The sequence below is a fragment of the Stegastes partitus genome, unplaced genomic scaffold (assembly GCF_000690725.1).
Source record: "Stegastes partitus isolate 25-593 unplaced genomic scaffold, Stegastes_partitus-1.0.2 Scaffold69, whole genome shotgun sequence".
NCBI classification, from domain to species: domain Eukaryota; kingdom Metazoa; phylum Chordata; class Actinopteri; family Pomacentridae; genus Stegastes; species Stegastes partitus.
Genome location: NW_007577800.1, coordinates 54,967 through 124,316, shown reverse-complemented (window position 1 = coordinate 124,316; position 69,350 = coordinate 54,967). Strand labels below are relative to the sequence as shown.

The 69,350-nt window shown below is 40.4% G+C and overlaps 4 protein-coding genes across 5 annotated transcripts; all 4 read right to left on the bottom strand.

The window, feature by feature from the left end:
* Positions 1-14,284: 14,284 nt before the first annotated feature.
* On the bottom strand, positions 14,285-22,872 carry pde9ac (phosphodiesterase 9ac). The gene is made up of 18 exons (XM_008276309.1): positions 22,804-22,872; positions 21,143-21,213; positions 19,454-19,531; positions 19,224-19,267; positions 19,009-19,063; positions 18,745-18,815; positions 18,533-18,620; positions 18,321-18,402; positions 18,148-18,222; positions 17,975-18,061; positions 17,699-17,803; positions 17,445-17,527; positions 17,004-17,160; positions 16,766-16,879; positions 16,362-16,466; positions 16,114-16,242; positions 15,933-16,028; positions 14,285-14,335 (listed from the first exon to the last, which is right to left on the bottom strand). The coding sequence occupies exons 1-18, from the start codon at positions 22,870-22,872 to the stop codon at positions 14,285-14,287; spliced, it is 1,560 nt and encodes a 519-aa protein (XP_008274531.1).
* Positions 22,873-27,166: 4,294 nt separating this feature from the next.
* hepacama (hepatic and glial cell adhesion molecule a) lies at positions 27,167-36,200 on the bottom strand. Its single transcript, XM_008276308.1, has 7 exons — positions 36,101-36,200; positions 33,437-33,784; positions 32,079-32,360; positions 29,580-29,670; positions 29,232-29,299; positions 29,060-29,130; positions 27,167-27,946 (listed from the first exon to the last, which is right to left on the bottom strand). The coding sequence occupies exons 1-7, from the start codon at positions 36,198-36,200 to the stop codon at positions 27,584-27,586; spliced, it is 1,323 nt and encodes a 440-aa protein (XP_008274530.1). The 3' UTR covers positions 27,167-27,583.
* Positions 36,201-39,938: 3,738 nt separating this feature from the next.
* Positions 39,939-49,648, bottom strand: nrgnb (neurogranin (protein kinase C substrate, RC3) b). The gene is made up of 8 exons (XM_008276353.1): positions 49,585-49,648; positions 49,179-49,376; positions 49,026-49,102; positions 48,855-48,898; positions 47,506-47,729; positions 43,544-43,560; positions 41,894-42,095; positions 39,939-40,523 (listed from the first exon to the last, which is right to left on the bottom strand). The coding sequence occupies exons 2-8, from the start codon at positions 49,330-49,332 to the stop codon at positions 40,468-40,470; spliced, it is 774 nt and encodes a 257-aa protein (XP_008274575.1). The 5' UTR covers positions 49,333-49,376; positions 49,585-49,648; the 3' UTR covers positions 39,939-40,467.
* Positions 49,649-49,726: 78 nt separating this feature from the next.
* On the bottom strand, positions 49,727-53,886 carry LOC103353368 (uncharacterized). Of its 2 annotated transcripts, none has more exons than XM_008276306.1 (10): positions 53,788-53,886; positions 53,317-53,619; positions 53,156-53,206; positions 53,019-53,054; positions 52,792-52,908; positions 52,654-52,690; positions 52,507-52,547; positions 52,369-52,419; positions 52,174-52,286; positions 49,727-50,978 (listed from the first exon to the last, which is right to left on the bottom strand). In XM_008276306.1, the coding sequence occupies exons 1-10, from the start codon at positions 53,834-53,836 to the stop codon at positions 50,847-50,849; spliced, it is 930 nt and encodes a 309-aa protein (XP_008274528.1). In that variant the 5' UTR covers positions 53,837-53,886; the 3' UTR covers positions 49,727-50,846. The 2 variants fall into 2 exon arrangements, with proteins under 2 accessions (XP_008274528.1, XP_008274529.1); XM_008276307.1 differs by having other exon boundaries at positions 52,798-52,908.
* Positions 53,887-69,350: the final 15,464 nt, after the last annotated feature.

Genomic DNA, 69,350 nt, shown 5'->3' with positions numbered 1-69,350 from the left:
TCAGAAAACCCACTTTTCCATCGTCTGCCTGAGACAATATCAAACTTAAGTTATCTCTATTTTTCTCATGTCATTTCTACTGAGCCAAATCCACTCAACTTTAGTTTGATTGATATTATCTCAAGCAAACAACAAAAATAACAAGTTTTCTGAAAATCTACAAAAATGCAGTTATCTGTTTTTGCAACTCTTGATATAAATATTGATGGAACTTTTATTCCTATTATTTAGGAGCAACAACGGTTTTTGCTGTTTGCTTACGTTAAGTTTGAATTTCCACCTTGTATCCACACACGCACACACTAGTCCAAAGTGCAGTAGCTCTACGAGGCTGTTTGCCTGAAGTGATAGCAAAGACAGACACAAGCTACAGTGTACAGAAGGTGTTTATGATTAACTAGCAATTGCGTTGTCTTTCGGTAATTACTGACACAATGCGGACTGTGTGGTTAACCATGTCAGCGCCTCACCCGACTGGTTCTCTGCACAACAAGTGATGCAGACGAGAATTTAAATTTCGTCTCATTCTCTGATGTTCCTTGATTGTTCCAGCTGAGAAGCTGTTTGCATTCCTAAAGGCAAAACCTGTGAAAGAGACACCACAGTCTTGTCAGTCTCCTGTAGACTCTCTATGTGTTTGCTTTTTCAGTCGAACAACACAGCTGCAGAGGTGCATTATCTTAACACGTGTAATCTTGACATCCTCCAGCAGTTGTGAAATCAGAAAACAAAGTTCTGTCAGTGCCTTTTTTGTCAAAAGTGATGCATTAAGTGCCTAAACAGCATTAATACAAAAGTGTAGGGTAACAGTGATATGTTCTCAATATCTATGATTGTGGCTCCAATTCTGTAATACATCAGGCTGCTGTAAAAATCAGAAATGAATACAGTAAGTAAGAATGCAATCTCATTATGTAGCCTTCATAGAGCCAACCATGTAGAATTAGAAAGCACAACCAAATCAGAGCAGTCATTAAGACCTATAGTTAAGGCCACTGGAGGACATGGTTGTGAAATAATCCTCACTGGCCGCAAATACACACATGTACATCCACTTTACTGTTAGAAATGTGAAGTATTTCCACCCTTTGTTGAGGGACAATCATGCTTATTTGTCAGGTATTTGGCTTTGATTTCAGCCAGGATACTAAAACTTCATTCCAGTCATGTGTTTATGTGTGTGGACTTGCACAACGATAGCTTAAAACGGTTGCATTTGACAAGGGATTTTTGCCACCCAGATAGAGCTTTACACCAAACCGGCCATTTTTGCCAGTGATCTGGAAAAAAAAAGAGCAGGCCAGCTCTTCTGCAACTAATCAGGTTTGTCGTACTTTAAACCCATGCAGTAGCATGGATTAACAGTGTATTACCCATCTGGAACACTTTCCTTTCATAGTAGAGGCAGAAAACTCCAGATAGAGAAAGACAATATTTGGATTGGGAGTCGATCGCCATCACATGCGACCGTGCAGTATTACCCCTAATACTCCCCGTATAGCTGAGATATTTTTCTCCATAATGATTTGCTTGAACAAAGGTATTCAGAGATAATCAAAAAAGCCTCCAAAACCAACAAGCTGAGGATGTTTCACTCCTGCAGAATGAGGACAGCCAGTGGGGGAGGCTCTGTGGTTGATCTGTAGTTGATCTCTCCTCCAGACAGATGCCAGAAGTGTTTGTGTGCATACGTGTGTGTGTGCTTTTGAGAATGTGCCGTATTTACATAAGGACTGCAGGAACTGAGGTTTGCTTCCCAGTTCTCTGATGATATTTTCATATCTTTGCTTCCCCTCTTTTCTTCCCTCTGTTTAACTGCTTTGCCTACAGTGCGCTGGGGCAGCAGCCAGTCGCTCGGCGAGCTCCCTGCTGTAGGCTGACTGAAGATATCCCCTTACACATGTGGGGCTCTGGGGCCACAGTAACCCTTTTGGAGCACAGGCTTGCGTGGAGGAAAACAGAGAGAAGAGAGGAGGGAAGTTGGATGATGATGGTGGTGGGGGAGACATGTAGCTAGAGGCAAGCCAAGAAAAGCTTTTTATAAATACATATATAACACATTTTATACACAGTGGGGGATCAGTGAACGTTATATGAAGATTAAGAAGAAAAGAACAAAGACACCAGTGAGGAGAAAAATAATGCTAATAATAATACTGGGAATATTATTAATAATAGCTATTCACAACACATGTACAGTATGCAGTTGCAAAGAATGTGCTGCACATTATTGAAAAGATAAAAACGTATGTTAGCACTTCTTTTAAAAGGAATAAAAGACAGGCCGTGTTGGAAAGAACATTCAAGTACTGTACTGACTGAATTGGAGGTGCTTGTACTTTACTTTTCCATTTCATTCTATGGACAAGTGGCAAAATGAAAGGAAAAACCCTGAACCTGACACTGTTATGCTGTGGAGGGCATTTTGCTGGCACGGTTTGTTTCCATTTGTCCTCTTTAAAAGGAAAGTCGCTCCAAATCAATACAAAGTTGTTCTGAGTGATCAACTTTTGACCTGACGGGCATAATCTCCTCCAGGGTTCCCTCATCCATAGGTCACAAAGGGTCACTGAATACTTTGATGAGCGTAAAAACGATGTGAATCATATGCTGTGGCCTTTGCAGTCCCAGCTGACCATCTGTGGGAGATTTTAGACCAATGTGCCAGACAGCTCTCTCTTCCGCCATCATCAAACCGCCAAATAAGAGAATGATGTTCATCCCTCCAGTAGCAATTTAGTGATGTGTAGAATCAATACCAAGTTGCAGTGAAGCTGTCCTGGTTACTCAAGACCTCACTAGGACACTTTGTTGTTTTACGCAGCCACATTATCAAGCAGCTTCAGTTGCTTTGCAGATTAAGATCTTATCTAACTATAAATATATTCCTATAAACATGAAATACATGAAACATTAGATAACAGAAGACAATAAAACATGATGAAAAACAGAGCAACCCTAAAAAGAGCGATAACAGAACAGGGGAAAAGGAATAAAATGTTATGCATATACTTGTCTGTGCAGGTGGGTTTTAAAAGCTTTTTGAACTGAGGAACTGCTCCACAATGTTTGGGCTAAAACAGTGAAAGCTCGGTCCCCCTTTGTTTTCAGCAAAACACTGTGGGATATCTAACAGTAGCTGATTCTCAGATCTTGGGGGTCGGCGTGCTGAATATGGTGGTAAAAGTCTTGAGATGCAGTGGGAAGCGAGAACTTGTGTATACTGTTAAACTCCCCAACAGTATATAAAATAGTTAAAAATAGCTTCACGAGATGCCACTTACTTATTAATACATCACTATAAATGCTCCAGCAGTATGAGAAAAGAAAAGAGTTTACGAGCAGCTTAATTTGTGGAAGCACTGTATCGTTTCCTTAATTGGCTGCTTTTTACCCTCTCAAGTGTACTAATGTTTGAATGCTGCTTGAGTATTCCACTTTATTTACTATTACTCACCGTATGATCCAGATGTTCCTGTGTCATCACTAAGCAGGGGCACGGTTCAAAGGAAAAACATGATGAAATAACCCCTGCCCTACCAGGGAAAAAGCATCACACCCTTGCGTACGGTTCCTCATCCCACACAATCACTTATATTATGAAAGAATTCCATGGAAATTCCCATAAAGTTAATGACAGAGTGAGAGAGGCAGAGATACAGCACCGGGGGGGAAAAAAAAGGTTCTTTTGAATTGTAAAAAATAAATAAACATGTTTGGGCTTATAGCTCGGAGCATTAAGCCCCACAGTGAGAATCTTTCCTGGCAGAGTCCCAGTTGGAGATGAAAGACAATCCCACTTTAAACACAGGCGTAGGAACGTATCATTTATCGCTCCCCATTATACCAGGTCAGAGCTGTTATGATCTAATAGCTCCTCGCTCTGTGTTTCTAGAAAATTCATATACAAATACATTGAGCCTCTAACTGTGTGCAGCCGTGATTATTTAGGGAGGAAAGCTGTCTTATTGAAGCCGGTGTGTACACAAACATGAACCATCTTTAATAGAAATGAATCCAAACCTTGTTCAGTTTCTCTCAGTTTAGTCATCATATAGGTTTAATGAGGAGGAGATACTGTCAGTCAGTGAGGGATGAGAGGATTTTAAAGACCTTTAAGCTAATTATAGGGAAAATAGAAAGCCAAATATGTACGCTAAAGGGGTAAAATATGTAACCTTGTACATACTGTTGGTGGGAAAATGTGGAGCTTCATGGTGGATGATATTTGGTCAAGGTCTCCAGCAAGTCTCCCTTCGTCAGATGGCGTTGATTAAAGTCTTGGTTCAAAAGAGTCACATGACTCAGAGAACATCTGTTCAGGATACAGCGAGGATCTCCTCAATATTTAATTAATCAAACTCTTGGCCTGCTGGGGTTAAAGTAGAAATGACTGCTAATTCACAGTGGGGAGTGTTTAATAAGGTTGCTGGGAGTCATTTAGAGGTGAATCACTAAACCCTAATTCCTTCAGCAATTAAATTACAGGCATGTAACCACGCTGACTACAAGTGTGGTTACTTGTACAGTGTGTTGCAGTCTGTATTGTATTTGAAGTTGTAGCAACCTGGTTATGTTTTTATGCCCTGAAACACAGTATCACCATGGATTTAGTCATTTACCTTCTGTTAGACAAATATTCTAAATCCATGGCTGCTCAAGGTGGAGTTCTTTGATATTTGACTCAGATGGTGCACACAAAAATTTATGACGATGTCAACCATTGTACTGGTTAGATCAAACTGCCATATAAATCTTCTTTGATCACCAGTAGGAGTGTTGCTTCTCAGCCTTGAGTGATCCCACTATTGTCCGTATAAGTGAAAGCTGACATCAAACACAATTGTTATGCCAGTGGCCTCTGTATCATTTACTGACTCATCATCTCCATAATAACAATACAGTCGGATGAAAAGTATTGGGTGTGCAGTAAGTTCATATTTTCTGTTAGTTAAGAGTTTGGAGCTCTGTTTGTTAAGCTGTCCCACTGAATCTCCTTTCAATGTCTCGGTATTTGAAGAAGATCTATAGCTGTCTTCACAGGACAATAGCTTAATAACTAGCTGTGATCTCAGTTCAAGGGGAATGGTACATCCAAAGAGTAAAGAAGTTTGAGCCAACATTGCTAACTAAAAGAACTAAAGTGAGCTTCTCCGTGGGCTGTGAGTAACTCCGAGTCTGCTGTGAATAACAGCATGAAGGGAGTTCAGACTGTGCCAACACGACACAACATGGGCTTGAAACTCTCTAACATAAACTGATGAAAGCTGAAGCCAACAGAAACATGAGCATTTGACTACTGAGGAAGCATTTATGTGTGCTCAGGCACTTCCTGTCGGCTCTGTGGAGCATTTCCGCTTGTTTTGGTTCTAGTTGTAGAGTTTTGGTTGAGTCTCATTATGCTGACCGTGCTGTTTTTGAAAGAAGTAAGCCTCTACTTTTAGCAAAAAGCTAACTGTGTGCTATCTGCTATGCACTCAATAGCAGACAGTGACTGAGTAGCTGACATAGTGGAGCATTTAAAGAGGTTGTTGGTATTGAATTTAAATTTGTTAAGTGCCAAGAGACACAAGTCCAAAACTATGCTAATGTTGCTCAGTATACATGTCTGAAAGTGGCAAAAAATACAAGTCGCTGCAGGTTTAAGTTGCATTTAATTGCATCTTGTGAAGTTGCTCAAATATCAGAGCAGCACATTTCTGATCTGGAGGTTCTGTCCTCAGCCAGCTGCCCTATGCCGATTGTTGTCTTGTTTATTGGCTGTCAGTTTATTACCTAAATCAGGGGTGTCGAACTCCGGTCCTCGAGGGCCGCAATCCTGCAAGTTTTAGATGTTTCCCACTTCTAACACACTTGATTCAAATGATCAGCTCATCATCAAGCTCTGCAGAAGCCTGATAACGATCCTGATCATCTGAATCAGGTTGTTGGAAGAGGGACACATCTAAAACATGCAGGATTGCGGCCCTCGAGGACCGGAGTTCGACACCCCTGACCTAAATCCTGTTCTTCCTCCATTTACCTTCCTCCTACCTGGTGGAGGCAGACAGCCACCCTACCTGAACCTGGTTCTGCACCTCCACTGACACAAAGTGCTTACTCAAAACGAATTATTGGGTTTCCCTCTCTAATATTGTAAGGGGTTGACCTAGTCAGCTACATTGCTATTGTTACATCTACCATCTCAATTGTAAGTCGCTTGTGGTAAACTACTTTTGTTTTAAAATGTGCTATGTAAATCAAAATACCATTGAAAAAGAAATGTCCACCAATATATTCCAAAGCAGACATGTTACCCTATGATACGAGGCTTTCATGAACCAGAATATGCTAGAACAATATCAAAATAGCAGTTTTCATCGCCATTATATAAATGAACAGCTCAGAAAATCATCTTTTTAGTAGTGATTAGCATTGCTTGAACCAAACCCTAAACCATTTCCACTCCAGCCCCATGCTATTACCCTGGCTGAGATTATTAAGGAAACACTGTAAGGTACTGCTTTTTGCTGGTAGCCTCTTTTTTTCTTTTTTCTTTTGTAACCATACTACCATATGTTCATCTGTCATTAGGCCTGCTTTGCTGCAGTAACAGGCCTGCTATTCATACAGATAAGAGGCCCGCGTAATTGCCGTGTGGCCCAGCAGTCACGGCACGGTCGCTGATGCTCTGCCAGCACACAATCAAGATGCCTGCTCCAGATTATCACGCTGTAAACAAACTGGTGCAGGCCTCTCCCTCAACGAACTGTCAGACCTCTTTCAGGCGTTGGGATTAGCATTTCCAACTGTCAGCTGCCAGACTGGGATGACTGCTTCCCTCTTGATATACTGAGTAAATGTGCCTGGAACAAAAGAATTAGATATACAAAAGCAGCAATCTTGGCCAATCAGTGCTATATGAGTTGATTAATTGATCAACATATTTTAAAGTCTTTGCGACAATATTTCCTTCTTTATCTGGTGTTTTTGAATCATTTACGTGCGTTCTCTGATGCTCTATTTAACTGAAGATGCTATTAATTTAAGTGCTTCTCTCGTGAAGAACGGCAAATCAGTAAAATGTCTGTTTTTAGACGACTGCAAATTGTAAATGTGGGAAAACATTAAAGCTGTCTTTTATGACTCTGAGCCCTCTTTTCGTGTGCAGCTTCTAATTAAACTAAAGAAACATAGCACTGTAAATCTAAAATAATTGCTCCCGTTTTAGCACATATGAAATGTTAAGCTATGAAGACATAACCACAGAGACTGCGACTGCAATATTTTTCTTTTCTTGTTTTCTTGCACGGGGTTGAAGTGGGACAAAACGTGCCACAGTGTTGCTCAACAGACCTTACGGCTTGCGGAAAACAAATATCTTTCCCAATTTTTGTTGTTTGCATGCTGCCAATATTTGCCTTAAGCTCCAATCTGTTTTTTATTTCTCTCCAAAAAATAAAAAGCATACAAATAAATAAAATCATCAATTCATTCTTTAACAGATTGTTAAAATATAGTTTTGTAAAGGAAAATGAAATTAGACGTGATGTTCTATGTCCATTTTGTTGTTTGTTGATGACTGACCTTTGCAACCACAAATTCTGTGTAAAGTTCACCTTCTTGCACAATACCGGCCAAAAACAAGACATCAAAGGAAAGACAGAGACAAACTCAACATGCAAGCTTTAGGCAAAGCCATTTCCCGACAACGTGCATCAGGAGAGCAGACGGAACCCTGGTCTCAACAATGGGGTTTTGCCTACGTGTGGGAGCCAAGAAAGCCAAGGACACAAACCAAACGATGCTGGTATGCAGGAAATTGACACTTGAGCTAAGATAGCCTCTGTGTGCTCAGCTCTTTGGAACTCACATCTTTCAATATTTACTTATGCCAATCTTGCCTTTGATACGTGTAACCCTAAAGAAGATAAATTGCCCGTATTGGCCTTGATATGTGATATGATAGATAATGCTGCTGAAAAAAGCTGATTATGATGCACCGTGAGAAAGCAGCTCCAATACTGAAGATAATTCACATTTTTTCAGTTAATTAAAGTGGAGTTTTTGACCACCAGTGTTACTGTAAAGCCGTGCTCTAAGAGAATGATCTATTATTTGCACCTTGTTTTACGGGCATATGAACATGGACACACATTCCTTTTATGCATCGTAAAGGTTAACGTGCCAGTAAACAATTGGAAGATGAAATTTGCAAGCCAGTGTAACAGAGTGAAGTGTTAACGTTTGTTTGCAATGAATATCTTTATTAAAGGCCCAGCTTTATCATTCAAGCAAAAACATCAAAATTATATGAAATTATTACACTGCAGTGATATTACGCCTCACTTAAAAGGGTCAATTTCTGCTGACAGCACTTTGCGGAAACATTACATTTAAGACCTGTTTTAACAGGATTTAGTGCAGGTGTCTCTGTTCCCTGTGGCTGAACGTGTGAGGTCTCCCTAACCTGTAAAAGAAATATAGCTGTTAAAACAACTTGTAAGTGGATCCAGTCATTCATTTACCTGATCTATAACATTAAGGACATTTTAAAGAAGGAGGGGGCAGAAAGCTGAATTGAAAAAACAGCAATTTGCAGAATTACTGCTACTTTAATTGTCTGAAAGGAAAAAAACAACAACTTTGTTTTAGTTCCCAGATTTACACCATCTGACACTGCTCTTTGTTTTCTCTGCCACAGAGTCTTTAGCTGCTGGCACAAAAATGCAGGAGCAGAATTTAGGGTTAACTTTCCCTTCTGACCTTTGACCTTTGCCTTTATTAGCAGGGATGTAACAGTCTTCAGTAAATCTCGCTTGTGTCCGCACAGTTTAGTGGCCAAACAAGGAACTTGGCATTCTTGTTATTGTGGGAGTCAGGGGAATGGGACATCCATGAGAAGTTAACTGCCTCTCCCACAAGCATGACTTTGTCTGTGTGATGTGTTTGTTCACATGAAGCAGGTCTGAGCTTCACTCTTGACTCTTTCCTCTGACCAACAAAAGATAAATCAGAACTTGCATTGGTTTTGCCGAGAATCTTGCAGCTGACACATTCCCTTCATTCGGGTTACTGTAAGAATTGCCTGGCAAGCTGGAAGTACATAATAAAGAACAGACTAATAGACAGTAAGGTAATAAAAGAGCTCAGTAGGAGTACACTCAGAATCTGTTCCATGCCATGTGTTTTGAATTTTATGCAGTTTCCCATGAAACTAGGCCATGGATTATCCACATCTTCCTGCTGCAAGACTTCAATTTTGCAAAGCCTGTTGACAGCACACATACACATACATGCACAAAATGCCCTGACTTTAACCCCTGGATGAGCGCATGCTGGGAGGAATTCTCCACGGTGTGTAGGAGAAAAAAAATGGAAGGAAACAGGAGGGCGGCATTTTTCTTAGTTATGGCCTAAAGTCTTGAGCGCACCTGTAAATCTGTCTCTTTTAATGAGTTGTTTGCAGAACCCACATGAAACTGAAAGAGCTTTTCTGAGATGCTTGCCTTTCAAATGACGAACGAGAGAGTGTTTTAATCAAGCTGAATTAATTTCTGCTTCTATTAACATATGACTGCTTATATGTGGACAAGTCGAAACAGACTAATCACATGGCACAAACCTTTACAAGGCAGTAACGCTGCCAAATGTGCTTTCGCTTTGCTCTGTGCTGCCTTGCAAAACGATAAGTTTATCAGTTTCAATCAGCATTCCTAAGTCTTTCACACACGCACTTTAAACTGAAAAGCTGTGATAAAACTTGACAGAAAGGCTTAAGTTGGATCAAATTACCTTTTCTTTTCTACTTTAAACCATCTCCTGGCTCAGGATCAGGATTTGCGAGACCACCAGTGCAGGTCTGTGATCCATGATTTGGAGTTCAGTGAAAACTGTGGGAGGTATTTGACGTTTCTGCTCATACTGTTTGACAGTCCTTGATAAGGTTTTGAAAAAGAATTAACAAATACAAACAAGTGTGTCATGGGTTCAATGAAATAAACAACTAAATGAAGGCAATAACACACTTAATGACAATTATAGGCACTGTATGGAGAGTTTGAACAGCTTCTAATTTTGGCACCCCCAAGTGGTCAAAAATGATCCAAAATAGATCTAAGCACAAACGGAACTAATTTTCACCAGGACTCGATCATTTTTTCTGAAGAGAGCCACACCTCATCTTTCTGAAATGTGAAAAAAATCAGAAGTAGCAGCAGTTGTGTAAAAGTCAGATTAACTCACTTGACACAAGTCACAGTGATGATACAGTCAAAAAACACATTAGGAGATGATCTGTACACTCAAATTTTTCTGTTATCTAAAATTTTTGTCTTGTTTGTAAAAACAAAAACATAAATATAAATGACTTTCATGTTTTCGAGGAAATAAGAACTGCCACTATGTTGACTGTAAATTCGAAGTGATTATGCACCACTGCCCTGATCAAATGTCACCACAAAAGTGCCACACCTTGCTTTCAATGAAAAGGCCCCATATTGTGCAAGCCCAGTGAAAGAAAAAATAAAATCATTCATTTAACCGCGATCAAAGTGTTTTAGTAATAGATACAGTATTGACTGTCACATCAACAAGCAGACCCATTGAAGTATTGTGGCAGTTTAACATGGTGTGACACCCTGCCTCAAGGCAAAGAGAGTCACTAAAGCTCTATAGATATCAGTTACTTTAATTAACGTCAAAGACATCTCACTGGTGACAAGTCAGTAGGCTGGATGGATGATCTGTCGGTGTAGTTTTTGATGTAGCAAGTGAAATGTGAAGAAATTATGAGCACTTGAGGCGCTCGAGAGAAAATCTGCATGATTAACCACATTGTCAATCACTTGCAGCAAAGGTAATATTAAGCATTTGAGTGAAACTTGTGCATTTAGATCAGAAAAACAAAATATATTAAAAGAATTTTTCACGTTGTCTGAACTTGTCGCTGAGGAGCCTCTTTTTATTTATAGGTAGCAGCGCTTCAATCAGCAGCCATGCAGCGGAGTACAGCTCACTATCCTTTGGTGATAAGACAGCATGTTGTTCAATCAGAACATTCCTGCACGTTAGTGTCAATACACTCTGGCACGCTATGTGGAGAAGGTGATGGGTAATTACATCCATTCAAACGACACGCACTCCAATGTGTTTACTCAGTTTCTCTCAACAGCAACAGTTACATGAGATCTACTTTTTTTTTTTTTTTATAATTGCTTTGAGATCATCGAGTATGCAGAACTGCAGCAGAACGCACACGAAAGATCAAATGAATCCAGAAGAGCTCACTGTGATTAAACAGATGTGGTTTTATCAAATTAAACTGCATTCTGAAGGAGTCTAGCTAGCTGAAGTCTATTAATCATCCTATGTGATTGTGAAATGCACAAACAAACCTAAACAAAACGATAAATGACATCTTCAGTGATTCATACTCTGTGTTGGTCATGTGATTTCATCGGAGCCATGTAGGTGGTACTCGGCATGTGTGAGATGAAGCCTGCAGGTGAGGCAATAATCGAGTAATTGGCAACATGTTGCCAAAAAGAAAAACAGTAATAAAAACACTGTGGAGTAGCCGGAGGAAAACCACCAAGATCTTATATGGCTGGAAGGGAAGCTGTGGAGAGAGAGAGGGGCGTAGTGAGCTGAGATAAGTGGCACCTTTGGGTGGTACTCAGCTGGATAACTAGTCATATATCAACACATGCTGACTGTATTCTAGGCCCCGAGTCGAAAATGCGGCGATAAAATATCAATCAATCAGGACGATGTTCAGAGAGTAACTGGAATGCCTGCACAGCGCTGCATGATGCTGTCTTTATATGGCGCCAAATAAAGGGAGAGAAAAGTCTGACTGATGTGAAAAACAACAAGAATAAGTCAGGGTTTGCAGGTATGAAGATTTAGTTTTGATGCTGTGTTTGTCTTACGCTGAATGTACCTCTTTTCCATTAACAGAGTGCCTTGACTAATGTGGTAATAAGTATTAACAATAAACTATTTAACAGCAGGTGGGCCGACTTTGCATCGAGAAAGAAAAGAAGCTGAGAAGAAAATGTGAAGTTCTTCAGTTGACTTAGTGTGGACAAAGCTTGCGTGTACATTCTTGACTTCATGCAAACTGCAAAAACATATTATTAACTCAATCCAATAATTGCCACAGTCATCTGCAATATGCCTCGCTGCAGTGTGTCGTGATTCCTGTGCATTAACGGTACGTGCTAGTAATCAGCACTAATCCCAAATTTCATTGTCTTCATCCCTGACTTAGTCGAAAGTTGCTCGTGTAGATGGACGTGTTGACAAGAACGCTTAGTAGTTGTTGTGAACATTATACCAGCAGACAGAGATGATGGAGGTGTTTGGAAGTTCCAGAAAAATCTAACGGGGTGTGTTTTGTCGAACTGCTATTTCCAAAATATCCAAGATCAAGGTGCAACTTTTATGTTTGTTCAACTTGATACATAACAGAAGATGAGATATATAAAGCACAAACGAAGGGTTCATTTAATCTAAACTAATATCATAACTTTTTTGGTTTGTATGATCACTGTATGACTCATACCAGGATTGTTAGAAATATCCACTGATGTTTTCGTGTTTCTTTCTTTTCTTTTCCAACCCTTGGTCAATATTTGCTATTTTTAAATCTGTTCAACCCCATAAGGTGACTCGACTCACTCTGGAAGCACAATTTCCCCCTTTTAACACAGAAGACGCTTTGAAATGTGTGTTGTCTAACCTTTATATAACAAGACTCACAGGATGTCACAGATGAACAGACATACAAAGCAGTTTTACAGGTATTGTGGGATGCCAAACTCTCATTATGTAACACCTTGGACAGTATGTCTCTATATGGCTTCATTTTATTAAAAATTGTCAAACAGAATAAATCCAGAACCGTGGTGGTTTATTGAACTGCTTTTAGTGTGTGAACAATAAAAGAAAGGTGTGAAGCTGCATTATTCTTTGGAAAACACTCATTATGCACCATATCAATCAAAACTTTATTGCTACAGTGAGGTGAAAACATCTCACTTTGATGCATTTTTTTTTTCTACTGGTGAAACTGTGAAAAAAAAAAGAATGTATCGTTTTGGTTAAAGATTTCCCAAACCTTTGGTTCATCAAGCCTACTCAGGAGTCACTGTATATCTTTAAAATGCATGTTAATTAATCTTAAAACAAAGTTTCAAGTTTGTTTTATGGACAACTCTTGATGCGCTATGAAATAAAAATGAGTGGAGAACAACATAAACACCATAAATATACAGAGAGGTCAGCAGGTACCTCTCTGCAACATCCAGTGCAAAAGTCTAAGTCAAAGTTCAAGATATGCCACCTTGATGTCTAATTTTAGTTCAGTATGTAGCCAAGCAGTCCCTTGTTTTCCCCTTGCCCTCCTGCTCAATCTGTCATCTTCAGTGCCGAATGTCTTCACTGGGGGCCTCAGTCAAGATTTTTGAAGTCTTTCCTAAGTTTGATCACAAAGGAAGACCCCTGCAATGAAACAAGAGCTGGAATTAGGCAGAGAGAAGCAGCTGGGCCTGAAGGACGAAAGTTGAAACTAAAACTAGGTTAAAACAAGAAGAAGTCACTGCCATCGTCCGCCACAGAACAAAAGCTGTTGGACTGAAGTCGCCTAAGATCAATGAGTGAGGATTGACATTCCTTTGTGGAGAGTCAAAACTTACTCAGAGTCTGAAGGCAAATTTTTTTTTTCTATTTCTGTGAAAAAGTGTATCGCTGTAAAAAAAAAAAAGAAAAAGAAAAAAAGAAAGGCAACATGGTGTTTAAGAGAGCAACAAATGAGCAACAATTTCACCAGTTTGTTCTCATCATTTTGCTCGTGACAGTGACAAATGAAATGAAAATCTAAAAAATTCTTGTGGGGGTTCTTTCTTTTCTCTTTCTGTCCCATTCAGCTTGTTCGTTCTACTTTTTCTTTGCAGTCTTTTTGCAGGTCCATTTATCAGAGAGTCGCATTTGCCAACAAACTCTCACGCTGAACCAGTTTTTGCAAAACAGGATTATCCTTTGGGTTTCTCTTTTTTGTGAGTCAACTGATATGAACTTCTCGTAAAACTGAGAGGCGAATCCAAAGTGATGAAAGTGCTGCGCATTCCTGAAGGTGTGCTTTTGCAGATAGAGTTCAGTACAGAGCAGAGTTGCTGTGCAGAGCCCAAAGAGATGCAGATACAGAGAGCACTCATGACACTAACACTAAGCACTAGAGCACAACCAAGGAGTCAGTCGCTGTTACTTACACAGATACCACTGCACTCACTCACTGCAGAGCTTACTTCTTCTTCCCGCCTAATGACATATTTTCAGTTTTTTTCTTCTGTGCCTCATTGAACAAAAGACACACCTTTATGTTAGCAAGTGGTTTGATGAGTGTGAGCGTATATATGTCCATGTATTTGCAGTTTAAGCATGTGTGAGACCCCACCCATGAGAAACAATGTGCATAGCTGATAGTTAAAAGCTCAAATAACACCATATGTGACAATACAGATTCATTTCTCCTTGTAGGAAGAATATAAGAATCTATTTCCTCAGCCCTAATTTGGTATGTCTACACATACTGATTGCTGCAGGCCTGAGCAGGCTCAACCAGTTGTACACTTAATTTTATTCACTGTATGTTCTCACTGTGCGACAGATGACACAGAAACATGCTGACAGCAATATATTGTAACATGACAAGACTCAAAAAGTAAAACGTTCTTTCAAAACCTAGTTCTTACATTGTTTTTGTGCTCTAGTTTTTATTTGTAGTTTCCATCCATCCATCCATTATCTATACACCGCTTAATCCTCACTAGGATCACGGGGGGCTGGAGCCTATCCCAGCTGACTTAGGGTGAAGGCAGGGGACACCTTGGACAGGTCACCAGTCTATCACAGGGCTACACTTAGAGACAGATAACCAAGCACACTCACATTCACACCTACGGACAATTTAGAATCACCAATTAACCTCAACATGTTTTTGGACTTGTGGGAGGAAGCCGGAGAACCCGGAGAGAACCCACGCTGCACAGGGAGAACATGCAAACTCCACACAGAAAGATCTCGGGACGCGCACCGTCGGCCTTCTTGTTGTGAGGCAACAGTGCTAACCAACTGCGCCACTTTCCAGCTACTTGCAGTTTCATATTACCTAATTCAAAAACCTTAAAACAAACCTTTGTTATTTGGGAAAATATGCGTATTTGCTTTCTGGCAGAGAATTAGTGAGAAAAAAAGAAACACCAACATATAAATATGTCAGTTGGGACTTTTACAGGGGATGTACAGGCCTGTTTCTTGGCTGGGATTTATAACTTCTTGGAGCCTCTGCTAATTGCCTGAAGGGTGTGAAAGTAGAAGGTGTTAGACACAACTGATTGATTTGCTCGCAAGTTGACGCGGCTCAAAGCAAAGAAATTGTGTAGTATCGGTTGTTGTGTGGGCTAAAATCTCGAAGATATAATATATTAATTAGTGAGCTTTAGAGGTGCTGGTAGGTGGGTGTTGTTACTTGTTGACATACTGAAACTAGCTGTTTTTTCTTGTTTCAGGTCTTTGTGCTAAGATAACCAGCTGCTGACGCCTTACATGTAATGAAGAGGTATGAGAGTGGTATCGATCTTCTTATTTCACTCTTAACAATAGAGCAAGTTAACATATTTCCCAAAATGTCAGTTTGCAATGTTTGTCAAAACTGGAATATATATATGTCTATGTGGGTTTTTAGCCATTTAGTGTTGCCATTATTCACCACGGAGGGTCAGGTGACTGGCACAGCTGTTATTTGGACATAGTTTTACACTCTTTATCATAAAGATGTGTGGGTTTGGACATAGATAGATAGATAGATAGATAGATAGATAGATAGATAGATAGATAGATAGATAGATAGATAGATAGATAGATAGATAGATAGATAGAACAGGTTCTACCTCTGTCATCGCATCATCAATCTGCTTCAGCTCCTCATAGTGGTCACGAGAGTCTCTCAAAGGTTGAACCATGATCTCTTCAATCTGAGGGAAAAGCTGTTGGAAAAGCAATATAAATGCTAACTGTCAGTAAAAGAATGCATGCTTACATCAGCATACCTCCATAAAGACAGAGTTCTACCTTCATGACAGTCTCAAACATCGGGATGAGGACAAACTTGATGAATCCGATCTGAGCAGTGGGTTTGGTGACTTTATCTCTGTCCATGAAAGGAGCCACTGGGAGACCCTCGGACTTCTCCCTGTCACTCTGGAAACCAAAGGAGGTGAAGCTTCGTCATCAAATCCAATCTACTGACGCTTTTCTTCAAGTTGACATCCTTGGATCATGCAGTTTTGTGTAAAAGTGAATGCTTTGATTGGAGTCACCTGCATGAAGTACTCCTCCAGTAGACAGTCCACCCACGGTTCAGCAACCTCAGTTGGTCTCACCTCATTGGAAATATCACAGCACTTGATCAGAACCATCTTCAGCTGAAAACACAAACACACACATGTACAAACCCATGTAGAATACACACACAAACTGAGGATAAAGAAGCCTATTCATTGTTGCAGTCAGAAACACAGGTTTGCCTTACAGCATCTACTGTATCTCTGTGACTACTTTTCCAATTACACAAATACAGTCCATTTGGCTTCGGATGATTACAGCACCCTCAATGGATAAAGGTCTGCTTGTTTCGAAGTCACATCTGTTAAGCACAGTGCAATAAACTGCTGATGTCAGGTGGAGTTGCAATGTGATCTTGTTAGGCACGATGTATACATACGCATGTCACATGCTCCTCATTGGTGAAGTCAAAGTTGTCCACTTTCTGCTTGAAGGAATCTAGTATCTCCCCATGTCGGGCCATGTCAGTGGCCAGAATGAGGGTGATAATTGCCTGGAAATACAAGAGCACATCCAAAGTCTGTCTGATGTTTGTTCAAATTTAAATCTAAAAGTATCATATACTTTAGACTAGCATGTAAATATGTCTCAAGTGTGAGCAAGATTGTCCATCTCACCTGTCGGATCTGTTTAAACGCTTCAGGATCCACATTTGCAAAGATATTACACTCAGGAAGAGAGAGGATCTGGAAGGCCACAGCACAGTGATGGTTCTCCAGAGGAGAGATGTCGTTGTAGCGCACTGCCAGCTCTGTGCGAGCATTGATTTGGTACCTGATAGATGGATGACACGGCTGAATGGATGGTTTTAAGATGGATGGATAGTATATATTCATGAAGCTTCACTGATAAGAGAGGTTCCCACCTGCCTGAAACCCTAACCCAAAACAACATGATAATCTGGATGTTTTCATACCTAGACTCTCTCCATGCTGAACTAGTTTCACAGTTCATTGACAACAGTGTTGTGCAGAGGATGTCAAAACATGCTGGGGGTCAGTGGGCATCTGCAGCGCTCTATCTGTCAACACCTCTACAGACAGAATAGTGAATCTTACGTGTTGTTGTAGCCGGGGTGGTCCAGGTCATGACACACTGCAGCTGTCATTAAAATGCCCATATCTGTGAGGGTCAGCTTCTCCTGGAGGACAGTATCATTGAAATGTCTTATTAAAACATACAAAATGTCCAGTCTAGAAAAAGGAGGAGGATTCAATCTTAAAAAAAAAGCTGTTTATCTTGCAAAAGTGCACAAATGGTAGGTAATTTAGCTGAAAGATGTCCTTGATATGCACACAAATGTGCCCCATACCTGTAGGTTGCAGAGGTGAATCATGCCGTACATCATCTGACTAACACAGAAGCAGTGACGAAAGTTGTGGAAAGGGTTGTTGCGGTAGTTCTCTTGAATTGCCAACTAGAAGACAGAGAATTATTCATTCAGTGCACTGACTGGAGAATCTTAAATCAAAAGGATTTCCATTGTCGCACCCTTTGATAATTACTTTTCAATCTGTGTCAGAACCACTGCCTTTTAATTAAAAGCAACTTTGAAATGTGGACCATCGGCATTGCAACATAACTTTACCAGCCAGCGTTTCAGAGTGATCGGGTTCATGTTGAACTCCTTCACCAGTCCCAAATCGTGGTACATGTACTCCAGACAGCTCAGCATCTGCAGGAACAATTAAAGAGGAAATGAATAAGACATTGGCCACTTGGATAAAACAGAATGGAAATGGGTGAAGGATATAAACAAACCTCATTGTGTTCCCAGTGCCAGACATCAAATGTTGGCTTCTTCAAGGCCTCAATAGTCTCCTGAGAGAGTGTGTACTGTATGTGTAACATAAAGAAAGTCATTAGACCCCTTTTGATCTTCAGAGGTTGACATTATCTAAAGGTAAAGCAAATTTTCTTTACGGGCGATGTACCTTTGGGTAATTGGGGACATCTCGTCTAGGAGTGACCTTCTTCCCATCATCTGAGTAGTTGTATTTACATGGACAGTTTACCCTGAGATCAGAACAGAAAAACTTTACAAAGAATTGTGATTCCATACTTCGATATGACTTTACTTTCATATTGCATTTGGCTTTTATGGAAATGATATTAACAGGCGCGAAGAGGCCGAACTTCTTTTCACCTGCCACCTCCTCTTGAGGTCATCTCGTCTCTTAGCTTCTTCAGATCATTTTTACACTTCTCAATCTCCACCACTTTCAAGCCCTCCACTGAAACAAGACGAGAATATTGTCATGGATATATATATAATAATAAGGACCATTTTTCTTGTAGAATATCACAGGCTAGAGTGGATTATAATATAGAAACTGCTGTGCAAAATGTACCACTCACGTTCCACTCTCTTCTCCAGCATTGCTAGCCGGTTGGTGACCTCAGTCTTCAGCTCATTGATGCGAAAAGCTCTGAAAGAAAGGCAATGCTATGAAAATAGAGAACGATATAATAACGACCTCCCCTTTATATGGCTCAGTAGCTGTTACTGTGGGTTGCCGGATAGGTTATCGCTGAAATGCACGGGTGTCAGGTATGTGTGTGAGGTATGCGTTAAGGGGGGAACAGAAGACTTTAGTCATAACATAACGTTGAAGGCGTTACCTGCTGAACTGCTCGGCCACCTGGGACAACACGTTCTGAAACATGTCCTCCTTCTCTGCAGACATAAATACACGCCTCATATATCATCGTGAACAGCAACTGCACTGTCAGGTTTCATATTTTCAAGCTCGTTACTTTTGATGTGTTACTGATGCATGAATGTGCGAGTTTGTTCCAATAAAAAAAAAAAAGGAAAGCTGTTCCTGAAACTTTACCTCCAAGCTGACCGGTGGACAAGGGGACAACTTTGTACAAAGAGCTGCAAGAAAAACAGATGCAAGTATTATTTATAGTACTGTAATGTTATATTTACAGTGCCACTAAAATCTAATGATGATTTATTTATTTTTTTGTGAAAGAAAAGTCCTTGTAATCTTATCCCTACTTTAATGACAATATGACACAGACGGATTTCTAATATGAACACATAATGCTGGTATATTACTTTGGAGAGTTGGTGGGCATGGTGGGATCAATGGAAACTAAGGCACCTTCTGGATCCACCATCATGATGGCAGTGTTCCTGCAATGAGAGGACAAGCAGAGAGCTGTAAACATTATGTTATGACCCTGTTTATAGTATTTTGCTTGTGTTTTGCTGCATTGCTGTCTCTCCTCAGTGTGTGTGTGTGTGTGTTTGTGGTTTCTCCATCCCTCCGTCATCTATACACCGCTTAATCTTCACTAGGGTCATGGGGGGCTGGAACCTATCCAAGCTGACTTAGGGTGAAAGCAGGGGACACCCTGGACAGGTCACCAGTCTATCACAGGGTCACACTTAGAGACAGACAACCAAGCACACTCACATTCACACCTACGGACAATTTATAATCACCAATTAACCTCAACATGTTTTTGGACTATGTGGGAGGAAGCCGGAGAACGCAGAGAGAACCCACGCTACACGGGGAGAACATGCAAACTCAGTGTGAGGTTTGTGAACGAGTGAATTAGGAGCAGGTTGTGTTCGCTGATTGGCTGCCTTGCCTGCTGCCTCGCCTGATTCCTGCCAAGCGATTGGTCAGGGTCCCTAATCTATTTAAACAGTCTGCCAACTGCACTCTGTCTCCTCACCTCTCCAGCCTTGCCATGCCATTGTTGTCTGTGTTGTAGGAGGATGCAGCAGTAGTTCGTTAGTAGTCTGTGCACTGTGGATTTTGTGAATTTTGTAAACTTTGTGAAAACATGTAAATAATTGTGCATTATCGTAAAGCAGTAGTAGGAGGGCGAAGCCCTTTTTCTTTTAACACTTTTCTGCTGTTTTGTTTTTCATAGGAGGTAGGTTAGTTGAATGTCGTTTATTTATCTTTCCCTTTGTTTAGGGAAGCTAGGGTTAATTTAGAGTATTTTTGTTTATTATGTTGGCACACGTCTCCCTCTGAAGGAAATAAAAAAACTGCTCTTTCTGAACTTGGCATACTGGTTACTGGCCTTTCTTGGGGTTGGAAGACTGGGGGAGCACAGACTCATGTTATGTCAAAGGTTCCCCTAGACCGGGCATAACAATTACCCTTCATTTTTTACATTTTTAAAACATAATTCTACATTTTATTGTACATTATTTTTCATTATGTAGTTAGAAAGTCAGTTTGGGTTGTTTTATTTATTCATTTTTTGCAGACACAAGATAGAGTTTCTTATTATATCTGAGTGAAATAGAAACAATACATTCACTTAGAAATGCCATTACAGTTATTTACAAGCATCATTGTTGTAATGTTTTCGGCACACATTTTTTTCATTTGCTGTTACAGACAAAACTGCAACTGTGCTCTGAGCTTGCCAAGAGTGTACTGTATCGTATTAAATTTTACAACGTAGAGTCAGTAGAGATGTCAAGTTGTGCATAAGGGAAATGAGGGAAGACAGCCAGCTCAAATAACAATCTATACAATACACAGTCTTCCTCAGTTGAACGAAGCAGAAGGGAGATACCAATGAAATCTAACTTTTATCGTTCACTATGTTGTGCCTGTGTGACGAACGTACCGTGTCTTTCTGATGATTACATGCATGTGTTCCTTATTAGTGAAGCTACTCAACGTTCATCATAGTTTACTGTGTCTGCGTGATGATCTCACTGTGTTATGTGATAATCTTTGTGCATCGTGAAACAAGTAAACAAGCAACAAACCTGGGAATGTTAGATGAGGAACACAGGAGCTCCTTGATGTCACATGGACTGCAGTGCCGGCTGAACACCACCTGCAGTGTGTGAACGTGGAGGTTTCTTAAGACAGATACAAGTTTGGACCCTGATATAAAAGACTGCAGATGGGCAATGAATAAATTTGATCCTGAGAAAAAGGTCACAAAACAAAGCATTGCGATCTGGCACACATGCACACAAACAGCTGCTTTGGTTATCACTTGCCTTCGTGTTATCCAATTTCATGTGTTTTTCAGAAAACAAAGTCACATAAGAATATAAAGTACTTTTTATGCATGAATGAGGCTAAGTTTGAGAGACCACTGGGGGAACAATGTGAAAAAAAAGGACAGCTGGAGTTGGAGATTTCATAGAGCTCTTAAAGATAGCAACATTTTGCACGCCTGTCACACACAAACAAATCAGCCCAGTTTACAAGACTTAGTACAGTGCGGGGACTGTACAAAATCTGTCTCAAGAGGGGGTGCGTGCACCCAGAGCAAAAACGGCAACGCTGAAGTGAGCAGGTGTAGCAGACAAACAATCAGCCTCAGGCCGTGGGCTCGGGGCTCTTGAGCAGACATGTGTCATCACCAGCTCTCTACTTGAAACACTCTAAATCACCAGATCAACAAGTGTTTCGCTTATCTGTATCTCAGTATGTGTGGAACTCCGAGGCATGAAACTTGAGCCAGAAACCATTTGTCACGACTGTTTTTTACGAACCCTAAGCCGTTGCTCTGTTGTTAAAGAAAGTCACAAGTGTTACTCTTCATTTTGCTCTCAATCCTTTTTTTCCCCTCCTCATCTCCGCTGATTACTTGCTGACGCTGGAAACTGATTTAAAGAGAGAAAAAGATCCAGCCATAATGCAGGAGAAATGAATGCTGTTGTGTGAGCTGTTAGCAACAGGTGTTTGGTTCTGTCAGTAACACCTGTAAGGCAAACCGATCTGTATCGCTGTCTAATTTTAGCTCTTCCTCAGGAGAGGCGAATCTGCTGGGAATAGCTGCTATCAAGTCTACAAGGTGAGTCACAAACAGAATTACTTAATTGCCATAGTCAGTTAAGGTTGGTTTTGTAATTGAACCTACTATCAAGTTGTCATTAACATTGTAAAATAGTAAAATGAGTTTAAACTGACTGGATGAATCTTTAAAGTGACAATTATTAACATGTTTTGGACTTGTTTTACCCACATGACATTAATTTAAGCAGCTTTGCATGTAATTTTTATTTATACTTTGATACATAATCCATTTAAAAACACAGTTCTGGTAAGTTCAGGGACTAATCAAAAGGCTTTAGATCAATACTGTATATTTATTTTTACAGTAAGTGTTATATAATAGCATTATTCAAACATTAATAAAATCTGTTGAATCTGTATATTTGCAATCTAAACCTTAAGAAACACATGCGAAAATGATTTGCATATCTATAAAACTTTTTTCCCCATTTCACACATCCCATGTTGCATCGTAGATGAAATGTAGAGAATGAACCTAAATGTAACAATGCAAACAAACAAACAAACAAACAAACAAACAAACAAACAAACAAACAAACAAACAAACAAACAAACAAACAAACAAACAAACAAACAAACAAACCCAAAAATGATACATACTTGGAGTTGGACCCACCTTTTGCACCTTCCCGTCCACATCCAGGTAAATGGCTTTGGGGGCGTAAGAGGAGGAGCTGGAGCCCATGTTGACCTCCCTCTCCTCTCTGACACAACGACAGAGGTTTTGTTTTGGAGTCCTTGATGACAACCGTAAAGAGCCACCACGCAGGATCCTTTCCTTTGGATGCACTAGATTAACAAATAGGAGGACACACATTTTTTTCCCCCCTATAAAGTCATATAAATACAGCTGAGCTGGTTGTAAACAGTGAATCATGACATCAGGCAATAACAAACATGAGCATGATGAAGATGAATACTAAAGCAAAATGTTAGTATTTAAACAAGTATAAAAGATAGTGCATAAACTGAAATAAAAACATTATTTTGCATAGTACACAGTTGGTGCAATGCAACTCAACTCAAAGCATTCAAACATAAAACATTATACTCATTATACAGGTAATAAATCACAGTGAAAACATTGCAAAGCATCAGCACATCTGTTGAACTCACAGTGTTGGCGGTGCAGCTTCCCCTGTGGAGGCTGGAGGTAATGTCCCAGGTGCTGAGGATGCAGCTGACTCACATGCAGACACGCTCAGGCACAAACTCTCATATGCAAAGAGAAAGAGAGGAGAGAGAGAGAGGGAGAGAGAGGGAGAGGTTGCAAGTGATGGAGCTGGTGAGGAAGGGTATGTGTGAGGGAGCCAGAGGGGTATGGCATACTGTGAATATAACTGGCACTTGTAACTGGTTGCCATGGCACCGTTGCTATGGAGAACAAAAAGACAACCCTAATGTCTTAAGTGGTGCTGGGCTTTTACCTGGGCTGCTCACGAACCTCTTATCTGCATATTCTGAGTCACTGAGTCTCAAGGGAGAAAACATACAAACATTATGACGCTATCAAATACTGAATCCAAATTGTTTACTACAACGCTGTCTGATTGAAACCTGGCTAAAGAATGAATAAACAAGCATTTGCTAGTGGCTCCGCAGATGCATGATGCATAAAGATAACACTGATTAGAGCATACAACCATTCTTCACAGAAAATCATATCTTACCAAGGGGATTGCACTTCTGAGCTAAGGAGGGCCATGTTTTCAAGTGGCCTTGTTTTTGTCAACTACATTTGTCTTGCATTTGTATGTACATATATGTGCATGTTCATCTGATCCTGTGTGTGCTTGTGGGTTGCCCTCCCCAGTCCACTCATCCACTCTATTGTTGATAACAGGTCTGCCAGATGGTTTGGTCAGATGAGTTCAGCAGAGCACTTGAGAAGATTTAAAGGTGCCTTTTATTTTTAGCAACGCTTTATAACTGATCAAGTGCGGGTTAAAATACATAAATGTTGAAACACATGTTCTTTTAATATTTTGTAACATGTTCAAAACATTTGGTAACAGTCTGATGTGGCATCTCATTTAATTTCATTCTAGTTTTATTGTTAGTGCAACATACAACATTTACATTTGGTTAGGTGGAATTATCTGCTCAACAGGAGCGATGGAGACAGTAAAAAGATCAGTAAGTATTGATAAACTCACAGTATTAAAGGAAAAGGTTTTTACTATGCAACATATAATGAAAAAAGAATACATTTTTGGCATCACAAGCTACATCATGAGGTTAAAGAGAAGAATAAACAAAGTTGTGTCTTTTATTATTGCATTCTTTGGGATGTTCTTTCATGTTTGCTGTTTTTTTTGTAAATTAGTTAACTTGACCTCTTTTAGGTCACAGATAGTTATTTAAGGGGAAACTCAGAGACTTTAAATGGAGACTTTTTGCTATGGTGTAGTTTTTATTAACTCTTAGATCCAAGAAAAGTGGATATTAGCAAGTTTAAAAACATGTATTGCTGGTTAATACTTAATTAATTAATACTAAATAATAAAGAATTGCATATTATTAATTCAATTATGAAAATGTGGATGAGAAAAAAAGCACCATATTTACTTCTCTAATATAGTAGAAAGTGAAGCATAAAGTAAAATGAAAATGTTGGAGTGAAGAAATATCCCAAAATTGAAGGCCGACCTGCAATAGGTGCTGAATGGACAGAAGTAGCAGTAGTAGGACATTAAAAAAGAATGCAAGTTTCAATAAAAGGAAGTAGGTAACAAGGTATATTAAGAAAAACGCAGAGGTTTAAGTTATTAAGAGTTGCACAAAAACAGGGTTTTGAGTCACGATGTCAGATAATTTCCTTCTGCCACTCAGAGCTCCTTTCTTTTATTTTTATTCATTGACCTAAATAGAGACCAAAACTGGTGCTGTTATGAACTACATCCTGGACTAGACCAAAAAAAAAAGAAAGAAAAAGCTAGATAAGAGCTTTCCAACAATACAGCCACCCACCTCTACTGGGAATCTCACATCAACAGGTTGGTGTGAACAAGGGCATTGGTAAGAAGGCTCAACCAGGCAGCAGGAGGAGGTAATTAATTAGATATGGAGAGCATCATACATCCTCTCTATTCATTTCATAGGACGCCGTCTCCCCAGATACCTGCTCATACACCAACACATACACACATACCGTTTGCACAGATGTGATGCTGTTCCCCAGAGTCTAATTACTGGCCCGACTTCCCAGCTCTTCTGCTGAACTGAAGGTGAGGTGGAGCATGATGGGACTAATATACCAATGACTAATACACAGTATGTGAGGTCAAAATAGATTAAAAGCGATTTTCAAACTTAATAAGAATGACTCACTTTTATTATCTGAGGACAATTCATTTTCACTGTAAGCCACAGGCGAATATGCACATGTGTGCTCGTGTGAGGCCGCGATAATGCTTCATGTGTATTTATGAGTCTGTGTGCCAAGGAATAAATGGTGTTTCAAACAGAACAAAGACTGCAAAGCCCCAGATCAAAACAGACAGATTACGCAACCGCAAGACTGACACCTTTAGTGACGGAAGATACATTGCAGGATAAAAGCAATCGATAAAATCATGCAGATTTTAATGACAAAAGATGTCCAGCTGGAGCTCTGAAGGGAACACATTATCCTGATAATAGTGACAGAACAGACCACTTCATGCACTCGTGTTTGTACACTCCAACCCAAACGTGTACCTTGCATCTAAATGCACGTCTGTACATCGTTTAATCTTTTCGATCTTTTAATTCCATGCTGTCAGTCCGTGTTTTTGTGCACCGTACTGTGAATAAAATAAACCCTGTATTAAGTAATTGTCACTCTTTTGCATGGATAGAGTTGCCACATATTACCCAATTTATGAATTTCCAGAAACAGCTTTTGTCTGAAATTATAACCTTTTTCCCTTTCATATGTTTGTTTCTTATCTCCTTTTTTGTATAAATGGTGGTCTTGCCTCTTCTGTGTTTTTCTCTTTTATTTTGCTGCACCTGAAAGTTGCTCAAAATCCTCCTGGATGCATATTATTCACATGTGTATATTTTGAATTTATCTATGATTTTCTTGTCTTGATTTTATATTTTGCAAATTTACTAAGTTGGCTAATCTGTGCACATGTTGCCTGGCTTTCTGTCCAGGAACAGGCATCCCTCCTCTTGTTCTTCCTCATGCTTTTTGGCTATGAGTTTTACTTGATCCAAACTAATGAATCTATCTAAGAATAGAGAGTACCATATGCTGCGCTGCGAAGCTCCTTGAAGTGAATCTGTGATTTTGTTCTATATATTTATAGAAAATCAAGTGGAGGCTACATGATTGCGTTGCGTCCAAGACTGACTGTCTTGACCTCACATGATTAGCCTAAAGCCTCCTCGTGAAGCTGATTAGTATTTATTTTATATCATTCATGAACGCTTAAGATATAACTGTGCTTTAAAACAACACTTGATTCTAATTGTCCTCCTTACGTCAAGTAACTGACGACCAGCTGCTCATGGAGGACATGGAGGGCAAAACGAAAGGCAAGATGGTAATAAGACATCCAAAAAATAATAGATAACCTTGCACAATATAATCCAAAATACTATATGCTGGCTGTTATATACTGTATTTATCAAAAATGTTCGTCAAAAGTTTATAAAAAGAAACAAATGTAAAAGAAATTTCCAAATTGCCTGACCAGTGTGCCTTAAAATACATATTTAAGGAAATGTGTGAGCGACACCCAATGGACCAGAATGGAATTACACTTGGAATCAAGAACGGCAGATATCATTCAGGAACAAAACAAAGTAAAAGGAAGATTTGCGGCATCATTACTTGTATGATGAATAATAAATTGCAGACATCAGGTAAGAAAAGTTGTGGTGTCGATTGTTAAGAAAGCAGACGACACACACAACTATTTCAATCGTGTTTATTACCTGAGGTTATAAGATGACCTAATGTGAAATCAGAATACAGTGTGTGGTTTAATTGCCTAAAAGAACAAACGACACTGACAAGAAACAAAACAAAACAAACAACCCTTAAAAACTATTAACTTACATATGTACAGGCACATATCAAAACGTCCCGGTAAAATTCATAATTCAACATGGAGCAAAATATATATCAGAACTTGAAATTCTTTACTGCCTCAGCCTCATATACAAGATATACTACAAGCTGGTGGACAGGATATAACTTTTCTTATAAGGATATAATCACGAGACCACAGAAATACTGTGCATAGCCACAAGAAAAGAGATGATAAATAACAGATTATGAAGACAGACAGTTAGCTGAAAGTGAACTCATCTCTTACTCTAGTGCATCAAATCCATTACTCTCATGGCAGAATGCAACAAAAGACCAACAAACTACACGTAGACTTCACATCTCCAAGCAGCTGTCAGTGCTGCGATGGACAGTGATCCTGATCGCTCGGATCTGTGCACTCGGCCTCTACAGGCAGGTGGCTGGTCGGGATGCCCACCGGAGTACGGACCTTTCTTATGGGGCTGAAACTGCGTGGAGATGAGCCTGGGGAGTGAGCGGGGGAGCGGATGGGGCGCAGGGGAGGACCTGGGAGGGGCTGAGGAAGAGGTTGTGCAAGAGGAGAGGGGCTACGGGGGTACCTGCGCGGGGCAGACCAGATAGGCCGCTCAGTTCTGTTGGAGGAAGGGGGAAGGACTGGAGCATAAGTAGCAGGGATGCTGATTTCTGATTGGCTGACAGTGTTGCCAGAACATTCTTCCAAACGCTCCAGAGTCTCCTGAAATGAGATGATGATACACGTGTGAAAGTCACCGTCACATGTTTTGGTTTAGTTATAATAATCATGTCAAGAAGCCAATATTTGTACCAGAACATTAGCTTTTTTTTTTTTTTTTTTTTACAACCATGAGGCTATGGATGGCAGTCTGTTGGTCAGTGCAGCACTTGAATGAATCCTAATAACTTTGAGGATCCCCTGACTTTACGTCCAGCTCCAGCACCAGCATTTTTTGGCTTTCAGGGAATTATTTGAAGAGTTTGCAAAAACAGATAACTCTATTTTTGTAGATTTTCAGAAAACGTATTTTTTGTTGTTTGCTTGAGATAATATCAAACTGAAGTTGAGTGAATTTGACTCAGTAGAAATGAACTTAAGTTTGATTGTTATTGTCTCAGGCAGACGGTGGAAAAGTGGGTTTTCTGAAGGTTTGTGAAGATAGAGTTATCTGTTTTTGCAAATGAACTCTTTATTTTGATAACCGATTAGCATTCTCATTGTTTTTTCAGTGATGCCACAAGGAAGTTAATGTTTGTGCACTGAGCTGTCGTACAGACGTTCATAGTTTCTGCAGGAAGAACAGCTTTCACGGTCATTTAATTTTTCATTTAGCTCCATCAGGCTGAGTCAGTGATTTATATAGCACATTTAAATTAACAGCTGGTGACCCAAATAAGATTTAACAAGACTGCTGAGGCTGCAAATTTGCAAATAAAGACCCTAAACAGTTGTTTATAATGTAAATTAGCCCGAGTAATCTGAATATTAAAGTTAAAATCGTAGATAATCATGTTAAATGCTAATTTACCAGACTAAATTCAATAGCAAGGTTAAATCCCTACAGTATTATTGATTATGGAAGTTTACTTGACTAAATAAAAAATGTAAAACTGCTGTACTTTGAGCTGATTAGCAAATGTTTGCATGCTAGCATATAAAAGACGGATGGGGAACATAATACATTATACCTGCATGACTTCACAATTTTTCTGTGTTCCTTCTGAGCGTGTTTTTATGCTGACGTCTACCAGAGCCTCTGACATGGCTGGAAACTGTTGCATTTACTGTTGCAAAGCTGCTAAATGGAAATTTTTAGATAAAGGACTGACTTACGTCTTCGTTGAGAACATAAAGAGGCATGGGACTTCTTCGACCAAGTGTGGTTGGTTTAGGTACAACATCAACTGCAAAAGATGTGTTATCGTACTGATTGACATTCTGATCACAATTTAAGTTTGTAATTTGCGTTGCATGACATGTTTTTACAGCTGTTCCTGTTGCTCACCATCATGGCCGTTTTCACTTTGCTCCACATAGATGGGAGCTCTTTGGGGGACAGGTCGGTGCTTCTTTCTGTGACAGAAAAATGAATCAAAACATAAGAAGCAAACAAACAAACCAACAGAAAAAACACACCTAAAATTTGGCACTGAGGGACCTTTCATTCAAGCTACAAGTCACCGTTCACTGTCATACTACCACCAAATGTCCCTGGTGTTACATTATAGCGACACAGCTGAGCTACTTGAGATTCTAGCCACATCCTTAAGTGCAATATCAAAGCCAATGAAAAAGAAAGAGAAGGGGAGAGAAAAGAGGGGAAAAGAGAAGGAGGTAAAAGAGTGGGCCTTACTTGGAAGGTTTCCAACAGGCACACACTGTCACCAGGGTGATTAGGAGGAATATGCCCCCGGTGGACAGGATGATGTATAGCGAGCTCCGTCCTAAACCCGAGTGATACAGAGAAGTAGACAGGAAAACAAAGAAGGAAAGAATAAAAGCGAGAGGTTTGTGTCAGTAACACTCTGACTGAACTTTTGTTTCACATATAGAAACGTCACATTTTTAATAAAACCTTTGCCAGTCTGTTCCTCTTCTCCCCCCCTCCTCCCGGTTTGCAGGATTAGATGAGGTTGCAACTTCAAGGAAATGAAACACGGCATAGGTTTGTACTTCGCTCACCAGGTTTTGAGTATGTTGGAATGAATAGTGAGCAGTCATGCAGCACATTAAGGTAGTCACTTTGTGCCACGCTGCTGTGCATGCAGAGGGAACAGAGAGCAGTCTGAGGGCCTGTAGCTGTCTCTTCATGCAGCACATCAGAGTACAGCAATAATGAAGTCAGGATTACTGAGGTCCACTGAGGCAAAGCGTCCTCCCCACCTGCCTTCTTTTTCTTCTCTCTCCTCATAAATAACTGTCCATTCATTGGATTAGAACTGCCTCTCCCTCTCCCTCAGCCCGACATGTGGCACTACACTGGCGCCCAGTGACTGCCGCTCTGAGCCAACTCTGTTACAATCACTGCCTGGATTTGCGCTCGTTGTAAACAACATTGTTAGGGAGGCCGGCGTGCTTGTGTACGGGTCAGCCTGAGATGATAATTGCTTCTGCTGGCTGCTGAAAATAAATGGAGGGTTTGTGAACAATGAGATGAAATATGCATAATTTTCACTGGGCACATATTTGGAAATTTGCTGGGAGTGCTGACAGGAATAATTACACCTAAAAACCACCAGTGGAATGTAAGAAAAGTATATTTACTCATTTAAGTACAATTTTGAGTACTTTGCATTTCGACTTTAAATCCGAATCCATTTCAGAGCTAAAAATCATAGCATTTTACTTTTCTACACGATTAAAAAATACTGGGGCTAGACAGAAAAAGTCAATATAATAGTTTCATCAATCTTTTTGATTTAGGACAATTTCTAATGAAATTATGTTCAACCAACAGACTACAATTAGGAATTGGCTTTTCTTCTGCGATCAAAGGTTTGTTAATTACAACATAATTAATAACTCGTGGCATAAACAAAAGTTTTTAGGTTGATTACTCCTAAAAATGAAGTTGTTCCAATTAGTATTTCCATGTTATTCAAAACATTTTTTTAAATGTTATGTATTTAACCCTTACATATTGTTTTGGGTCAAATTTGACCCGTTTTGACATTTGACAGCAGTAAAAATACCCCAAACGTCTTTTAGCCTGAAATTTGATGACTTTTCCTACAGTGATCCAAAATACATGAAAATGAAAATATTTTTAAATGTTATACTTCTGTCCAGGTGCTACAGTTTTTTTGTACACTGAGGGTGTTTTGGGTCAAATTTCACAAATTGGTGGTTCAAATGTGGTTCAAGGAAAATTGTAGTTTTAGGGAATCTTGAAACTATGAAACTGTAGAGGCCATGTGTTATATGTATTTTTTAAATCTACATTTATTGATGTGATGTCATCTATTTAGATAATGTTAATAGATCTGTAGTTTAACATTTGGTATAGAGACTTACTATGAGGGAATTCTTGACAGGAATTCTTCACATTATGATGCTACTGTACTACTGTATAGTACTGTGAAGGCATAAAATATGAACAGCGCGTAAGGGTTAATTACCATAATTATGAGCACAAGCTTTAAGTTGGAAAATGTGAAAAATAATCTTGGGATGGGACTTGAAATCCAGATGTCAAGGTGAAGAAAAAACATAGTTATCAAGCCAATTTGATTCAGTAATCTCAACCTGAATTTAGTCTTAAATCTACAAATGCAGAAATTTGAGTTTAAACTACATCAAATATTAAGTCAATGCAACATCATTATGTCAACCCAACCCATCAAAATAATGTTTGCAACTTAAGAGATTTATCAAAATCAGTAAATTGGAATTTTATCTTGTAACCATGCATTTAATAAGTTAAGGGAATCGGTCCTTTGAATTACTTTTTAGAGTCAAGTTACTTTGCAGATTAACATAATGCATTTTTATAGAGTAAACTACCTGATATCTCACCTAAAACATACAGTAAAAGCTGTTACAGGTCATTAGCATAGGTAATAAGACCATAATTGCACAATACATATAATAATATAACACCAACTAAAGACATTCAGCTTACTGAGCACTTTCACATTTAACACTTTAGGTACATTTTGATGTTAATAATTGCATTTGAATCCAAAGCTTTCCCTAGTAGTGGATTATTTCTACACTCTAGTGTTGCCACATAATACGTATTCTAAGTACTTCCTGCACATTTATCCTACCAGATGTTACTATACCATCATCTCCTCATTCTTAATGTCAACTTGTATAACTTAAGATCCTACCAGTGTAACGTGCCACCTACTGTAGACAGTGAGCTTGACAGGGATGCTCTTCATGTTGCTGATGGGGTTTTCCACAGTGCAGATGTAAACGTCGTCATCTGACATCAGGACGCGTGAGATGGTCAGCACCTTTTGGTCATGTGAGAGCAGCAGTCGCGAGTCATTGCTCAGCACCTTGCCTCCCTTCAGCCAGCCATAGACGGGCTTTGTGCCGTTATCGTGGGAACAGTGGAGGTTGAAGTACTCGCTGTACTCCAGGACTGAAGAGGCCATCATCTGGATGTAAGGTTTGGAGACAGGAACTGAGGAGGATGACAGGACAAAGACACAGAGGGGGCTTGAGATTTAAATTCAAAACATTTGAGAGGGTGACGGGCCTCTTGTTATTTATGAACAACTGATGGGTGCAATCAAAGTTAGCGTCTTTAAAAGAACACCACCAAGACTGTGAATAACTTTGTACAATTCCCTTAAAAAAGTAAACTACAGAACTAGAGATAAAGTCTGTCTAAGCAAGATAATGTACACTGCAAAAAGAAATCTGTAACAAAAGCTATAAAATCTGTGAAAATAATAGAATATGTCTGTAAAGATATTTTTTGATGCTTTATATACAGTAAAACAGTATCATTTTATGGTAAGTAATTGCAAAAAAAAAGGTAAAACACACAAAATAACAGTTCAAGTTTATTTACCTTTCTCAATCCTTAATATATTATATATTTTTCTTTCAAATAATGGCAAATATCTGAAAAATAGCTATTATTTATTTATTTATTTATTTATTTTAATGACTTTATGATAAAACATTGTAAAAGAAGAAATTGCCATTTGCAAAATACAGATTTTTGTTGAGGAAATTATTCAAGTTTTGTCCTGTTTTATTTAAGGGTTTTATTAACACTTGATGAACACTTAGTTCTGCAATTTAACAATTCGTATCTGTATTTTACCAAACAGGAAAAATCTGTAAAATGACAGTTAAAAATTATTTAAAATAATTTAATCCTTGTCATCACATTTTTAAATGTATTTATTTGTTTGAAATATCTGCAAAACAATGCTATTTTTTGCTCATTTAAATCAGGAACACTTGGTTAACACAACTGAGATTTACATATAAATGATTACTTTTTAAAAATGATTTTAGCAGTTATTATCTGTAATTTCACAAAACAGGGAGAAGCTGTACAGTAACAAGAGTAAATTGCTAGAAACCCCCCCAAACATTGCAGTGTTCAGCTTTTACAGTGTGTTTTCAAATTGTATCGATTTTCTTTTAGCTCATAACTCCTCCTCAGTGTCCTGCCCTGATTGCTCAGATGTTCTGAATCATCTGAACAGCCAGCTCTCTTAAAAAGTGAGTAATTCTGTATACCGTCCACAGTGAGCTCAATGTAGTGCTCTCCAGTGAAGGTGTCATCTGTGATGGAGATTTCCACTTCATACGCCCCTTCGTCTGACAGCTGCAGGTTGTGAAGCAGCAGCGAGCCATTCTCAAACACCAGGATGCGGTTTCTGTACTCCGGCCTCAGGTTCCCTATGATGTCTGTTCCTATGGACTGTACAACAGTGACAGGTTTCACTTTGTCCCTCTTCAGCTGCCACTTAATGACAGGTTTGTCAGAGCTGCTGCTGGAGTAGCTGACTGATAAGAGGGCCTCCTTGCCCACTGTGCCCCTCACCACCTGGGCTTGGCTGGTCACATTCACTCCGGACACTTCACCTGTAAAAACGGCAAAGACGCACTGGTGAGAACTTGAACTAATAAGCAAATTAGAAAAGAATACAAGGAGGGTACAGTGTTGTTTAGGGAGACAGAAAGCAGTCACTTAGCAGCCTTTGATGCTCCGCCAACGAGCGGAGATCACAAACTGAGAAACAATGCAACAGCCATACAAATTACTGCAACGCTAATTAATACAATTACTGCCAGTGCAAACATGAATGAAAAATCAGAACCACAATAAGACAATGGTTTTGTGCAGCAGGGGTGGAAAATAACATTTACACGGTTCCAGATCATTAATTAGGCACTTTAATTTTACTGACATAGTGCTATTTGTGAGATTCGTTTTTCCTCCCTACACACAAGGCATTGTGTTTTGCATGAAAATATTGTACATATTCCTCTACTTGGTTTATTTTCTGCTTAAAAATGTGTTAACTTGAAATATCAATGGTAAAATTGTTAAAACTGAGTACTTTAACTTGTGACTCTTGGACTGTAGGCACATTTTATTTGCGCAGCTAATTGCTTTTAACAAGATCTCCACAGTCACCACTCACTATTAAGATGCAAGAGGTCATTAATTCTGAATATGTAAATGCTTGCACTTGACCTACATGTGCAGGAGGACCTTTTTTTCCAGACTTTATTCATTATTAGAATAGAAAAGGGGATCCTACAAGGGGGGATTCCACTGTTGTTTCCACCACTGCTTAAAACTTTGTGTTTCTGTATGAGAAAAATAATAAATAAGGGTCACTTTTTATCCACTTTTAACAACACTCATTTTGGATGTAAGTAAAACATTGAATAACATCCTGATTCTTTTTTTTATTTTTTATTTAAACAAGTGCTTTTTAAGTTGATTCTATCACAAAGGGCCTTCACTTTTTAGCTCTTGGATGTTTTTTCTTCTTTGCAGGCTTAGTGATCAGGAATTCCAGGATTTTTTTTGCCTTACAACACTCATTAGTCAGCTTATTGTATGCTTCGCATGCAAGCAAACTCACATGTGCACACGTTTGCTTTTACTCAGGTCCAAGATGTTAAGTCATGTCTTGATCCTGAATCTGTTTCTCAGAACCTTCCTCCCCCCCAAGGAATTCCTCACGACCTCTTGGAGTGAACAAGCAATACACTAATTTTGATTTGTGTCCCCCAGCTGTCCTTCACCTCCTGCAGGGATGCAGGAATAAGGTATTATAGTGAGAGACACATTTCAACTTTTATAGCTGCGCCTTGTCTAGGAAACCAAACACAGCAAAGCTATTATGTTCACAGTGGAGGTTCCTATAACTCAGCTGTAGCTGGACACATGGAGGTCTAAACATTGGCCGTGGGCCTGTGAGGGGCATCCTACTGTTCGGCCTCAGTGATGGAGAGATCAACCCAGGAGAGAGAGAGGAGAGAGGGACTCTGCACTGTTCACTATTCTTTGCAGTGAGGCAGTTAGTAGGGCATCGCCTCAATGCCGTGGTAACCATTTGGTCCGCCTGACAGGGGTTGCCAAGGCAATAAGACAAAGGGCATGATTGTTGAGACTAGTTTCCTCCCTTGAAAAGAGTGAGAGAGGGTTAGAGAGAGAGAGAGAGAGAAAAATTCTTTGTCACTGGTGAAGTTGGAGATAGACACAGGATCCAGTGATTCAAAAACCTAAACTGGCCTCGTTGGGTAAACTGGTTACATGGTACAATTTTGCAATCAAACCACACATTTTTTTAAACCGAAAAAAATCCTCACGTGAAAAAACTTTCGACTTTTGATCACTACTCGAATGAACTCAACCGAAGCTTCCCACGCACAAAAGCAGGCCCAATTCAACAGCTCTCCACAGAACTTTTTTTTAATCATCACACTTAACCTATATGTCCCCTTCTTACACACCTTCAATGGCCTCTCCAGGCTCCTTTGAGCTTAAAATGGGAGTTCAATATTGAGCAGTACCCGTGAACGAATCCATTGTGCTGCATACCCATTGAACACAAGGACAAGAAAGAAAAGCATCTGCGATGAACTTAACCTGGATTAGCTTTATTTCAATGAGAGCAAGGATGTGAGTTTTGCTCTGGTGTCACAAAAATAAAGTATTCAAACAAAGTAGTCCAGTATATGAACACACTAATTAAAAAAAGATAATGACAGGATTTCTAACTACTGATAAAAGGCCCAGCCAGGCTTTTCTTAGCTTATATTGATAAATCTGGCTATTTCAAAGTCAATTCCACTTGATTAGACGTGATACAACACATAGCAACCTCTAGGAGTTTTCTCACCATCTTTCCACTGCATATGAAAACAGATGTTTGGACTTACCTGTGAAGAGGAGGAGGAGGAGGAGGCCAAGGAGCGTCAGTAGCGGAGGAATGTCAGTGAAACTGTCGTCTGTAGAGGAGGGCTTCCTCTCCACCTTCATCTTGTGTCCTGGGCAGAGTCTTTCTCCCACTTAGTAAGCATGGTTTATCCACCCTGGGCACGTCTCTGCGGCTCAACACTCTCCCCACCGCCTGCTTGCCTGCAACACTGGCCTCTGCCTGGTCACACTGAGCCCCACTCTGCTCACAGCACCCCAGTCACGGCCAACAACAGCCAACTGTGTGTGTGTCTGTGTGTGTGTGTTCATGTGAGACAGAGACATAGTGTAGATGAGCTCCTCTTTTCCACTCCACGTTGCCCTTTCAAAAACAGAGCTCAAAGAAAACAGTGTTTGCTTTTTTGGGGGGCAGTTATTTATCTTAAAGTGTCTTTTACTATTCAAAGATTGTAAAAAAAAAAAAAAAAAAAAAGTATTTTTTTTGTAAGTAAACCATCTGAGCTTTAAATTCAATATGGAGTTGCGCTACTTTGCACAAAACCCCTGCTGGGAAGAAATTCTGTGCTTCAGCAGGTCTAAGAGGAGCCCACTTAAAGCTCTGAAATGTCTGAGATTGAAAAACCACTCATTCCCCCCCCTTTGGCCCACTTTGTCACATTGTGTAAACTCCTCTCTGAACTGGAGCCTCGCAATAAACTCACAATTTGTCACTTAGCAACCAAAACCTGGAGCTGAGCCGCCGACAGAAGCATCAAGCCTGGAAGCATTTTGTTTTCTTCAACACCATCTCAGACGCATGATCCTCTGTATTGCACCTGTCTGAGCGCAACATAACGGGGAAAAAACAAATCGAGAGTATGCACAAAAAGATGGACTTGTATCTACTTTGTCCTCTAGGTGGCGCAGAAGCTACGTAAAGACAGTGAAGTGGTGGAGGAGAAATCAACAGCAGGAAAGAACATTTAAGGAGAGGCTGCCAACAAAAGTGTTTTTTGACATTTAAATTGTGGCTTGTATATCACTCCACTTTAGCTCTCTTTATCGCCTGTCATTTAAATATCCAATATGCATGACAAAAAAAAAAAAAAAAGGAGAGCAACACGTGAGCCAAAAGTTGAACAAAAGGAAAACATCAGGTGCTTTTCAGAAAAGAAAAACAACAACAAAATAAAACAATAGAAAGACAAAAATGCATAATTATAAAAAGCCAAATTTGGATTTTGGTGCTGCAGATCTTTCTACTGACTGCCAATCTGCCATGGGATTTCTTGTGAGCTTGGCTGTCACTTTTTATTATATCAGACAAGACGCCAAGTATAAAAGGCCCATATGTTTCATCAATCTTTTCTCTGTTTATTTTGGAGATTAGTTCGCATGCACTGATGAGTCACTTGCATTATAAGTCATCTCATCCACTTTTAGAAAATCTTTTGTTCTGAGTGTTTTTTTTTTCTCTTTTCTTCTTTTAAGAGCATTTTTGTGTTGGACGACAAAGGGGAGGTTTTATGCAGAGGAGGAAGCGTGGTCGACAGGGACTGTGGGAACTGCAGCTGCCGGCCGGAGCTCTCCCAGGGCTCACAGTCCTGTGTAGTGAGCCATCAAAGTCGAACCTCTCCCCTCCACCTCTGGCCTCTCTAAAAGCAGCACCTCCCTGTTCCTCTCATCTTCTAACACGCTCTAAATCAAGCCGGACACTTTGCAAGTCAGTGGAGAAAGAGAGACGGGGAACAGACTGAGCCTGTGTGTCTCGGTCAGTTTGGGCGAACGTGTTATGACAGAAACCATTGTCACGTTTGGTCCACAACACGACTGATGTCATCCTCGTGAACACTAAGTGACAAAATGTGTCTTTGCAGTCTGTGACACATGAGGCTGATATCCTTTGATGTATTTGTCTTTGGACAGGGATTGCTTTATTTTATGGTGATTTACTACCAGGTGTTGCTTATGCAGCTGTGGCAGTAAGGTCCAATAAAGTTATTTATATCCTCTCATTATTTCCTCAGTTGTGTAACCTACTTAGTACAAAAAAAAAAAAAGCCATCTCTCCTAAGATGGCGAGGCCAGTGGCATAACCACTGGAAAGAAGATAATTGCGCCCCCTGCTGTTTGTCCTGGCTTATTCATCTCTAATTATCACCCAGGAGACCAAGGAGATCTTTTCTCACTGACAAGCTGTCTGAGAATTAGAATGAACCAGCCAAGCAGATATTCGCTATGATCTACTCCTGAAATAGTCCAGGTTCTGCTTAATAAGTTGTTCAGGGAGCGGACAGAACTATTTCTCTCTGGTATGTGAGAGGCTACCATGTGTTTTACAAACTGGCTCACATGATGATCTATTAATACTGTGACTTACATGAAATCCAGGGTCGTTTTTTTTTTTTTTTGGAAAACCTGTCTTTTCCCTCACTTTTAGAATTCAATCTAAAGCACAAAGTGGGTGTTGTGCTATGTTTGGAGGTGTGCAGAATATTGATTGTTCACCCACAGTCATTAAAGAGACAGGAGAACGTGGCCATGGCACCTTCGGGACTGAGTAGGAGAAAAGAAAGAACAGGTCCATGTAAAACCCATAGAGGATGCGTTTGAGATTGTGGTGGAGGAGGAATGTCAGCCTGAGAAGGAAGTGTTTGCACTCTGGCTTTGCAAAACCACTGCAAGCAAGATCTTGCTCGTCCTATCTCTACAGCTGGTGACACAACCAGCGATGTGCGTGTGTGTCACAGCGAGAATGAGTGACTTGAGTGGGATCAGCATGCTAAAGTATGGGTTGTGTTTTTCCTGTGTGAGAATGCATGTGCAGTTTGAGTTTGTGCAGTGTGCTGTGTGGCTCAGATGTGTGTGGGTGGGCTGAGTGGGAGCACTGGGAGACTGAAGATGCTCTATCCTGTTTCTCATAACGCGAACAAGACTGCCTCGGCAGAAGAAGCAAAATTGTGTTGTTCTTTTGTGATTCAAACAGCCTTATTGCAATACGGCGTGTATTGTAAAAAAATACTCGACAGGTACAGACGTCACTCGGTGGTGGAAATGTTTATGATAATGCACCTGTTGATAGGCAGGAAACATTTTGCAGCTCTGTGCGTGTAGCCTCCGAAACTGTGAGCAATTTAATTATTTAAATGGCCTTATCTAATAGATATTATTAGTACAAATCTCAATTAATTTGTCTGGAATAACTGGCAGCTACAGCTAAATATTAGAAATACAGTTTAACGTTGTGAATTATTCATGAGATTTCTTGTGTAAGAGAATCACTGATGAGACAAAACATTGTTTCAGCTTCATGGAAACCTGCTCTCTGCAATTAGCAGCCCTACTTACACTGCAGAAAAAAAAAAGAAAAAAAGGAGCGGGCTCCTGTAATGCTGCACAAAAAACACTTAGTTTTTACCCTTTTCTCCAAGGACAGAGATGGAGGTGGCACAAAGGCTACCGTTTGCAACAAACACATCCTTGAATTAATGACGTTTAAAACAGACATTTCACTGTATATTTAAGGTGGATTTATTAGTGTAATGCCATGACTCTACACCAAAATTCAGCAAGGTACTATTCAGTTAGTTTTAAAGCATGAAGGCTCTACAAACTCTGACAATGGAATTCTACACACCTGATTTTAACATAAGTCAAACAAGAAAAACCCACCAACACAACAACAGAGCATATAGAACCAATGTCTTATAAGGTAAAGCTGTACCAAATGCATCTGGAGAGAAGTGTAATTACTGCATGCTTACTGTTGTGGAAGATCAGATTTATAGAAAATGCTTGAAAATGTGAAGAGAACTTACTAATGTGCTCGAAAAGATAATAAATAAATAGAACATTCATAGCTACTTCTCTTTTGATGTTTTAATCATTTTGTAAGCAAGTCAAATAGATAAATAATAGTCAAGATACAAGCACATCAGGAAACAATGCAAAATAACATATAGTTTAAGCCACTAGTCACCAAAAGTGATGCATACAAGGTTTATACACAGACGGTATGAACTGATCCATCCAAAAAAAGCCCTGTTTAGCATTTAGAGGACATTCATTTTCACATTCACAGATCATCATCTAAAAACTAGCACACTACCAGAAGTTTCACAAGTACATGCAGTGAGTTGCAAATTCTGGGTCAAAGACATCCGTACTGATGAGGCTGCTGAAGAAGCAGAGAAGGAGTGTTAAAGTTCACAAAATTCACATAACACGCCCTCAAAAAACTGTTCATTGTCTACTGCTAATTTGTGTGAAAAAAGAAAATGACTCCTGGGGTAAAAAGGTGTGCCTGAAAGCCAGCCTAGCCAGCGTATGCCAGCCATCTCTCACTACCTTGCTTCCCGTCTTTCTGTTCATCCAGGTCAGGACAGGGGCGTCACTGTTCTGGCACAGATGTGTCGTCTCTCTCTACTGCCCCCGATCTTCCTGTCTCTAAAAACAGAAATAGGCAAGGCACAGTTAAGCACCGCAGAACATGGAAAGAACAGTTTCTGTATTCGCAAATGTGGTCAAGGTTAAAGGATCGTCGCAAACTATGAGGACACTTGTGGGTGGATCTGCTAAGAACTGTATGCTATCAATGAAAGATTCATTTTTTTTTAAGAAAGATGAATCTTTCTATGTGTATATACTTAACAGAAATGACTCTATAAGTTTTAAAGCACAGCGGGACCTAATTTCCTATGATGGCTGACATAATTGATGAGCACTTGTGTTGTGAAAAGGGGGTCTCCCCCAATGGGAGGTGCTCGGGATGCTCAGTTCCAGTCCGACAGGTCCATTAATTCTGCTCGGCCCTTTGAAGCATATACTGTACCTAATGCACCTGGAGCTATAAATACATCTCCTACATAGGGATACACGGCAGCCAGCAACTGGGTTAGCCAGAATCATTGACGTAGATCCCTTGTGCCAACAACGTCCCCAAAGAAAATTCTGCTTTGTCTTATAGGTAAAGGTGAAATTTGGAGACTTTATCTTTTCACAGAACCTGTGTCATCCACATTTCTGGTGGTTTAAGTTTAAAAAAAAAAAAAAAAAAAAAAACTCAAAAGATTTTGTGGGAGCTTTCTAAATTTTATGTTGTATTGCTGTCATCTGCTCAAATGCTTAGTTTTGGGTCTGTAAAAGCATAAAAGCAAATCTAAATGCAACCTTTCCTTGTGGTGAAACAGTCCCCACAGTTGCAGAAAATAAAAACTGGTAAATGCTGTGATAATGTAACCTGACATTTTCCAAGTAAACTGAACTCCGACAAACATCTTTTGTCTCCAGTGATTTAGCAGCACATCTAGAAGCAGATCCCCTTTAACGGAAAAATTAATTGAAAGATTCAATCATCTGTTGCTGTAGACCCTATGGGGTAATTAAATGAGTCACTCAGTTATGTATTGCATTAATCACACTTGGGTTAAGCCATAAGGGGCTCTAATAGGTGTATTTAATTATGTATAGCATTTAAATGGATTCTTTTGCTGCTGTGTAAAATGGGACATCAGTTTATGTTGCTTCATTATTATGCTCAAGTGTTAGGCTGAGAAAAGACTAATGCTCTACCAAGCAGCATGCAGGACAGGCTTTTAAACATCAAACTAGCACTTTGCCTAATTTGCATATTATTTCTAGACTTAAGAAGCTCTCTATGGTCAAATAAGTTACTTAAGTTCCCCAACACTTACCTTAGGTCATCTAGTGCGGCTACAGCTCCTGATGGGAGCCTCTCTTACCATAGTCACTAGCCATAATGCCCTCTTTACTGGCATTATGGGACTTATCTTATCCCTTGGTTCTACACCACTGACCTGAGTCCCCCTGGCTGCCGTTGAGCACATCCCCAGTGCTGCTCACCTCCTCCCCCTCTGCTTTGTCCTCCGGCTTCATCTTCTTGCGGGTCATGTGGCCACGGAACCCAGCCTGGATCTTGGCGGCAGCCCTGTTGGCCTCGGGGTCATCCAGAGGAATGTCCATGATGTCCTCCTCCTCTTGGGGCCGGCTGCACTCCTCCTGTTGATGGACCACAAGGTAGTAGCTGATCGCAGTGGGAGAGCAAATGACATGATCATGCAGGGATGTTTTCTTTATGAAACGCTGCGAAAGTCTCAGACTGTATATACCATTTTTTGTGACGTTAACTGTAAAGGAGTTTGTTTTTTGTGCTTGCAGAGTGGCTCGCCCCTATTTCATGACTTCAGTGGAGTTCTCAGGAGGTCAATACCCCACTTTCACTGCTTTTTCCTCGCTCTTTCTCCTCTCGTCATGAACTGTACAAAACACTGCTGGTTTGAGTCAGTCTGTTTTGTAGTGGGTTACCACTGTTCACCGTTTTTATTTTTATTTTTTACTATAGGAAAGGTTGAGAAAAGCCACAGAATTTGACATTTAGCAGAACTACGGATTTCAAAACTGAGCAATAATCGCACAAAGAAACCAGGTTGGTGTACAAGATTGCTGCATGTTGGAATATTTAAAAGGTATTTCGTACACTTTCAAACAAACTGATTTCATAGTTGAAAAGGGTTAGGCTTAAAGTAATCTCTCAGGGGAACAAAAAAAAAACAAAAAAACAAACAAACTTCTTGCTTTGCGACATTCGGCCAAAAAAGATGACCCAGCGAAAATATTGCTGCAGTCGCACCGGCTGCACATTTCAGACACTGAGAGGACAGAATCCGCCGTCCCAAAGGAAACGTGGGGTGGGTAGAAGAGAAATTCTGGCTTGTCACAAACTGTCAGTGGAACATTGCCAAGGCTGTCGACAAGTTATGTAAACACCAATTCAAATTGTGTGGCGAACACATATCAGCTACACCCCGTGCTTTGCTTATGGTAACAGACTGACATTTCACACAAAGGCAGCCCACTGAACGATCCCACTGTCATCCCACTGCCTCGCTGAAGCTGTGCATCATGTCTCCAGTGAAACCCCTCCAGTGTAGGAGTGTGACCACCCACCTGTTCAGCCAGCATTCATTAGCCTCTCTGTCTGACTGCTCACTGAGCAGCCAGATTCCAGCTCTTTCGCAGCAACAGAGATTCAGGGGTGCTGCACTGGATTTTTTTTTGGCAACACACCTTCTCAGGGGTCTGATTGTATTTATTGCCACAGGGGTCCTTAGACTGAATCTGACACAGACTGATTTGAAATATTCTGATGCAAATCTTAGGTCATATTATCCACTTCTGATGTAAATAGCCTTTAAAAAATAAATAAATAATAGGCCTGTAAAAAGAATCACTATTTGAGAGTCATAAATCCACATAAGGTAAATATTGCACTGTAATTGAACAGACAAAAAGAACACAAAGCAGTATGCTATACGAAGACAACCAAACACCAGCAACTAACATTAATAACTAACAAATTGTATTATCCAAATCTGAATCTACTGATAAAAATGAGAAGTGGTTAAAAATGTATTTTTAAAAAAAGTTAATCTGAAGCTTCTACTTACATTGTGACAGTCCATTTCTCACTCTCAGAGATGGCTTCAGTCTTCGGGTGAGTTGACCTAATATGACTTGTGCGCCTCAATTTCTATGTGGACCAAGCAAAGCTCTCTTTAAATGAGTCTCCGGTAAAATACAGATGCCTCACTGGCTCTTACTAACAATCACTGTATGTTCAGTAACACCCGCTCACGCACAGAGTGAGAGAGAGAGGAAGAGAGAAAGAGGGAGGGAGAGAAAGAGAGACCTCCTACAAACATAACAGCATGTGTTCCATCTTTTCAGGCTCATTAAGGTTGCTGACCTACTGTGTTCATTTTACTGTTATAAACCTTTAACAGACCTCAACGTTCACAGAGTGCAACCTGAAGACCCAACTAACCGAAACAGGCACATCTGCGCATTTCTCTTTCAGCCATTTAAAGTTCGGACCATTTTTTCACAGGTGAAACTCATGCAGTCTCGATGTGAATCAGAGAAAAGGGACTACCGAATGCATCGAGCATCATGAAAACTCACAAGTTGCAGTGTTACAATAATAAACTCCACAAATAAACACAAATGACCAACATAGAAATACTATGGAAAAGCCAGATGGTCAGAAAACAATAATTGCTGACTTTCAAATTCCACTAATAGTGTGAAAATAAAACTGTGTAAGCATCTTGGACTATTTTACACTAGGAGGTGTTATAAATTTATTAGAGGCAGAGTGAGCTAACAGCCCTCTCCATCCCTCTGATCCCAGCTGGTATGGCCGCCCACACTCCTCTGCCAGCCTCAGAGACAAGACGGAGAGAGAGAGAGAGAGGGAGAGAGAGANGAGAGAGAGAGAGAGAGAGAGAAACAGAAAACATCCATTTATCTGAGTTATATCTCTGACATTAATGCACTCCTGCTGCTTTGCTAACCATTCAAACAGTTAAGTTATGCACACGCCTGATTCCACCGAGCTGGCTGGCTTTATCAATCAGTTCACTTTGTTTATTTATGGAGAATTATAATCACTGTGTAATTAAATCTGCTTGCAATGAATCATTAGACAGTTAGTGCCATGTTATCTTCATCATTAGTGTATCTAACACAGTAATAATCCACTTAAGATAATTAAGGAATAGGAATATCACTGTGGGCACTTGAAGGCAGAGAATTAAAGGCGTAGAAGTTAAAAAAAAAAAAGGCAAGGCATCTGCGATAGTGCTGCTACTTCACTGTTAGAATAGATGGCCTACATACTGTACAGTTTTATAGCGGTTTTGTTTCAGCTGAAATAAATGCTACCATTGAGTAAGCGCATAACAAAAAAACACAGAAAGTGATATTTTACTGTTTAATCAGTCAGGTAGAAACTGCTATTAAAGGTAGATTACTGATACAGAGGGTGCCTAGCAACTATCAGCATCACCATCTCCTATTAATTCCATGACGACACTTAGAGAGAGCAGGATGGTGAGGGGTTACCATAGTAACATTCTCAGTACCCCTTCCTACACTCCCTCCCTGTGTGTTTGGAGCTCTCTTGGTCCAGACAAATCAGACGAGGCTAACTGTGACAGCAGTGAAGATGTTAGAGGCCTAATTCACAAATTGTTTCGTCAGTCTTTTATGATGATAGATCACCGAATCAAGTATCAATCTGCGGAGGCTGCAGAGGCTCCCGAGAGGAGCGTTGATCCGATGCTAAAAAAGCTGCTGTATTACAGTTTTTATGAGCATGTGGGGAGGGGGGGAGTGAAAGCTCATATTTTGACACAGACGGATATTAGGCTCAACTTTGAGACAGAAATTTCTGTACATTTCAGTTAAGGTGATAGTCAATGACAACCACCATACGTCATCCGGAAAATGAACTATTTTGGAGATATTTTCAATCACCTACCCCCAGAGAGTCCAGGGGAGGAAAAAAAAAAAAAAGGCCAGTGTTGATCGGGCTCGTCCTTGAAGGGTTTATTTATATAGGCTACCTGAGACAGGAATGGAAGCAGAGCAGACTGTAGCCTACCTAAAGCCATCTCTGTCTCAAACATTTAGCCTCAGTCTGCTGATGAATGTGTAGGAGATGAAGTGAGATGATACAGCGTCTGTTATATTCAATTCATGGCACCAAATGGTAAACACTCGGGGATATTTTATCAGTGTAATAATGTTCATTTAGAATTTTGAGGCATAAAAGAAATGTGCGAAATAAAAGGGATGACTCATCTTTCGCATTCAGCACTGAGAAGAATAATTGCAATTACCTTTTCGCTACTCTTGTCTGCAGGCTCTGTGGTGTCCTCTACCTCGGGTGGCTTTTCCTCTCCTTGGAGGCCAGAAGTTGACCAATCAGCACCACGAGAAAGGCTGATGTTCTCCTCTCCTTGCATTATGTCACTTTCCTCGTGTACTTCAGAATCAATCATTCCTTCTGTAAGTTCCTCTGTGTCCTTTGATGTGACCTCTTTTTCTTCCACTGTGCCCTCTGGCTGTGACTCTACAAGTGTTCTCTGACTCTCCTCTGGAAGAAGTAGTGTGCCTTCCTCAAATCTTTCATTCTCTGCCACCATTCCAGTCATTGATGTATTTGACTGGGTTACTTGTGATGAATTATTTTTTGCCCCACCATCATTAATTTCTTGATCCTCCATCTCACTGCAACCTTCTGTATATATTTCTTCTTCATCTCCTCCCACTGCGTCTGTCGTCTCATCCTCTTTAAAATTAGGGTCATTTGACTGCGGCTCTGTTTCAGAATCCTCATTCTGGTGAGATTTTCTGTTGCTTATCTTCTCGCTATCTTCATTTCTACAATCACTTTTGTCGTCTTGGTTCTCCTTTTCTGTCTCAGTGGTGGGCTGATCTGATGAGCTGATGTTTTTAACCTCTTTTTCTTTCTTCTCATCATCATTGTCACTTAAAGTAGAGTCATTTGTGTGCACCCTTTCTTTCATTACATCGTATGCCTCATGCTGACTTTCCATTTCCTCTGCTTCAGAGTTAACATCCTTTTCGAATCCCTCTATTTCAGGTTTATGGTGGTCTTCTGTATCAGCTATATTTTGGCTTGTTGCACTTGCACTAAGCACCTTGGGCTCTTCCTCATGTTGCATTTCTAATATCTCAGTCTGTGAGACATCGACTGAACCCTCTTCCTCTGGCTGTTTCTCATTAATCTGCTGAGCCTCTGGAACATCTTCAAAGCTAATCTCAACCAAAGAATCCTCTTTTGGTATAATATTACCATCTAAACTTCCCTCAATATGAGCTAAACTTTCATGTGTTTTCCCAGAAGAAGCTTCAGTCTCTGTTCCTTCCTCCTCCTTTGTTTTTTCTGCCTGATCTTCTGCCTCTTGTTGGTTGCCCTCTGTGATTTCAGATTGAGACATTGCCGAATCTGCAACACTTTCCTCAGGCAGGGGTCTTAAACTTTCCTCCTCTTTAACAACAGCCGTATCATCTTCAGCTTCTCCTTTCATTGTTGTCTCTGTTCCTCCCAGCTCTGCAGCGCACACATCCACATCAGCAAGTCCAGAATATGGGAAAATCTCAACAGGTTCTGCAACTTCAGTATTTACCTCTACTTCTATAGTCTCCTTATCCACACCTTCAGTATCTTGTTTATCACCTCCTTCATCTTTTTCCACTCCTAGCTCCTGAGCACACACATCCACATCAGCAAGGCCGGAATATGGAAAAATCTCCACTGGTTCTGCAACTTCATCATTCTCCTCTTCTACTAGAGTCTCCTTATCGACATGTGCAGTTTCTTGTTCAACACCTCCTTCATCTTTCCCAACTCCTAAGTCCTGAGTGTGCACATCTTCATTTGAAATTCCTCTAAATGGCAACGGGTCAGTGGGCTCTAACTCAGACTGTGGTGTATTTTGGTCTGGAACAGAGCTACCTTCTGTTTCCTTAGCTGCCCTGTCTATTTGATCAACTGCAGTTATTGCTGTGTCTTTCTCCTCTTTTGTACCGCTCTGTTCACCTGACTGTATATCAGCATTTGGGAACCTGTTAAGTGGCTCCTCTTCAGAAAGTTCTGTTTCCACTGAAGTAGTGTGTTTCTCTGTAATGTTGAGTTTTTCTTCTTCATCTGTGCTTTCAGTTAAATCAGCCTTTTCAGATACATAGGGTTGTGCGGTGGAAAGATTTGAGGCTTCCGCTGAATGACTCGACTCGTCTTCAGGTTGAGATTCATCTGATTTTTCTCTAAAAAGTACAAAATAGCGTGAAAGAACTGATGTGAGTAATGCTGAATATGGCAAGAGACATTCTGAATGATAACAGTGTTGCTCTGTCAAAACATCACATTCAGCTGTAACCTGTGACTGTATTCCTGCAGCTGGCGGTCTCATCTCCATCAGTTCTGCTCTTTCTTCTCAACCTTGACACTGCAAATCTAACAGTGCTTTTAGTGCTGAGCTGAATCTCTGCACTACTTCCGGGCCTTTATTCCACAAGGTATTTTCACTTGAAAGGCTTTTTACTTGGAGCTCTCTGAAAAGTTGAAGCATGAGACTGGACCGCATTACACAATGACAACTTAATATATGCTGTTGCATTTTTGTATTAAATATATACATGACTTAAATAAATGCACAAAAAATATTTACTGACCTTTGAAAAACAACTACCTCTAGGAGAATGGAACAATTCATGTATATTAAAACCTCTACTAAGTGCCATTGCAATAATACATGTCTTTTATTCTTAAGTTATCTCTAAATCTGAGGCTGCACAGGTCTGATTTGTGGCCACTTTTCCTCACATTTGGTCCAGTACTTCTGTGATCTTTTTTGTTTCTGTTTGTCTCATTCTCAATAAGCATCAGAGAATCCATCTCACTCTCCATATTCAAGAAATCTATAAAGACACATCTTTTCAACACTGCCTACAACTAATAACCCATTTTCCTATATTTCCCTTTCTCCATTTTCTACATTTATCTTTTGTGTTCTTGCCTACTTTCTAAAGTATTTTTGAGTGTCTTGGAAAGCACTTTATAAGTATTATTATTATCATTATCATTCTGGTGAATTCACATCATAAATAATCCTGTAGGGTTTAAACCTTAATATTTAAACTTGCTAGGTAAATTTGCATTGTCACTGTTGTTTCTCTACTTCTTCTATTTTTATAGTTTTCTTAATCAGAACAAAAATGACAACCTTGTATACAGAAATAACCTCACACCAAATGACTCCAACAAACCTTTTAGTAATAAACATGAAAAAATAATGCTGTATTTTCTTCACTACTTGTCACTGCTCTGTCCCTCATGCTCATCCTCTCCCTCTGCTGATGATCCTGGCTGCACATTAAGGGAACACTCACTTGGATGTGGTCACTTCTGCTGGTGGTTCTTTTTCAGGACCAGTCTGGGGGATAAATACAACAAATCCATGACAGTAAGTAGAGAGCAATTGATAAACAGAAACAAAATGTGTAAGTATGAAGAGAACAGTGGCTTAAAACCAAAGTTTGTACTGCAGATTAATTTTGTACCTCAGAGGTGAATGCATGGTTGTTGTAGAACCTGTCCTCCAGTTTAGCAGCCCATTCACCAGGGTCCATGCCAGTCTCTGCCAGAAGAGAAAAGGAGGACAAATATTTGACAGCAGTCTATGGCATTTCATCACCTATAAAAGTTACAGTTACCTTCTCTTTGCTTGAGAAGAGTTTCGAAGTAGTGTGCAGCATATGTGGGGATGTCTTCTGGCTGGTCTCGCAGGACTTCTCGGGCCAGTCCCTCCAGGACGGCACCAAACCCTCGTGGGACCCGCAGGTGAGTGTTGGAGAAGGGCACTGACATTTTATTTGGAGGGGGGCTGTAACCTTCGTGACAGCTTGATTTGACTGGGAAAAATCGACATTTTCTCAGTAATTTGCTGAATTCCTGATGTGTAGCGTAGAAGAGGTGAGTAGCTAGCTAATACCTTCTAAACAACGTTAGCTTCCTCAGCGTTTGTACTTAAATATGGCCGCCACGCCACTTAAACGACAATTTCGAGTGAGATTGAAATAAATAAATAAATAAAATGTCACGACACAAGGAATTTCTTACCTGGAAGTACTTGCACTTCGTGTCCACCTTTAGCTACTCTTGAATGTTTGGCTAAATCTAACAACAGTAACCGCTGTGTTTTGTTGATGTCTGTTTCTAAGCAACGGATCTAACTACGGATACCGAGAAAGCCCAAACGCCATAAAACTCAGAAGAAATAATGGCTTTATTAATGTAAATATTCATTATACACAAATCACACGCTAAGGTATACGCAAGCATAACGATATAAGAAGTACATTTTTTAAAAAGTATCAAAAAAGGCATCTTGTAAAGCATGAAGTTGTTGGGATCTTGGCACATTGTGGGGGCTGTGCCCCATTCTGAAGTTATTTCACAATGAAATGTAAAATGTACACACATTATGAAGCACTGCTCCAGACAAAGTGAGGTCATCCCACGTTCTTTCTATGCTTAGCCCATGTTTAAATTTAATATCACAGAGAGTGTAAGATTGCTAGACCAGTGGTTCAAATTGTTTGCCTTATAATTGGTCTAATTCATGATGATTTCCACAGTTATAGTTACAGTCATATTTACACGTAAAGATATGCTGTGGAACTATTTTTCAAAAATTCGATTTAATAGTGATTTGGGTGACTGACCCTTTAAATAGAGATGCTGGGGCTGTTGAGGTGAAAACGTTCACCTGTAAAGTCCAGTAACACAATATCCTCAAATAAATAACACTAATCAGAACAACTTACAGCAGTTTACAGTAAAACAATCAAATGTGTTTTGGTTGCTGCTTGGCCACCTGTTGCCAAATTTAGTTACTTTTGTGATTAAATGTAGTTATGAGAAGCACCAATTCTCATCATGTCAATTCTGTAAATATCCTACTGTGAGACTGTAACACAGAGAAATTTCAATGTTTAAACTGTTGATGTGACAGAAAAATATTTAGCAAACAGATCAGAGTTTTTTGAACAGTAAAATAATATATAAGTATTTTTGATCAGCTATGCCATAACATTATTGAATACTATGAAGCCATGATTGATTATTTGAGCATGACTGAAATGACATGAATAGATCCACAGCTATTTTTTTTTGACAATTATTCTTAACTTTGGATAACCAACCAACCAACCAACCAACCAACCAAGCAAGCAAACAGAAAAACTTGGGGGATATTCATAAAACATTCAGGGTTAAAGCCTCAGATACCCAGGCCTAACAACCCCACTGGTGTAAATACTCATATAAGGAAACCAGAGGTGTTCTTTTTTTTTCTCCTCCTCTTGCAGCAGCAACCTCAGTCAGGCATATGTGATGACTGCATACTCAGAGTTGGTGCTCATCTTGCGGCTGACCTCTCTGGACTGAGGCACATGCAGTCTGTCGGCAGAACGTGAGGCCTGCAGGTGGGACCTTGATTCATCTCCCCACCACTGGAAGCAGAGAAGAACTAATGTAGCATGTTGGGAATTGCAAGAATAGCTCAGCCTTCCCTTAGTGCTCATAGATATTATTATCAGCGTTACTAACATAATGGTTGTTTTATGTGATGTATTTAAAAGTAGCAGCAACACATTAACATTAAGTATCCACTTATTTTACTCAAAAACAGCTTATTAGGTTTTCATGTATACCCTGCAGTATGCAAATATGCAGACAGCATTAAAATCAATTAAAAATTATATTTGTTTAAAACCTTTAAACAATTGCCAGTTTAACAGGTAAATCTAACTAAACTCATACATTGTACTCTAACCCCTCTGAAATAAATTCTGCATTCATCATGTAGTAGTTTCTACCATAAAATTTAAAAAAACGACAAATAGGCAACTAACCCTGTGAGTTTACTGATGATACATCCAGGTTCAGAAAGTCTCCATAAATCCTAAAAACAACCTTAAATTCTAACAAATAATATCCTCTTTTACATCGATAATCAAACAATATGAGAAAAGTTCATAAAGACGGGGCAAAATGGTACTCCAAACATTCAATAAACATTAATAGTACTGTAGTGTATATAAATGCAGGATGTTTAAATTACATTGTCAGTTGATGTCGTGACGGAAAACATCTAATTTTAATACCCTGACAAACCAAACCTGGCTTCATCGTGCTGTGGTGATACTGGAGGTTAGTTTATTTATGCAATTCCATCCCTTTTATAATGAAATGTGCAAACTGTATAAATAGGTAAAGTAAAAAAAATAAAATAAATGAAATAAATTAATAGGTAAAGTAAAACTTAAGTAGTTCTATGATAAAATAATGAGTAGATGTTTTAAAGTGTCTTGTTTGGCGACGTGACCGATGCTCTCTAAAGCCCTATTTTTCATCTGAGCCTTGAGCTGGCTTTGAAGCATGGCGAAGTACCCTTTCATTCACTGAAGCTTTTATATTGCAGGCACACATTGAGCCTCCTTGTGCAGCATCAACAGCCATAAACTATAAGCCATCGCAGTGGCAGTTTCGTACATTTTCTGTGCCAGCTTTAGAGTCATGTACAGGTATATGATCTATGGAGCAAAGACCTGCTCCTAGGACAGCGGAGAATAAGTTGTCATGTGAATTTGGGCCTCAGTTGGATAAAAGTGACAAATGTGCTGACTTTGAAGTCTCCTCTCTCACCTCTTTTTGATCCCCGGCAGCCAAGTAGCCAACCTGAGTGAGCTCCGGTGTGCTGACGCCACGAACAGTGATCATTATGTCGGCATATGGAACCTCAGTATCACTGTCATTATCTGAGTCAGAGAAATTATTCAATTTATCAGTAATAGTCACTTAGAAAAGAAGTGTGCTGGTACTGCTGAGAGATCTCCTTACCTGCTTGAGGAATCCTCAGAGTCACTCTTTCATTTTGTGTCGACTGTGTCCCTAGAAAATTTGACAGATATAAATGCCAGGAATTAGTTTGGAAGCTGAGAATCTTTCCTCTTACCTCTGATATTCTAAACTGCTTACCCTTCACTGGGAGGAGAACAGCGTGTGGAGGTTGTGGTGAGCTGAAAAAAGAGCCGATAAAGAAATTAACAAATAAAATATTTTGAAAATTTTTAAAGGCAATTCAGCGAAGAGTTAACAAAAGTGCGTTTCTCTAAATTTACTCACCTGGTACTCACACTCAATCTTGACACAATGGGCTCCCCTAGAATACATAACATCGTCAGTACAATGCTGTCGAGATAAATTTGTGTTTACTGCTTTTTACAGCAAATGCGTGTTCAAACTATAATATTTCATAATCACCTTTACCATTCCAGCTCTGTTTGCTCCGGTTCAAACACAGATAAACAGCCAGTGCTGCAAGAACTGTGGCCACTAAAACTGTAACAGTTGCAAGAACCTTAATTCCAGTAAATTCTCCTGTTAACATGGAAACAACAAGATTAACCTGGATTGCATTGGACAGAAAGGAAAACGTTACTTGTAAATAATTATCAGCATATAAGCAGTGTTTCTAAGAGCCTTCATACCTCCACTTGAACTGTTTGGCTGAGTTGGAAGAGATGCTGAAAAATGTAGATCACATGGTATTAATTAAATATAATGGTACAAAAATAAAAATATGTGTAATATTATATGAATAACATCCTTAAACACAGTTCCTCACCATTTTTTGTTTCAGTCCTCGGGTTGACTGTCCAGTTTGGGTCACTCTGAGCTAGAAAAATTAAACAAAAACATTGAAAAATTGTAATTGTTTACTTCTGTATGTTTAAGTTTCACTAGCTATATCTGTATCTTGATTTGCATATAATAAAATTAATCTACCTTGAAGTTGAAGTATAACGATACGCATAGTTTTTTGTGGAAGTAGAGGGTCGTCTGTATCTACTGTGTAGCATGTGTAGTTCTTTCTGAGATCTTCAGTGGACACATTTGATAGATGAAGAGACATTGTGCAAAAGTTGCTTTTGCTCAATGTCCCTTGACAACCGGAGTTGTCTGCATAACTCCAACAACCACGAACAAATCCAGCGGAGCAATTGTAGGTGCAGTTTAATGTAGGAGAGTCTCCCAGTTCTACAGTCAAGAAATCAACGGGCGTCTTCATATTAACACAGCTCGCAAAATCTGCAAAGAGAAAACCTCTTAACTACTTTACAGAAAGAAAACATTATGCTGCCTGTCATACAAAACACAATTTTTACAACTGACTGCATTTTCGGATATGTGAGTACATGTTTAACACTCTAAACTGCTAAAAATCCATAGCAATCACAAACAACATGAATACTGTACCTCGTGCCAACCAAAAAACGAGTAAGGTGAAGTGGACTGAGATCTTCATTGTTGTTCTCTGTTTTACTAATTTCTTCTTTCTTCAAAACAAGCAACTGAATATTTCTAGTAGTATGGCAGCGGTTGCACCTGCACAAACCCACTGACGTGCTCACATATATTTTCCAACCCTTGGTTTGCACAGGAAGTGGTAAGTGCAAAATTACAGTGTAGAGCTGTGTAAAAATAATTCATAACTTTCCATTTATTGCACATGACTTCCTGCAAAGTAAATTACAATTGCAAATATAAAGGGCAAATGCATTTTGGAAAGATGATGATATTCACACCAACATATTTAAATAAAGATTAGTTTTTTTTGCTTATGCATTGATTTTGTGATGCATGCACTTGGCACCTGGCTTAAAAAAAAGGCTGCAGCACATGCCAATGCAGTCTGCACATATGCCTGCAGATACCCCACTGCAGCTCACTTTCTGCTTCGGCAGAGGATGTGTTTGACATTCATTTTACACTGTAATTTAATAATTTATTCTGAAATCCTCACCCTTCAAAAACGCAATGGGTCTTTTCTGATAAAGCATTTCACATTAGTCCTTTGTGATAAAGCCTTTAATGCTAACATTTAATGGAAGCATTTTTTTTTTTTAGCTAAATAGGTCGATTCCTGATATCCTAATTTTAATATTTTTTAAATATGTTTCTCCGTAATAACCTCTTAATGACTTACAAGAGTGACATAAATAATTAAAGTGATCCACTAACAGACACACTATCTAGGTTAGCTTTGGCGCTCATGCATTATGAAAGTAGAAGATAAAGTTACAGAACATCATTGCACACCATTGTCAGCCAGAGCAACCACCTGAGAATCACATTTCGAGCTCGTTTCACTTTCAGTGGCTGAGGGCCTCTCACTTTCATGCCTCTAAACAATCATTCATGTGGGCACAGACCAAACAGTCTTTAATGAAAATGCACAAAAACAAATGAAACTTACTTGTTTCTTGCTTGCTTGTGCGCTTGATTAGAGATTTGGCGACAATGAGCTCATGGAAAGTAATGCATCTGTTCTGTTTTTCAGCTTCATGGATTTTTCTGCTGCTCACACAATCTGGGCTCGCATCAGGTAAGAAAAATAACCAAAGTTTAACATTGTGTTTTTACAGTATATTTGGTTAAATTTAAGAAGAGACAAGACCACATTGACACTGCCTAAGGACAGACATCTACGATATTCCTGACTTTAATTTATATATTATGTAAGAATCATCTGAAGGGAGTGCAGACCTCCCCCTCAGTGAAGAGGCAGACCGTGATCGGTGTCCAGAAGGAAAATACTTCTCCCGCCAGCTTTGTTTGGAGTGTCCCTCTGGTCATTTGTAAGTCATCTTTGAATCGTTGGATCTTTATTTGTTTACTATGTGCACTAACGAAAGTGCATAGATGAGATGAAAAAAGAGATATTGTTCTGCTCCTTTGAAGAATTGTGTGTGAGAATTTAAAATGAAATGCAAATGCAAAAATGTGTATGATCACCACAAGTGAGACATTTAGCTGTAATATAGAAAATAAACCAACAGATTTCTATTTTATAGTTGCCCTGGAAATGTGTCGGCACCTCATAGATGTCCAGCAGGAGCATTCAACCTCTACACGGGGAAAAGCAGCATCAGTGACTGCAAGGTAAAAGACACTTGTGGATTAAAAGAACACTGTCATAGTCTTTGTGTCACATCCTCCTTTGAAAGTCAAAGAAATTGCATGTTTCACTCTATTGTCTTTCTTCACAGTGATTCAGACACATAGGCTCTTTTCACATTTTCAACTTGTCACTAGCAAGAAAAACCTGTGTGAACACAATAACATCAAAGAGAAATCTTTGCCAGAAATTGTTAGTGTGCAATGCAACATTTATTTAATCACATAGTAATTTTATAGTCTCTATGTATGATCCTATTGCTCATTCCTTTATGTTGCAGCCTTGCTTCCCAGGTCTGATCAGTTCAGAGGACAGAGTGGACTGTAGACTGTGTCCTGCGGGCTTCTCGTGCAATCCAGCCAATGGGACGCTTTCTTTATGCCCCCCAGGACGACATTCACCTGAAGGGGTGCTGCAGTGTCTAACCTGTCCTGTAGATTCTGTCTGCACCTCTGGATTTCCTTATAAGGTCATGATTAGCAATAGCGGACAAACTCAGTTCCCCTAAAAATGTATTGTATTTGAGAGAAAAAACTTCTTGTTTGTCAAAAAAAAAAGGTTGTTAATGGTGTGTCTTAGTAGTTAAAGCCATATGCTTTTTCCCCCTTTTTCTCCTTTGTCTGTGTCTTATATGTGCCTTACAGTGTGCGCCTGGCCAGGAGCCCAGCGCTGATCACACTGTGTGTAATGACTGTCCCCCAGGCTTCTATTCCACTGTGTGCACTATTCAGTGTCTGCAGTGTCCAGCAGGTAGCGCAGCATCGTGACCGTATCTTATCTGCACCTACACTGTACTTTATATATAAGTAGACTGAAAACAAATAATTTAATTTGTGACAAAAAATGTCCCACAAATATTAAAATAGTATCCTCCACCTGCCATAGGAAGTTACTGCCCAGATAGTGGGATGCCCCAGCCACTCCCTTGTCCTTCTGGCTGGTCTTCCACATCTGGACAGACTTACTGTCGTAGCTGTAATGATACGTCTCTACTGTGTGGAGGAGCTATGGCCCCCCGCTGGAGCCAGCCAGTGCACAGGTCTAGTCAAACCATCACCTGTCGACCAGGAACATACAAAGACATGAAAGAAGATTCAGCTTGTGTGGTCTGTCCAATAGGTTAGTGATTATTTCTGCATTTTGCTACAGTTTCCTTTGCTTCAGGAAGGAACCTAACATGTAATTGTACATGTCTTCTCTGCAGGTCATTACTGTGTGGGAGGTGTGGCTTTACCTTGTCCTGCTGGGACTTATGGCCCTAAAGAAGGTCTGCAGAGATTGAGAGACTGCACAATTTGTCCTGCAGGTAGAGTGTTTCTATAGTCTTTAAAGGTTTCATGTCCAAAGACTATAATAGGTGCAGAAAATCATGTCACTCTACTCATGAACTTTCCTGCAAGTTTCTTAAGCCCAATACTCCAATTATACCACCGACTTGTTTTGCATGCTTTTACCATATATGCCATCCCATAACAATGTCCCTTTTCTCTATAAATACTTTCCTCTAGGGTTTTACTGTCTGGAAGGTAGCTCACAGAGACCCACCTCCCCGTTCCTGTGCCCACAGGGCTATTACTGTGAAGAGGGCACTGCCACCCCTCATGGGTCACCTTGCCCTGCTGGTACAGCGGGGGAACAACTGGGTCAGACAAGTAGGGCAGCCTGCAAGAGATGTAGAGAAGGACGCTTCTGTCCTGCAGGTAAGTCTTAGCACTATTACACTGACTTCATTGGAGCCACAAATACTGAAATGCAAAAAAACAACGTGTCCTAGAAAGTAACTACATCCATACAAGAAGAAAGAACATGAAATGAAGATGGGTTTTAGCAGCAGCAGAAGTTCACTGCAGAAGGCACTGTGCCCAGTGTTCCTTTTCATTAAAGTATGTGCATATGTGTGTCTGTGTGACAGGCTCATCAGGTCCTGGCTTGCCATGTGCTCGGGGTAGATATTGCCCTGCTGGTACCTTGGAAGAAGCAATATGTCCTCCAGGCACCTTCACACCTCATCAAGGAGCAATAAGTGAGTTTGTATGTTATCATTGTTTTATGCTCACCACTCTTCAGGTAAGGTTTTATATTCACATTCACTGATTTTCCTACACCGAACATAAAGCCCGGTTTGCCATTAATTTAAAACACAGTCCCTTAAAAGCTCACCATAACTAATATGATGCTATATCACTTTATCATCGCAAAATTCAGTGATTATATAAAAATATAAGTGTTAGTTCCCACGATAACCTGGAATATATGGATGAGAAATTGCAACAGATTGATGCTGAGAGGGCAAAGAGAGAGCATCTAATTTAGCAACTAAAAACAACAACAGTTGATGGCAAGCTGGAGCAGTGAGTTCCCTGCAGAAAAAAAAATGACAGATGACTGTCACAGCTACATGAGCAGTGAGTGTAGAGAAGGGGTAGCTGGCAAAATCTCAAAGTGATACCTTTAAATGAGTCTAACAGACTTCCTAATGGAGTAGATCAAAGCAGAGCTTTAACCCTGTATTCTTCTTGGCATGGCAACTACTCCCTCCAGGTGTGAAGGATTGCCTCAAATGCCCTGCTGGTTTTTACTGTCCTGAGGGGACAAGTGACCCAAAGCCCTGTCCACCAGGCTCCTTCAATCCCTTAGAGGGTCAGGATGAGTTGGCTGATTGCAGAGAGTGTTATGCAGGAAAAGCCTGCACACAGGTAGCGCTGAGAGCCCCGGATGTGGACTGCATGCAAGGGTAAGTAACGTCGTCAGAGTCAAGAAAAGCTTCTGAAATCTGTGTTTCCAATACATGGATAAGTGCTGAAGCTTCAGCACACTGTCACAGAGGAAGTTTCAATCTGCCTGTGCATTGCTGTGCTTTATGACTTTGATTAATTTGTCTGAATCCTGACAGGTTTGTGTGCCCTCCTGGTTCCTCCAAACCCAACGCACCAACCAACGCATGCCCACCGGGAACACTGAGCAATCGCACAGACCTCACTGACCGCTCACAGTGTCAGCAGTGTCCCGCACGATATGCCTGTCTGCGAGGTGACATTTCATATATGTGTTCGGTCGACCTTTAAAAGTGCCGTTTGACATTCTGTAGTCTCAAAAGAAAAGAATTGGCTGGTGTATTACTGTCATGTATTACATTGGGAAGTGATTTAACATACGTATAAATGTGTGTTTTACTAGACCTTAAGGGCACATCATGGGTATATTGTAAAAATATTTTAGTGTATGGCAGTAGAGAAATACCAAACTAATAACTATATTCACATTTATCATCTTTAAAAAGTCTTGTGTGTAAATAACAATAATAAAAAAATAACAATACTTATATCTCAAACAAGATATTCATTCAAAGATATAATTACTGTGTCAGTATTACCTTGACCTACTTTATAGCAATAAGATCTATATATTTTCTACATGTATCCCCCCTTGATGCATGTATTGTTTATCTCTATCAGGAACTGGTGGTGTCCAGAGACCACCAGTGTCCTGCTTTGCAGGACATTACTGTCCACCTGGAACTATGTTCCCAACCCAGTACAAGTGTCCTGTGGGGACATGGAGCAGTTACAGTGGATTGAAGACTGAAAGTGAGTGCCTGCCATGCCCACAGGGCTGGTACTGTTTGGCTGGTTCTGGAGCTCCGTCAGGTCGATGCAGCTCTGGACACTACTGTCCTGAAGGTAACATGACAATATCTGTAACATCTTAATTACATGAATACATTTTTGAGTTGTGTAATTCAGCAAATCTAACAGATTAAATACAGTACTGTAAATACAGTATTTTGTTTTGCAAGCTGTTATAAACTAAATACACTCCATGTGAAATCGATATCATGAAATAAGATTTGTTTTCTCCCCAGAGCTGTAATCATGAGTCACTCATGTGGATATAACTATGTTGATGTTGCATCACCAGGGACTGCATATGGCACCCAGTTTCCTTGCCCGGCAGGCACCTACAGCATCCAAATGGGAAACAGACACAGGGAGGACTGCTTGATTTGTCCTGAAGGCTCATTCTGCCAACAGGGCACCTCCAAACCTTCACCCTGCCCACCGTAAGCAGTAATCACATACTGAAAATCAGATGGAAGATGTGAGGATGATAATTAAGAGGATGATGACATGGAAAGAATCTGCTATATGGGGTAACTCAAACTGGTGCAATAAGTGTGATTTAGTCCCCCCCTCTGTCTTTCTCCAGCTCCACATTTCGCCGCCTGAAAGGAGGTCGGAGGCTGGAGGACTGCTCTCCTTGCCCTGCTGGCTATTTTTGTCCCCACTCAGCCAGTGTCAACCCCAGAGTGTGTGGAGCTGGCAGCTTCTCTGTAAGGCCCCATCTATACCACAGTTCAGTGTGACTGGACAACGTACGGAAGCGACAGAAACCAAAACTACTGCATTCTCATTCTTCCATAAGGCATTTTGATTGTCCTATTTTTAGATTAGCATTTTCCGCCCACATGATATCGTCTTACATTACTCACCTCGTATGTATGTCTGTAAATGTCAGCGAGAGGAGTAGTTAGTCAGTTTTTTATTATGCTTCATCTTCTGCTCTCAGTATTGAAGCAATGTCAGTGTTTTTCCAGCATCTTCCAAGTTCGATCCTCCACTCCTTTTCAGGTCCTTTTCAGTTTCTATCTTGCTGCGTCCCTCCCCCATACCAGTTGATATCTTTAACTTCAACTCTGAATCTTTCTTCACATTCTCTTGTGTGTAGGACGAAGGCTCTGTGGAGTGTTCTCCGTGCCTGCAGGGCCACTACTGCAGCAATGAGACCACCAGTGAGGAAGCCATGTTAAGTGTTATGGTGTGTCCGCCAGGTTTTCTCTGCTCTCAGGGTTTGGCTAGAGACCCCCAACGCTCAGCCACCCTCTGTCTTCGAGGTTTTTACTGCCCCGGAGGAGGAATTGTGAGTAAAGGAGGGATACATACAGCAAACTAAGATTTAAAAAAAAAAAAAAAAAAAAAAAAGATTATGGTCTGAATTGCTTTTAAACAACCTGTAAATGTGATTGCACTCATAGGATCCCAACCCAGTTCCTTGCCCCAATGGCACCTACAGTGAATTTCCTGGTCTGCGTGACGTCAGTGAGTGTGTCCAGTGTCCTGAGGGGAAGTATTGTTACTCCCTAAAGCCTCAGGAGCAGCCAATAACCAGGCCTGTAAGATCCCTAATCAATGAGAAAAACAAGTACAACAAACATATTGCTTAAATCTCTAACTAACACATAAAAAAATACATTAATTTTAGGTCAAATAAGCACAAAAGGTAATTTTTGATCACAGGTGATGGTTTCATTTCCAAAAATAAATAACATAATCATTATGTCTGTTGTGATACTTAAGACGGGAGTGTGTCCCGATGGGTACTATTGCCCCCGAGGGACTGGCGACCCCTACACCTACCCCTGTCAGGCTGGCAGATACAGGAACAACACACTTGGTCACAGTGGAGAGGCGTGTATTTTATGTCCATCCAGGCATTACTGCAACAGGCCGGGAACTCGCATACCCCTAGTCTGTCCTCAGGTAAGAAAATTTTGGAAAAACTGTCAGTCTGCATAGATGATGACTTATAAATGTGCATGTCTCTGTGTATGTGACATCTCAGTAAAACTCTTTTCTCTCCGTCACCCTTTTCAGGGATTTTACTGTCCAGACGGCACTTCTACACCCGAGCCTTGTCCTGAGGGAACCTACAGCTCACGCTCTGCTCTCAGAGATGGATCTGAGTGCACCCCTTGTGGCGGAGGACAGTATTGCACCGGTGTTGGACTCGCAGAGCCCTCTGGAAGCTGCAAAGAGCGTTTCTACTGCAGGGAGGGAGCCAAGTCTGCAGTATGAAAATGCTATTTTAGTTATTTACTTAACAGAGGTTGTTAGCCTCTATTTCTGAATCTTTTCTTTACTTGGAATGATCCTCAGCTTCCATGAAACCTCCTGAGTTTAACAAATACATGTGAAAAATAATAATAACAGGAGCTTTTTACGTTATTCACTCATCTCATGTGTACAGAACCACTCATATTAAGCCAGTTTACAGTTTGTGATTTTCACTCATATTCTAAAATTTTTTTTGTCAGAATTAAGCTCGCTACAGTACATGTTGACCTCCTTTTCCCATCTACGTACTGTTATTCTGTCCAGACACCAGTTGATGGACCGACCGGAGGCCTATGTCCAGCAGGAAGTTACTGTCCTCTAGCGTCGTCCTCTCCCCTCCCCTGTCCCTCCGGCACCTTCAGCAACAGCACCGGCCTCAGCAGACCCGAGGAGTGTGTCGACTGTCCACCAGGGTAATCCCACTCATATTCCGGCACCGTTCTTCTTCGCAGTGTGATTCTTCAGATATCAGCTGCTTTATATAAGAGGACGATGTGAAACTGAAGCCGCTGTTCCGTGAGCCAATATGTTTCTCTCCCTGTCAGTTTTTATTGCTTAGGTTCCAACAACACCTCACCTTCGGGTCTTTGTTTTCCTGGTTTTTACTGTACCGGTGGGTCAGCTTCACCTGTTCAGAATGAAGCAGAGGAGGGTTATTTTGCATTGCAGGGGGCAGCCAGGGCAGAACCATGCCCTTTAGGCACATTTCAATCGGTAGGAAGTGTTACATACCGAATACAGAGTGATGTTACTCTAGAAATGTATTGTTAAAATTAAGTTATTCGGAGTTATTCCCTTGTCTATAAATTCTCCATAGCATCGAGGTGCAAAGTCATGTGTGGGGTGTCAAGAAGGCCGACTGTGTAACCGGACAGGCTTGTCTCAGCCACCACTGTGCCCCACAGGACACTACTGTCCTCCAGGGACCTCTGCTGCTCGCTCCTGTCCTCCGGTCAGTATCACTGCATTAGTTTGTGTGTGTGAAAATCTGGGCGTGTTTATTCAGATGATCATTTTTACTCGTCTTACTCTTCTACCTCATATGTGTGTGTGTTAATTTTGCTGTATGTCTTATTTCTGCAGTCCAGCTACTTCATTTTATTTACTGTTCATCAAACTCACATAATTGATATTGAAAGCTTATACTATCTGATTATTCAGGGCTCCTACTCTGACCAGCCTGGTGGTGAGGCTGTGCACCACTGTCGACCATGTGAGGCAGGTTTCTTCTGTGGCAGAGCTGGTCTCTCTGAACCTCAGGGTCTCTGCGACCCAGGACACTACTGTACCTATGGAGCCTCCACCGCCACTCCAGTAAGACAAAACAATTTCCAACAGCTTATTCAAGAAGAAACTGCTACTTAATAAAAATGAAATTGTGTGAACTTTAAAGAGAAATGTAAGCACTTTATGGTCTAAACACAATTAGCTTTTGGGACAGAATAACAAAATTGATAGCTGGCATGTGATGTTGTACAAAGAGAATGAGAGATTTAATCCATTCTCTTCATTTAACAGCTACTGAAAGGAATTTAAAGGGATATTAGCTGTACACTTTGATGTCATATCACCAAATTTATTTTCTGATCACTCGATCAATATATCTCAAATGGTCTGATGTAACATGAAGCCACTCTGTGATGGTTTTCACATTTATCATGCTGATTTCTGAATGAAATACAATGAGGGAGAAATGTTTGACATTTTGTCTATTACATGCTTGTTGATGATTTATGCTTATAATTTGGCTTTGTTTCAAGCGAGGCAATTTGTCAGCATGGTGCAGTATATGAGCGGGGGAAGGAGCACAGACAAGGAAAAACACAGGGCAATTAAGGAGGTAGAAATATCCTGGTCTCCAAGTTGAATCTGTCTGCTTTAAAGCTGTGTAGTTGATTTGATGGCAGCTATTCATTTTCCACACACTTTGACTGCTTAAGTATTTTCATTTTGATATGAATATGAATTTAAAGGCATGTTTAGTTCGAGTTTGCATTAGTTAAATAAATAACTGACGTGCTTTTTGGATAAGCTGCTGTTAGTGCGTAGGAAATGAATGGCAGCTACCAACTCAAGCTGCCCACAGCTTTAACTTTTAAACTTCTAACTCCAACAGCCAAAATGAAGCACAAATTATAAAACTTTGTCGTATTCTGAAGCTTAAGATGATTCCTTCAAAGCGCTTGTTTAGTCCAACAGCCCAAAGACACTCGGTTTACCATCACATAAGACAGACATTTTTTGGCATCTTTGCTTGACTTTAATGATTAACCAATGATCTTTATTGCAATTGCAAATGTGTCAGTCAGATTCTGATGCTTGCTTCAACATTCCCACAGGTAGCTGTGGCTTCTGGTGGTGTGTGTCCTGCAGGTTATGTCTGTCCAAAGGGGACCAAACACCCCCAGCTGCACCCCTGTCCTGTAGGAACCTGGAGCAACACTGTGGGAGCCCAGAACCTGTCCTCCTGCTGGCCCTGCCCCCCAGGACTCTACTGCAACAGCACTGGACTTAGCCAGCCTTCAGGAATTTGTGACATAGGTGATGAAAATAATTATCTGGTTCAATGTCAGACTGTAATACAGCACTACCACTTTTAATCATGTACTCTCACTGAAGTGATTTTATGCCTGTCCACTAATCATTCTGAATGTATTTTACAGGGTGGTGAAGATCTTTTACTTTCTCTACATCCAGAAATAATATCTAATTTCTCAATATGTTTTTCTTTAACTGAAAAGAGTAAAGAAAAAAGTTACCAGAGTATATTTTGTATTTTGTAGGATATTACTGTTTAGGAGGAGCAGCGTCTCCAATGCCCTCAGATGGAGTGACAGGGGACATTTGTCCAATTGGACACTTTTGTCCAATGGGCTCGGCTTCTCCTGTACTGTGTCTTGATGGGACACACTCAAACACTACAGGTATATGAAACTGATTTCATAGAACTGCATTATATAGGAGGCAACCCGATTCAAAACACAAAATGCAGGCATTAGCTCATCATTTTCACCTTTCTTTTTTGGATAAAGGGGCAGAAGCATGTGATGACTGCCCCTCTGGGACATACTGTCTCTCTGGAGATGGTGTCCAGTCCTGTCCAGCGGGACACTACTGTCTGGGCGGTGGTGTTGAGGGCATTCTACCCTGCCCGCCTGGTACATACAGCCCTCATTTCGGCCTCAGTCAAGTGGAGCAGTGCCTCATTTGTCCAGCAGGTGAGAGTATTGTCACATGGTTTTAATTGCTTGTTCTGTAACGACATGGAAACCATACATAGACTGTTTAGCTGAATTGGATTTCAAAGCATTAAATTGTCATTTAATTATTGGATGTGTTTAAACTAATTGATTCAAATAGAAAGCAATAACAGAATGTTTCATCACATTTAATTAACTTAAGGAGGGAATATTTCATGATGCTATTGGATTTCTAATAAACATTTCCCTTATTGCTGCTGCAGTGATGTTTAGTGTTTTAATGCTTCAATACCAGGATTCTTCTGTGAAGACTGGGGTCTGTTTGAACCTACTGGGCCCTGCCAGGCTGGTTACTACTGCATAGCAGGTATACTACATGTATGAAACTGTTGGTACCCTGTGTTCAGTATTACCTGTAAATACCTTAAAAACCTGCTACTTCAGAAAATCACCCTTACACTGCCCTATTTAAAATATGCAACTTCTTAAGGTGTAAACTTTCCAAACCCTGATGGAAACTTCAGCACAGGAGTAGGGGAAGCATGTCCAAAGGGGAGCTTCTGTCCTGAGGGCACCAGTCTCCCTCTGCCCTGTCCACCAGGGACCTACTCTAACAGGTTGGTTATGTTAAAATATTACACACACTATTTTACCATGTAAAATGTAAATGTATGCGCATGTGTTTACATTTGTATGGTTACAGCCTTCATCTGACAGACTCCTCTGGCTGTAGTCCATGTCCAGCGGGTCACTTCTGTGCCACTGCAGGTCTCACTCGTCCATCTGGACTGTGTCAGGCAGGGTTCTACTGCCCAGGGGGAGACACAACAGGCACAGGTAGAAGTGCGAAATATTGGCTTTTTGTTTTTGTCATTGGTAATTAATTTTGTCTGCTCGGGTCATAATATTAATTAACTCCACTATTCCTTTCTGTGGGGTAAGCTTGGTCTGACCGCCATCAAATATCAGCACTTTAGTGATTATTCATTAATGTAGTTGCTTACATGGAATGAAAGAGCAAAATTAATATATAATGTGTGAATAGAAATCTTATGAATAAGCATCAAGTAGAAGAGAAACAGATGCTGGTAAATGTAGGAAACGTGTATGTGTGAGGGTGTTTTGTTGAATGAATGATTACTGAATTAATCAGGGGTTATTACAGGATTTATCATAGGCTTAGCAGTCATAATTTCAGTGATTTACCATATCTAATTGGTTTTCCTCTCCAGGCTCAGAGGGGGGACTTTGCCCACCAACTCATTACTGCCCTAAGGGCAGCGCTAGCCCAGTGCCCTGCCAAGCTGGAACTTACACCAACCTCACAGGCCAGTCAGCGTGTTCCCGCTGCCCTGCTGGATACTACTGTCCAGAAAAGACCGGCAATTTTACCAAGTTCCCCTGTCCCCCTGGATTCTACTGTCCTGATGGTACACTCACCATCAGTCATGGTTGTGTTTTGTTCTGAATTTATTGAAAAATATTGACTAGTGCACTAATGTAAGTGCTGGTTAGCTTCTAAATAACCAGCTGGTAACACGATTTACAATCGTCTGGCTGCACTGAATGATGCTGTCTGCTTTGGTAAACTATTCCCCTCGGATTTTACATTACAGGGAACGCGTAGCATTGAAGATAACAACATTGCATGTGAAACTTGTTTGAGATTTAATTGTATTATATGCACAGGAACCAGGCATGCCACCCAGTTTCCCTGCCCTCGGGGATACTACAACCCAGAGCCTATGACTCAGAGTCTGGACAGCTGCCTGCCCTGTCCTCCAGGACACTACTGTGAGAAGGAAAGGCTGACCAAAGTGTCTGGAAAATGCAAGGCTGGTCAGTAATAGTGTCTCTGTTTATTTCTACCAAAGATACAATTACAGTCATCCAGCCTAGTTTCTCAGTGTCAGGACTTTGTCCTCTATGCTAGCCTGTTTGTTATCTCCTGGGGCTGGCAAGCCGGTCCAAAGCAGAATGGAAGACTTGGGGGCAGGGAGCAAAGAGTGCACATTAAGCAGGAAACATCACAACTCACAACAGCTGCATTTCAGCGCCAACTACTGATTTTAAATGATTCTCTGTACATTATTTATTTATGTACTAGGATGCAAAAGAGCCTGGCTTCATATGTCAGCCACATAATGCACACAGCACTCAGATTGATATTAGAAGAGTGGCTGCCTGGTTTATTAAACTTTTTTTCCCTTTCTCTCCATGACTCATCTCTTACCTTGTTGTGTGTTGCTTTGTTGAGTATCTTGGTTTACCCTGAGAAAGTTATCATGTGATGTCTGCAGTGATGGTGCAGTATATGTCAGCTACAATAATGCTTCTGTACAACGGAGACAGATGACACTTAGAACATCAGTACATCACCTTAATCGTCTCCTGCTTTGTCTCTTGCTATGTTTGTTCCACTCAGGTTGGTTCTGTGTGTCGGCAGCATGGAACTCCCAGCCCTTTGACCTCGACAATTACACAAATGCCAACTGTCTTTGTCCGGCTACCTCCACAGGCGGGCGCTGCCAGGTGGGTTTTTACTGCCCCCTGGGTAGCTCAGAGCCTGTGCCTTGTCCGCCTGGAACCTTCTGTAACATCTCAGGTATTTGCACACTGTTCACTAGTCCACAATAAGCACACATAAGTTCTCAGTCAACATTGAAACTAAAAACTTCACATGTCTAAGTATATATAGAAGATAAAACAAGTCGATTCCAGGTCTTTTGATGGTTCAGACTTCATTCTGCTGGAGGGAATGTCCGTCTCTAGGTAACTTGGACGTAATATTTCTGGGTATATGAGATCCAAATAAGAAATGTACTCATGTTACTTAAAAGGTTTGGCTCTGCCAGCGGGTCCCTGCTCCCCTGGGTATCACTGTGTAGGAGGAGCCACTGAGGCCAGACCAACAGATGGAAAAACAGGCAGCATCTGTCCACCTGGGACGTACTGTGGTAAGCCCAGCTTTACTGCCTTGGAATGGTTGCATCACTAACTTGCCAACAAAGTTTTTAGGCCTGTTTTTTTTTGTAATATGGTAAAGTGCTTGGTGAAATGGACAGCACACTGGTTCAACAGATGCCTGGCATACTGCTTTATTTGAATATTTATAACTGAGTTTAATTGGGAAAACATTATTATGACTACCCTACATTATATGTGTGTACTATAGAAGAGATGCATGTAGACGTAAACTGGAAACTAAGAAAATGAATTAAGTAACTTGTATAAACTGTTCAAGATCAACACAACACCGTACAAGAGTCTGCAAGTCAGATCATATCTTACTTCATATTCAAAGAGTAACTCTTGAACTGATTGGAATGATTTTTTGTAGCACGAAGGCCACAGCTTCTAAAGTGGGGGTGTTTTCTACATTCCCCTGCTACTTTCCACGGCTGAAAGACATGCAAATTAGGTGGACTGTAGACCTCAAAGTAGCTATAACTATGACTCAGGAGGATTGAAGTGTGAGTCAGCTTGTTTCTATGTGTGGTAGCCTGTTGATAAACTGCTGACCTGTGTAGGGGGTTCCTTATACATTCTGTCCAAAGCATCTTGGTATAAGCTTCATTGCTTTATAATCCTGCGTAGGCACCGGTATGCAAAAGGTATGAATGAATATAAAAATGAATGATGGCCAACTCCACCTGTTTCTCTCTGCAGTCGAGGGCACAGGTGAGCCTGAGTTGTGTCCAGCTGGTACTTTCTCCGCATTGCCAGGTCTGACCAGTGAGTCTGGCTGTCAGCCCTGTACTGCGGGTTTCTACTGCAAAAAAGCGGGTCTAAAAGCTCCAACTGGACCTTGCAGGAAAGGTCAGTCCACTCTTTCATGACTCATAAGTCACACACGGATTCTTGTAGTCACCTTTTTGATAAAAGTATGTGCGCTCGACACATTCTTTTTCAAAGCCCCCAACCTTGCTTCAATCTACTGTATTCCTATACGCCTCCATAGGCCACTGGTGTCCTCCTGGTCAGACTGTGGCTACAGCTCTGCCATGTCCTCCTGGTCACTTCTGCTCAGAAGGCAGTCCATCTCCACAACCCTGCCCATCAGGGACCTACCAGGACAGAGACAAACAGTCATCCTGCAGTGTTTGTGAAGCAGGTAGGAAGCCCTTAAATCTTTCTTTTGACCTTTTCAGCAGAAGCATATATGTCTTTTCTTTTAAATATTGTTATTTAGCCTTGTGCCAAGTTTGTTTTGCTGAACAAGCTGTAATGAAAAGAGCTCCCAAGCAGTCCAGGAGGTGTTTGTTATTCTGCACTTTGCAAGTTTGTTAAAATAAGTATTCTGCAATGTAGACAGCTCAACACAATACAAATATAATAGTTTCATTTTCCACCTTCTTGCCTTCAGCGCTTTCCCATACTTTCATTTCCTATTTAAAACCATAAATATTTCTCTTCTTTCAAGGGTACTACTGTGATTTAAGACTGGGTCTAGCCAACATCTCCTTGCTGAGGCCCTGCCCGAAAGGACATTACTGTCCTGCAGGTACAGCCCTGCCCAACCAGCACCCCTGCCCCATAGGCTCCTTCAACCCAAGACAGCACACTGAAAGCCCAGCAGGCTGCATCCCATGTGCTGCTGGACACTACTGTCCTTCTGCTGGACTGTCAGAGCCGGCAGGTGAAAGGGAGCTCTTCTCTTCTCTTCTCTTCTCTTCTCTTCTCTTCTCTTCTCTTCTCTTCTCTTCTCTTCTCTTCTCTTCTCTTCTCTTCTCTTCTCTTCTCTTCTCNTTCTCTTCTCTTCTCTTCTCT

Coding starts and splice junctions, on each gene's coding strand:
- pde9ac (XM_008276309.1), bottom strand. CDS start 22,872: ATGGGCTCCAGCTCCTCCTCTTACGCCCCCAAAGCCATTTACCTGGAT. Junction 18,816..19,008: donor GTGGCCGAGCAGTTCAGCAG/GTAACGCCTTCA, acceptor CCTTTCTTTCAG/AGCTTTTCGCATCAATGAGC. Junction 17,528..17,698: donor TTCACCTCTGCAACCTACAG/GTATGGGGCACA, acceptor ACTGTCCTCCAG/GAGAAGCTGACCCTCACAGA.
- hepacama (XM_008276308.1), bottom strand. CDS start 36,200: ATGAAGGTGGAGAGGAAGCCCTCCTCTACAGACGACAGTTTCACTGAC. Junction 32,361..33,436: donor CATTGAGCTCACTGTGGACG/GTATACAGAATT, acceptor CATCCTCCTCAG/TTCCTGTCTCCAAACCTTAC. Junction 29,131..29,231: donor AAGTGAAAACGGCCATGATG/GTGAGCAACAGG, acceptor CATCTTTTGCAG/TTGATGTTGTACCTAAACCA.
- nrgnb (XM_008276353.1), bottom strand. CDS start 49,332: ATGTCAGTGCCCTTCTCCAACACTCACCTGCGGGTCCCACGAGGGTTT. Junction 48,899..49,025: donor ACCATGCATTCACCTCTGAG/GTACAAAATTAA, acceptor TTTATCCCCCAG/ACTGGTCCTGAAAAAGAACC. Junction 47,730..48,854: donor GCAGAAGTGACCACATCCAA/GTGAGTGTTCCC, acceptor TGTACTTTTTAG/AGAAAAATCAGATGAATCTC.
- LOC103353368 (XM_008276306.1), bottom strand. CDS start 53,836: ATGAAGATCTCAGTCCACTTCACCTTACTCGTTTTTTGGTTGGCACGA. Junction 53,620..53,787: donor CGTTTTTTGGTTGGCACGAG/GTACAGTATTCA, acceptor TTCTCTTTGCAG/ATTTTGCGAGCTGTGTTAAT. Junction 52,548..52,653: donor AGATTGAGTGTGAGTACCAG/GTGAGTAAATTT, acceptor CTCTTTTTTCAG/CTCACCACAACCTCCACACG.